General features: G+C 39.6%; 2 protein-coding genes across 5 annotated transcripts in view; one reads left to right on the forward strand and one right to left on the reverse strand.

The window, feature by feature from the left end:
- The window catches only part of LOC121670397 (unconventional myosin-X-like), an 89733-nt gene extending 86352 nt beyond the window's left edge, over positions 1-3381 (forward strand). For all 4 annotated transcript variants that reach the window (XM_042040541.1, XM_042040540.1, XM_042040542.1 and 1 more), the window contains 2 exons: positions 332-523; positions 1081-3381. In XM_042040541.1, the coding sequence (XP_041896475.1) occupies positions 332-523; positions 1081-1194 (306 nt within the window). In that variant the 3' untranslated portion in view covers positions 1195-3381. The remainder of the gene's footprint in view (positions 1-331; positions 524-1080) is intronic.
- A 5148-nt stretch (positions 3382-8529) lies between these two features.
- LY75 (lymphocyte antigen 75) lies at positions 8530-52974 on the reverse strand. The gene is made up of 35 exons (XM_042040544.1): positions 52840-52974; positions 50244-50618; positions 49182-49355; positions 48764-48928; positions 48082-48192; positions 46293-46433; positions 44539-44727; positions 43701-43858; positions 42729-42839; positions 41420-41508; positions 40896-41068; positions 40521-40717; positions 39018-39160; positions 33325-33406; positions 32674-32745; positions 31144-31267; positions 30261-30296; positions 29822-29997; positions 29168-29232; positions 28261-28337; positions 27017-27153; positions 25912-26017; positions 23830-23990; positions 23331-23460; positions 20740-20966; positions 18848-19016; positions 17514-17675; positions 16477-16599; positions 15847-16041; positions 15270-15490; positions 13999-14173; positions 13334-13501; positions 12021-12143; positions 11399-11566; positions 8530-10404 (listed from the first exon to the last, which is right to left on the reverse strand). Exons 1-35 carry the CDS (start codon positions 52919-52921, stop codon positions 10220-10222), a joined length of 5190 nt encoding a protein of 1729 aa, XP_041896478.1. The 5' UTR covers positions 52922-52974; the 3' UTR covers positions 8530-10219.
- Between the last annotated feature and the right edge of the window lie 18970 nt (positions 52975-71944).

Consider the following 71944-nt stretch of genomic DNA (forward strand, 5'->3'; position numbering starts at 1 on the left):
CTAGGTGGATCACCATGGGAAGTTGTGTGCACTCACTATATTATCTGTAAAATAAGAAGTGGAATATTGACTTGCTAAATCACTTAAAAATCTGATGAGATCTGTTAGCTATTACAATTATTTATTACTCAACTAGTATTTGACTCACAGCTGTGTCACTTCTGAGTCTTTGCAGCAGAAGTGCCTCCAGTATACCTTCTGCAGGTACCCTGGTTTGTGTATTGAATTGAAATGTCCTACAAGAGCTAGAAACAGAGGGCTTTTCCTTAAATGGAAAATTATTTGATCCTCCACTGCATTTTTGCAAAAGGTCATGTTTCTTTTTCTGCAGTGCAAGGAGGGTGGATTCCCCAATGATCTCTGGCTTGGCGTCAGCACAGAGAATGTGTCTGTCTACAAACGAGGGGATCCTAAACCACTAGAAACTTTCCAGTATGAACACATTGTTTTCTTTGGAGCTCCACAGCCCAACACCTTCAAAATTACAGTGGATGAGAGAGAAATGTTCTTTGAAACCTCCCAGGTACGTGAAAACACACAGCCACTTCAATTAAGCTTCAAGGAACAGACAGGTTTCTATGCAAGAACTCTTGACTAATGGACTACACAGCCAAGGGAAAAGATGAAGGGAGCTTAAGTCCAAAGGGCAGGGTACCTCTTCTTGAATACAGGGATGAACAAAAAAAATAGGGTGGATAGAAAGTGAAGGAGGTTGAATGGTGTTCCAGTGCATCAAGAATTCCCAGTTTTGGGCACTCTTCAGTTTGGCTAGTTTTTTTCATTCCTTTCCAGTAGATGAATGGGGAGTTTCACAAACCTTAAAAAAAAATAAACAAGATTTATTAACCCTGAAGTTGCTTTTCTTTGAGCTAAAAATATTTTTAAGTGTTGCTACAACCAAGCACAAACTTGTCAAGCCTTTCCCTTCTTACTGTCATGTTCACATTTAGTATCAACATGCAAAATTTATTGTGTCGTGACTGTGGGCAAGGGGAATCTTTTTCAGCAAAATGTCCTGTATGCCTCAGCGCACTGAGGTTTTCAGAGTGCTTATGCTGTATTACTGTGTTCTCTCCCCAGGTGGGCGAAATAATAAAGATCATGAAAGCATACATCAACATGATTGTGAAGAAACGCTGCAGTGTCAAATCAGCCACCAGTGTGGACAGTCATGCAAGCATCTGGACTAGGTGATATGGATGAACTGGCACTAGTTTAGTCATGGGTATTTGCAACTTGCCAGCACAAGTGTAGCAAAGATGTTTTTTAAGAATTCACGTGACTACTGTATTTAAACCTGAAGTGACATCTACAGTACCATAGGATTTGCACCTCTGCCCAAAGACATTAAACAGTAACAACTGTTGTTAAGTACTAATGACCCAAAACCTGTTTTCCCCTTGCTTGTTTGATGAACAATGTACCTTAAAGAAGCAAAGTCAGAAGCATCCTCCTCCTTCTCGTGTGCTCTCTGCTGCTTTCAGCATCACCTGTCATACTGGCAGAAAAATTTACAAGAATCATTTCTGCAGAACAGGAGACAGACTTAAGCTTCCTTAAGAATTTTGAACATGCAGACATCTGGGATCATGTGGTCACAGCACGGTCTGCTAAAATAGTATTTGTTTTATTTATTTTGCAAACAAATCTAAAATATAAATCACTGTGGGTTTGGTTTTTTTTTTTTCTTCAGAATCTGCTAACCATCTGATCTGGTCTTAAAAGGAAAAAGCCTTTGTATAATTGAAGCCACATGGTCCAACAGAGAGGTCAAACCCTGTATGAGAGAGCACGAAACAAAGAAACAAGTAAAAACACCCAAGGTGGTTGTTTACCTTCCAATAAAAGTTCACAGGTACATGACTGTAAAAAGTGGCACTTTCAGTTAAACTACTAAGTACTCCAGTCTAGGAGGAAATTTCTGGAAATAGCTCCACTGAAATAGACCATAAGATGCCATTCTGGGCACATTGCAAACAGCATCTGTTGCCTAAAAAATAATGACTGCTGTTCCCCTGTACAGCCCAGGAGGGGAGATTGTTTTAGTAGCATTTCCAGAAGAGCTGCTCTTCACAAACTCTAGGTATGAGATGGAGGGTGGAGATTTATGGTGAGCAGTTTGCTTGCGTTAAGATCCTTCTTTCTTTAGGGGGGATTTTAGGATGACTGGCGTCCCTGAACTTTAAAGTGAACTGTTTCCTACTGAGTGAATAGGTGCCTAGATAAATTGTTGTAGGCAAGATTTTTACTTCCTCTCTACTACAGGAAGCAGATGCCAAATCCTTCATCTCCCCCAACTTTTAACAAGAACTGCTCACATCACTGGCTCCCCATGGTCCCCATCCAGTCTTCTCTAGGTCCTTAGTCCTCAGCAGAACTTGAAAACAATGCTATTTTGCCAAAAGAACTGCTTCTTGGAGGTTTTTATAGCTACCTGCAATTTGAAGAAGCAGAATTTTTTTCTTCTCCATGAAAGACAACAGCCATCTTCAGTCTCTTCAGAAAGTTGATTTCATTGTTTAAAATATTCAGTATCAGCCCCATCATAAATCAGTTGCAGTAGCAAACAAGAAACCTAGTGTTGAGCCATTTTCTCTGACTCTTGTCTAGTCTTGGGATCCCAGAATGCAAAGGACCATTCTGTTTCTTACTGAAACTGCAGAGCTGTATGTAATATGGGCCTTGTTCCACATTTAAAATTGGCTGTCTCCATTTCTGAAGTAGCAGCAGCTAAGGCCTGTTAGCTATGAAACAGAAATGGCATAGAACAGTAGGAGTCAGTGTGCAACAGGTTCCATTCCAATTCATCATCAAATTGTGCCGTATCACTGATACTGTGTTGTAGAACACTAGTTTTGAGGGTGGCAGTACAAGAAGAAACACTGTACATAACCCCTGCTCCTCTCTCATTTCCACTACACTGCAGCATGTGCAAACACTCTGTGCACTTGCTACACGATCAGCCTAAGAGGGTGGTCAGTGCTGTGCATCATCCCTTCAGCTGGAGTTTTGCCTTAAATAGCGTCACTGATGGATCCTACAAACACCCCCTTGTTGTCATGAGGAATAAAGAGATGACCAGGTCACAGGTGAGAGAGAACAAGAATGCAGAGGCAACCTGAGAAGCAACACTTTGTATACACTGCATACACTGGCTCGATCTCTAATGTATCAGACTAGGCTTGATTAGCCCTGTCCTAACTCTGCACTAGCTCTACATTCTGCCTCTTGGGTTGCTGCAGGCAGCTTGAACCCACTTGAAACATAACTCACACTACTATTTGTTGTAATTTTGCTCATTTCTATTACAGAATTCCTTCTTCTTTTTTTAATTTGTAACTGGCTTTACAAGATGAAAGTTTAATAAATTATTGGATTGCACAGGCTGTATTCACTTACAGGCATTGTGTGCCCATGTTAAGGTGTTTGCTTGGAGCTTAACACTCAGAACTTGTAAGCAAAAAGTAGGCGTCATTGGCATGAGGATACAACAGCCTTTCCTCCCAGAAGCAAATTTTGGGGTGAATAGAAAATAGTTTTCTGCTATAATGGGGAAGGTTTTTTTCCAACTTCTGCTTTTGTCTGTGGGGCTGTGTCACACCTTTGCTCAGTGGGAGATGTCCCACAGGTTCTGAGACGGCTGTTGTCAAAGCGGAGCAAGGAATTAATCATCTCCCAAGGCCCAATCTGTGGGATCAACTCCATACCTTCTGCACCTCCAAAGTCATTAATAACAGAAAATCACTTCAGGCTTAAATAAGGTGCCAATCTGCACTTCCCGTACAAGTGCATGGCCTGGCCATGGTGCTCACCTAAGAGCTTGTGTCACTGAAGTGGTAAATTGGGACTGGGAACAGCTGAGCTGTCAGCAACACAGACAGACCACCCCACTAGCAGACAGAAGTTCCCTCAATCCATACACAGGTATGGAATCCAAGCAGTGATGCATCCTCCCCATCATTATGCTCCCCCATATCCCTTGGTCAAATGCTCTGAGAGTCTCAGGACCCTGGAGATTGGTCTATGCAATATAACCTCCAACTGTTTACAGATTATTTTTTCTCCATCTTTATCTCCTTGCATGGACTTTCCAGGTCTTTATTCAAGGCTGCAACTGCCTCTGATTGCTGCAAGCTAGCCAGTCTCCTTTCTCTGCAGCTGCTGAATTTCAAACTGCGCTTGTTTCATTAATACATCTCTATCAAGACAACAAACATGGACTGCTGCAGGTCCACCACAACTACACCACCACACACAACTGATTTATTGAGTGGTAGCCATGAATAACCACCCAAAGTGGTGGTGAACTAAAAGCCTTCTCTGACTCCCTTTTTATATCTGATCATGCTGTCCATGTGACATGCAGTCCCTCTGGGACCCCACCCAGGTATTTCTGTAACGGTTAATTCAAATTTGAATGCTCTAATATTTATTTTATATGAACTAGTTTCATGACAATTTATAATCAGCACCTATACCATAAAGACAAAACAGTTAATACACAAAGACACTGCCTCAGGTAGGTTGTATCACAAGGTCATGTATCTAGTTATTATTGACTGTAAACTTGAAACATTTATTTATAGCTTGTTTTAAAACATACAGCCTCTCCCCATGTAGGCTGTGTTCTAGCATTACCCTGTGCATTTGCTTCAAAGTAACATGCTCCCCCCTTGGGCCTTTAAACAAATCTCACATATTAATTCCAGCCCCCACTGTAAAATACAAACTCGTAAATCAGTGGGATGCAAATTTGCTAGGCTCTTTTCTAGTTTTTGTACCAGAGATTCCTAATGCACAATTGGATATACACCTTGGCCTCATTCCACTGTCAACACAGAGGTGAAGGCCGGGAGCAGGATTGCCAGTGACAGTCACTTACCCCATGTGCCAGTTCAGCGCTGCTCCAGCGTGGCTGTGACACCCAGCTGGGAGGAATCCACCACACGGAGCACCCAGACTCTGCACCCGTGTTTAGGTCTGAACACAACCCAGAGCAAACACATTCAGGTGGCTGATTCCTGGTTCCTGCCATTTGCTACCCAGCACTGGCTTGGGCAGCCCAGCAAGCTACAGAAAAGAGCTCTGGTGTTCCAGAGCCCAGCTCCACCTCCTGCCCCAGCAAGCTACAGAAAAGAGCTCTGGTGTTCCAGAGCCCAGCTCCACCTCCTGCCCATGATGCACCCAGGAACACGTCTGGGGCCCCTCACAGCCCTCAGGCACTGGCCCCAGGCCTTCCCCAGAATGCTGTGAGGTCTCAGGATTACCAATACAAACATGTTCTTCCTGTAAAAGCAAATACTTACAAATCCTGAGTGACTATCATAGTGACAGCTGGAGAAGATAAACTCAGTTGGCTCTATACTGGGTTAGACGCTGGGCATAGTCTTTGCGGGGCCACTAATGAGGCACACACGTTAATAGGAGCAACTTACCTATCTTCTACCCTTTCTCCTGTTGCAGTGTGAGGCTGAAGGCAACTCAGCTGCTTCTTTGTGTCTTGTTACCATGTGCCCATGGGCACAGCAGTATTTAAAACAGGAGCAATCTCCTCCCAGCTCCCCTGCAACAGCTGAATCTTGGTAAGTCACTCTCTTTGAGAAAAGCAATCCAGCAGAAGGCTCGTGATAAAGTACTCAGAAATGGTTCTGCAAGATGAGACTGGTGTGGGATACTGAATCTGTGTGGTAGGAGATATCCTGGTTGAAGAAGGTGTAGAGGGGAGTCCCCTGGTGCTGGAAGTGGGGAGAAGTGGCTGTTGTCCACAGCAAACTCCCCATTGTTGTGTTGCGAGTACCTGGGCCAGGGTCAAGAAAGCTGCTCGCTCCCTGGCTGCTCTCTGCTTTCCTGCTTGCAGAGGAGGGCAACACATCCACCCTACCCAGGTTGTGACGTCCTGTTGCTACAGGCTGCTCTAGCTGTCCACAGTGGCTGTTGCAGCCCTTTCCCTGCAGCCCATGGCAGTGTTGTGGAGCTACTGGCACTGCTCATCCCACATGTTTCAGCCCTGCAGCTGCTGCTCCGTAGAGGAAGCAGTGCTTTCTGCTCTCCTCTCCTGGCAGCTTGCGCTGGTGTAAGGCTGGCTGGTTGGATCTTGTCTCTGTGGTGGTGTGTTCTCCATTTGGTGGCTTATCAATCAGTGCTGCAAAGCAGGTATGAGAGAGAAGAGGTACAAAGAACAACAGTGTCCGCAGGAGACAACAAAAGACGGAATTTCCGAAACCCAGTCTTTTTCCTCAAAGCAGCTCACAATGCAAGCCCTGGGCAAATGTGACTTCTCACTATCCACACACATCTATAATTCACGCTCATTTAACACAAGATGCTCTTTAAATACCCAGATCATGTTTATGAAAAAAGACATTTCAATGAAAGTTCAGTTGCTAATAGTGATGACATTAAATCATGCGTATTTGTAAAACCATCTCATCCCATTACTTTGTTAAATCTAACAAGCCTTATATGCAAATTCAAATTAAACTTACAAAGTGTAAGCACCATGGTTTTGTACAATTATCTACTCTGTATAATCTCCTAAAGGGGAACATGACACATAACATTTGAAAAGGGAAGTTTTATAGAAAGCAGGACCAGTACTCTTCCTACCTGTACGAGTGTCCCAAGACAGAGCATGCAGAAGATGATCTCTGTTCTCATTTGTTCTAGCAAAAAATGCGTAAGAGGCCAGCATAATGCAGGAAGCACATTTTGAAATAATGATTTTGTATTGCTGAAATTCCACTTTTATAAAAGTCACCTTGAAGTAATTGACTCTATTTATGCTGAAAAGTAGTAAAACAAACAAAAGAACTGTTGTACTGTTTGTAATTACAGTCCCTTCTGTATTGGCAAAGAGAAATCCATGAGGACTTATAGTCTGTGTTGCAGTACTGTGTCATCACAATAAAAACCTCATCTGGTATCCTCTCCTACCCCCTCAAATCTGTTAAAAATCTTAGTTACTGACAGATACTATGATAGAGAGTACAGGAGTTTTCAGTGTGCAAATACCATTGCTGTGGTTCAGCCATAAAGAATATACCCAAGATAATAATAGTCTTTTATATGGGCATTTATGCTATGTACCATTTGCAAGTTAGTTTGCTATTAACAGAATATTCCCTCTCTACTACTTTGTCAGCTCTCATTGTAAAACTCCAGAACTAAATGGGAAAGGCCCATTAGAGTGACAACTGAATTTTACTCTCCAGTAACTAATTTGTTTTTCCTAAGCTTAGTTCTTTAATATTGCTCATAGGTTTTGCTTTAAAATTGTGCAGTGTCTGTTCAACTTGGTCAATACGAACTTTATGTACTTCTTGACAACAGAATGAATTTGACTACTTTTAGAAACCTGGGTGTTATATATCCCACTGTGCTCCATACACAACAGCAACAGCAGATGCATGAAGGGCCCAAACAGTAGTTCTGACTTGTAGCAACTAAAATTGTCATGTTTGGTCTTCATTTATTTGCAGCCACACCAAAAAAATATCACTGGCAGGCCATGCAATTTACTTACTCCTTCCAAAAATGTTTACATGTATAACATATGTCCAAAGCAACAAGCAAATGGCGCATTTGGTTTAAGGGAAAAATGCTGAGAAGTACAACAAAAGCATCAAGCCCAAAGGGTGCTCATCCATAAAGACCTGTTGATTTCTATGTCAATTAAGTTATTGATGAAGAAACACTGTTAAAATAAAATTGCTGGCTGGTGTAGTGGCAGATGTGGATTAACCTTTCCACAACATAGAGTCTCCAAGGGCAAGGCAAAACTCAGGAAGAGGAACTGAAATTTTTGCCTAGAGCTACCAAAGCTGGCAGATAGTCTGTGCTCTGGGATGAAGGAGTTTTAGGATGCCTTCTCAACTCCATTGCTCTGGGACCTGGGAAAGCATGTCTCTGCTGCCATTTCCCTCTGCATCATATTCAGTTTTAAGATTAATGTTTTGAAGCAGACAACCTTGTTAGTCATCTTGGACAATAGGATGTTTCTCCCAGCAAGCCATTACTGGAGCTAAAAATAACACTGCCCTGTGACCAGCAGTCAGAGATTTTGGTATCTGGCATTCAGAGTTCAGACATCACTTAAAATGAATACATCTCATGCTTTAATTGCAAGTGTTACTTGGCTGGAAATAGTTTAACTCTGCCTATATTTTAAGAGGTGTTATGTAGGGAGCCTTTATACACTGCCTTAATTTGGGCCTTGAGGTGCTAATGAACTACACCCTAATTAGAACAAAAAGGCACAGAGGAATGTTCCCTGACTGTGTAAGCCTGAAGCAGCTTGATAGAAGCCAGGTATAACTAAGTTTTCAACTGCAAAAAGAAAGTTACCAGCACTCTTTTTAAATACACCAGAGATACGTGTTACCTCTAAAGTTTTCTGACTGTAGTAACACACACTTACTGGCTTTAATTCTGATCACAGCCCCTGTGCTATGTGCTTTTTAACTCAGTGATTAATGAGCCATACCTTAACTCTGATAACTGCTTCCATGGAAATAAAACCAGTGTAAGCAGTTCAGTGTTTTATTTAACTTTATTTTTTCAATAACAATACTGCCAAATAATCTTCCTGTGTATTTCAAATGAAGTGGGTTATTCAACCTGCACTAAGGCCATTGTGCTTATGCAAAAAAGAATTACCAGTGATCAGACAACTTGGGTGTGATGAAATAAACATGAGAAATGGGGCCTGAAAAAATTATTTACATCATTTGTAAGAATAAAATATACAATTTTTAATAAAGAGCATATATCCTTTTGTGTTGATTAGGATTTTACTACGAATTGCCGCTTTCCATTTCAGATTCACACCTAAAAATGCTCAAAGTATAAACATCTATAAAACTATAAATCTCAAAACGTGGGAACTCGTAAATATTTTCCCCCACTTATTACTGTAGTTAGAAAAAGACAATAACCAACATTTTTTTAGTCCATTAAGTTAGAAGTCATTTGGCAAAGCACTTAGGCATATAAGCTAAACCAGAAGACATCAGGAACCAGACTTTGCAACGTTTCAAACACTTCTCATACCAGGGTAAGTTAAAGAATGAGTATTATTTTCATCATAACTGCATTTTCTACAAGTTACCTCAGGAAAGCAAATGTTCACAATTGTGCCCAAAGTACCAAACAAACAACAAAAGTGCTTACTTCTTTGATCAGCAAGCTACCACAAGGGCTCCTTTACCGTGCCCCTTCAGGCTGCTCTTTTAACAGACTCAAAGTGGTATCTACAAGGAGTTCTCTAATTCTCAACACAACTGATAAACACTTGCTTATCAAAATAGTGCAAACAGGAACAAAGAAAAGTGCCATCAACATAAGTAAACTGCAGGAAAAGAAGGCAGTTGAACATTGTGACCTTGCTCTGCTGCTTCAGAGAAATCAGTAGTACTCTTCTCAGCACATCCGGCCACTGTATTCCTATTTACAATCTCCTGCCACCACCACATGCAGAATGGATTTGGTCTTTGGCATATCCTCCTTCATAAAAGTAAATGCACCTGCTCTTTGTACTGTGCGTTTAAAAAAATCAAAAGACTTTTTCAAAACATTAATTAATCAAATCATTGAGTAATTAATATATACAACTCCATCTTCCCTTTCTCCCTTTATAGCTTTCTTTGGAGTGCATAGGAAAGGCTACAGTGACACATCACATACAAAAATCAAGTTTAAGTTTTATGCAAAATACTCAAGTATTTTTAGCATTTATGTACACAAGTTTGTTTACCATATATTCTCAGTCTTTCCTTAGACATTCTCTATATCTTGTTTCTTGGACAGATGACATATTTCACCTATAAAGTTAGAGATAGGTAACTATAAAATGAGGCATTTAATCCTAGTATAAATAAGTATTGGGAAAAGTATATTTTAAGTGTATTCATTAAAGTGATGTTGCATGAAGTACTGCTGGCATTAATTTGTTCCATCAAAAATTCCAGTAAAGAGATACAATACTATAAATTAAAAAATACAACAGATCTCTGAACACCTTGCATCTTAAAAGGCTGAGGCCAAATGTAAAGAATTACCTTAAAATTTAATAAAAATTGCACTTGTATATAAACAAACTCATTTTAGCCCCAATTAATAACCTTGTTACTTTTCCAGAAAGAATTAATAACACATCGAGTAGCTCATTTCTTATGGCTTCACACAGTGAAGTTCATGCTTAAGTTGATCAGAAGAAAGTTTTTCAAAAGCTGTCTTTTGTGAACATATCATCAGTTTCATCATCATTCATCCCTCTTTGATAGCGTACGGAAGAGAAGGCACTCCAGTGAAGATGCTTCTTTTTGTAGAGGTACCATACCAGTCCAGCAATTAAAACCAAAATAATTAGCAGGGCAAATGCTATAGCCACACCGGTATGATTAGAACCTGAAACAGAACAAAAACCAAACAGTTATTATTTAAGAGTTTTGGCAAGAATATTTTGTCATAGGATTGATGCTTAGGTAGCCACACACTAATACTGCACAGCTAGCTCAGGTCAAGGCAAAATGCTTCATATTAGTAGTCTTTGCTTCATCACATAGTAAGTTAGATGCTCATTCACAGGAATGCATTAGCTTATTTTTGATCATTCTGTTGTTAATTTACTAATATTTAGGTTGGAAGGAACCTCTGGAGTTCAAAAGAACCTACTTATAAATGCTGCACTCATTTAGAGGTTCATATACTTCATAAATCTTGTGAGATCCGGTCTCTTGGAATGGAAGGTAATTATACTCCCTTCAGACTGAAAAGATCTTGTTGAGGTCTTCCTTAGTGGCACAAAGTTTTATCTATTCCTGCATTTCCACTTCAGTGAAAATGTATACAAAATCAGAAAAGATTCCACTGCTTCTCAGGTAACTGCTTGCTTAAGGCTCAGGTAACTGCTTGCTTTCCTGTACAAAGCCAAGTATGAGGGAGTAAAGGCCTAAGTCTCTTTCTGGAGCTATGGGATGACATTTCCAGAAGCCTCCCCAAGACTGAAAACATATTCTGTAGTACCTGCTCACTCAGCATCTCTTACAAGCAGAACTCTTTCTGACTCCACCTACACAAACTCACCCATGACAGATACCATGTGGTAAGAAGCAATAGCAACTACTCTACACTCTCTTGTAAGTGGACATTTCAGTTCTCTTCCTTACCCAATGAGCAGACAGTGAGAGCCAGGAGAAGTAAATTCCTAGACCATTTGTCTCTGAATGCAATTTTATGGCTAAACAACAACAGAAGACTCTTGCTTAGGCAGAGGTACTTGATGGGTTCTTTTGTGAATTGCACTTCCATTATTTCAATACAGACTTTATCCAATAAACTAGAAATTCCTGAAAACAGTCTCTACAAAATTAAGTCTCTGCTAAAATCAATGTTTTCGTACCTAAAGGAGCTTTACAAACCACTCTGCTTCGGCTATGTGCACAGTCAACTTTGGACCACTTGCCAGTTGTGGACAGGATAACACTACACTTCTCATTGGCTGCTGCAGTTTTATTCTCCCAGTTGACATAATTAACTGATGAGCCATCCAGCCAGTTCAGGGACTGACCTGTTAAAAAAAACAAACCAGTCTAGATCACCAAAACATCCTGTAATGTTACACAATGTCATTCACAATTTATTGATTTCTTCACATTGCTAAAAGGAAAAGGGCTGACTATCCATCCCATATATTAAAAGCAGTAGATACAAACACACAACTTTTAGCCACCCCTCTTCTCTAGACCTTTAGCAATTGATGCACTTGCATCGAACATTGGGCAGCAATAACAGCAGTAGGAAAAATTAATTTCAGAGACTCCTGATTACCCTAAGTGTGCAACAGGAAGAGACTTAACTACAATGAAGTCCAAAGTGCTTTAAAATGTTAAATGAGGGATTCCAACCTCAAGTAGAAGTTACTGTAGGCCACCAACACTACAGAACTGTTTTTATTTGAGGATTTATGCATTTATATTTACAATATGAAACATTCATGCTCATACATTGTTGCTACTTCTTACCCTTAAAGCTCTGATCCAGGCCAAGCCATACGTTCTTGGTGATGAGATCATGTTCCTTTATGTGTGTGCTAACAAATGCATTTTCTTCAGCATCCACTATAGTCAGAAGGGTTGCTGAAGGATCTATGGGGCAGAGGAAACGAGTCAGAATTGCAACCTACAAGGTTTTTCATGGTGCTGGTACACTTGAATTTTCTGTGGGAACAATTACTATGGGAAAGGATTTGCTGTTCCAATAAGCTTTTGTAAAATTAGCTTAGAATAACCTTCAGAATAAAGACAAGATCCTCACATCCCCTAAAATACAGCATGTTTTACGAGATGGCTTCAGATCACTGGTTATTCTAGCAGGTTATACAAAATAAAATGGGAGTAAATTTATTGCAACTGCAGACTACATACATGGAAGATACTAAGAGATATGCCTGTTGAGAATTACTAGTATTGCCCACGTAATAGGTTTTCAAAAATATAGAACAAAAGCTCAGCATTTTGCTGAATCAAGTTAATTTCTAAATCATTCCTCTCACTGTGCCTCAGGGTTTTATGCACAGCAATTAAGGAGTAAGAGGGAGGAAAGCGTATGCTAGAGGCATGCTTAAGAGCGTACCCATCCTCTGCAAAGCCAGATGCTTTCTCTTTCAACTACCAGACCAAGTTCGACTCAATAGAAAACTGCATCTAGGACTGGGTTATTTAGATCCTAAATAGTGAGTCCAATCGCAAGATAATTCCATTAAAAAAAGTTACAACAGTCACTAACTTCTATGTTAGGGTGATTAAAACTTCTGTACATGAAACTGCTTAACATTGTTTCTGCAGCACAATTCCCCATGTAGCTCAGCAAAGAAGAGAGAAAAATCCTTTAATTTGACATAAAATTAGGTTTTTTATGTGCTTTAATATCTGTAACATACAAGCTTGGAACCATTTGATAGGTTAGCAAGCTCCCTATTAGCAAGCAGCTACAGCAGATATAAGAAGGAAGCCCTGCCAACAGCACTAACTTTGCATGCAGATAAAGTGTTTTCCTCCAAACTGTAAGCATTAAATTCCTCAATCTTCTACAACTGACTACCTGCATTTTATCTGCCAGTGCCAGTGTGCTAAAAAATTTGTAGTGTTGCATTATTTTATTAAGAATTTTCATCAGATGTTCCAAGATAAAGCTTGGTATTGCCTTTCCTAAACTAAAGGAGCATAAAAATGGCAAAGTTGAAGTATAACCAGAGTAAGTTTTTAGGTTGTTGGGTTTTATTTCTTCTCAAATAGGGGATTTATAATAAGTTATGTGATGAAGAGTCCAAACCTACTCAGCTTCTGGCAGATTCTCTTAGCTTCTTCCACGTTATACACAGAAAAATTGTAGAATGCCATGTCAAAGGCGTAACAGTGATCCCTGTACTGTTCCCACTGCAGGGAGCCACTGCTCTGAGGGCATCCAGAGGCTCTGCTCGCTTGCTTTGGCTCCAATTTTCTCTCTGCAAAGACAAAGAAATTGATGATATTTCTGCTGTAGCAGTTTGTGCACAGTCTCTGGAATAACAGGACAGTAAGTATTAACAAGGCCTACTACCACCACCAACAACCGCTATTCAATTATCTTACATTCCTTCTTACTGTGTCATGGATGAATTTATTTGAAAATGGGCATAAGACAAATCCCAAAGGCTTGGGAACCATTTTTTATTGCTTTTTTGTGGATTTTGACATCTGTTGTATATATACTTTGATTTAGAAAAGATACATACATGTGATATTCATATCACAGGTGATCAAGAAGTAACTGGATTTGATTTAGATTTTCACCACTGGAATGATGAGAATTTATCTCTCTGAAGTATTAAAAAGTGTTTTATCATTCCTGATAGAAAACTCTTCTTAAAAAGGGAATCATGTGCAGTATTTCAACTTTCATTTCTATTTATAAATGCAACATGTAAAGACAACTTCACAAAACCTTAAAAGTAACACTTACTGTTTGGAGGACTATAGCAAATGGCACCTTCAGCAACATTTGTACACTTTGTACGGTTCCAAAATCCTTTAGTATCCAACAGAACACAGTTCTCAGTAGTATTTGAATTTTCTAATTCCCAGGGATAGTAGTCAAAGTCACTTCCGTCTGACCATTCAAAATTAGCTTTACTTCCCTGATTAAAGAAAAAAACCCACAACTTTTAAACCACACGACTGTGCTTTAAATCTCATCCATCATGAATTAAGTCATGCAGCAATATTTGTCCCTTGTAGAGTGATAAATTAAAGAGCAGGTGGTCTCATCTAAATTCACAGTAAATAAACGTACAACATAGTTTGCATTTTCTTAACATAGAAATTTCTATTATTTGTGGGAACTGATAAAGTACAGCATGTTCACAACGTGAACCTGCAACGTGCCTGTTTTATCCTGTGGGGAGCATTTTACTTAGTTCCACCCTGCTGTTTCATTTAAGCAATCTGCCTTGCCTGCTATGAACATTAGTGGATACATTGCAAACTGCTAAACTGTTGAGATGGCCTCAGTGAGTAAAACTGGGCAGCTCAGGGATGGTTTGCAGTGCTAGCTCCTACTTCAGATACATTCCTGGAAACCCCTGACAATGAGAAGTCAGTTGTGAAGGACCCATTCTGTCACAGCACAGGCAGAGGTAGCACATGTATGCGTAGAAATGACACACCTCTGCAGAGGGGTATTCCTGCCAACTGTGACTTGGTCTGGCAATTAGTGAGGGGAGCAGGGTCAGGGGCCACAGGCTTTTGGCTCCACAGTAAAGCAGACAGAGAAGGAAGAAGAACTGCAGCTGCCTCTTGCTGTTGTGTTTCCTGGGAGAATGGACACTTAACTTACTGAGAGCCAGTTCCTGAACTGCTCTGGAGAGCCAGTCCTGACCTCAACTAAGCAGGTTCCACACAGCCATGTCTGTCTCTATTTGCTAATGAAATCTCATTCTACAGAGGGCCATGAAGTCTGAAGCCTCTAGGGGTAGCACTGCAAATCACGCTTCCTTGTGCTGCGAGGAACAATGAGGGAACACTGTTATTTTAAACTGTTAGGTATTAGGAAGAAATACCTTAGTGTGCCTACATTCACCAAAATTTAATACTAACACATTACACAGGGTTGAAAATATACTACAGAGAAAAGAGATTCTAAGGAACTGGAAGAAAAATCAGAAAATACTTCATATCTTGTCCAAAATATTATTTACAGATCTGTTACTAACATCCCCAACAGTGTATACTTACATCATGAATTGACAACCCAAGCCACAGAGGATAACCATCCTGTTTGACAACATCTTCTAGAAATAACTGTTCTGATTCACTGTGTACACTTGCTAAATCACTGTTATTTTGTTTGCATGATCTCAGTGCCTCATACCACGTTAATTTTTTCTGAAGGATCCTGTATGTTCTGTTTCCATGTGGAATAGTCTCAGGCAATGGAGGCTTGTGCTGTTGGTGTCCTATTGCAAAGAATAAGATGATAAATTGTGTGCATTTCTTTCACGTTACTAGGAAAACACAGAAAGCTTTGAAATCGATCAGTGTAACCCAAGCATTGAAGTGCTCACTACAAGCCACTTATATCAAGTAAGTTTACTTTTGCTACTTTTAACACTGAGTTCAGCAGTTGCTGGAGGAGCACAGCAAACATTTCTCCTGATCAGAGTATTACAGCAGTGATGCAGACTGACCAGATGACCCCAGATGCTCATGACAGCTGTGTCATGTGTTTCACTAGGAGCAAAACTAAAGCCTTTTTCAGCAGGAACCATGAATTTAAATCATGACTCTCATCCAACACTCCAATACTACTCACCCCTTTCGATTTTACAGGCGAGAATACTGTACATGTTGTAGTGATTAGCATGCCAACTTTGAGAATAATTATAAATATCCCAAAACCCATCAAGATTTACACCAGCAAAAAAACTGTTCTTCTTTATGATAGGTCTTCCCAGCCTCCAGTTATTGTAAGTCAGATGAGTTTCATCATACCACTTGAGAACATTATCTGTGGAAAACATTGCATATTTATTAAAACACTGACATTATGTCTACAAATACCATTTAAGTTTGAATATATTAATGATAATAACAGATACTCGCTTTGGAAAAAATGCTGTGATACCATAAGTTACTCTAAATCAATTCCATATCCAATGCTAAATATGTTAAAAGTGGCCAGGATGAGTAATGCTAAGTCCTGCTTTCCAGGGAAATCAAATTTTGACTAAACAGAACATATTGGATCTAATTATCACTCAAACAGAGAGCATGTCAGGTTATTTTCTTCTAGAAGACAAGTACAAATATAAATCATTGTTACAAGTTTGCATTCACTTTGACTTTAGTTATAAACTGAAACATGGAAGAAACATGCACTTAATCCTGCAAATTTTGTCTCCAATCCAGTTAATAAGGAAAACCCCAAACCCTTAAATCTTACCACTGTCATCATAAATCACACCCAGCCAGACCCACACAGCCAGACCGCTGAATGAATGAAGCTGCTCAGTAACAAAGTTATTCTCCTCTTCATCTCGAACGCTCAGAACAAATGCTTCGGGGTCTGTTGAAAATTTTTTTACATTACTTTCTTACAAATTCACCTTTCAGTTACAAAAGAAATAAATTTTTTTCTATTACTGTTAAAAATTATTACAGATAGGTCAACAGTGTGTTAGGGCCAGATCTTTATAACATAATAACTAATTGAACACTGCAAAAACGATTTTCAAATGTATTATCAATGGTACTATCTCTGTTTTTTTGGATAAGTGTAAGATTTCAGCTCCAGAGATATTTGTGGGTCCTACTGTCACTTCAAGTTGTATGTAATAAAAATTCCCTGCACAGAACACAAAAATATCAGCAAACTTTCACTTGAACATATTTGCTTGAACTGCCCTAGTAAACAAACAGTATTAAGGGAAAGATTGAACTAAAAGCCATTCACAAAAAAATAAAAACAGTTTTTGCAAAAATGAATGTCTGGAGGTTTAAGAGAGGAAAGCTGTTCCTAAGGTTTTAATTTATTCAGGATGAACAGAAAATGTCCATGTGCTTTTCAGTCTGTTTATTTTGTTCACCTAAGTGTTCCACACAGCAAAGCTGGGGGCAGCAGGAAACCATGAAGTAAATGTTGCCAAGGGGATAACAATTACCCAAACTATTTAAAACTGGCATATTATAACAAAAACCCCAACCAAACACAAAAACCTTCCAATTTTTCAGAGATGTCAGAGTTCAGCAGTGCAAAGCCACCTCTTTCTTCAACTCTCCTATCCATGCTCTGGCATTTTTTATCAGAGTAGTGCAAGGGCAAACAGGATCAGGCAGTGCAACACTACTGCATTACTGCTACAGCCTTTCTCAACATTCACTCTGCTGTCTGTCATTGTAAGACAGTGACTCAGATCTAACACTCATCTGCCTCAAGCTGATCCAAGTCCATAAATACCTGCAGTATGACAAAGTACTTACTCATATTCCTGCATAAATGATGAGCTTCTTGAGACTTCAGTTCTCTCCATCTATTTTTTGTTATCACAAAAGTGTAACAATTGTTTCTAAATGATATCCAGGGTGTATTTTTAATCTTATGTGGGCACTTCACTTGTGTAACTTGTTCTTTTTCAGTCTTCTCTAAAAAAAGACAAGACAACATCAGTATATGAATTACTAATAACACCACCTGACCTGGCACCCCACAAACCACTTTCAGGTACCACTTAAAAACATGTAAGACAAATAAGTGCCATCCTTTAAATGTGTAATGCATTTTTGCTTTCAGTTTCCTCATGATGGTGATTTTTTTTTTAAGTAACAAAACCAGCAGTAAGCTCTACTAAAGAATACAGATACTTGTAAGTTTTCACAGTTATTTTAATAGGTTAAAAAATAAAATCCCTACAAAAAAGCACTAAGTGTAGGCCAACAATTAAAAGCTTGTATTGCCTCTTGTGCAAGGCAGATCACTGTAACAAATAGGCTACTTCACAGCTAGCAACATGTCAGTTCTATGGCTTTATCTAACACTTGAGGAGTGAGAGGCACTGTTCCTGCAGTTTACCTGGATTGTAAGCACAAAACAGTTAATGGCGTCATAATGCCACACTTCACTGTGACTCAGGATGTACAATGGCTTGTGTTCCCTCACAGACAAAAACCAAAACCATAACAAATCATAATGGTCTCATAGGGAAGAAGTCTGTGATGATCTCTCAGAAAAATCTTTTTCTGAAGGATACACAACTAGCACAGCACTTTCCTGAAAATAAAAAACCCCACATCCTACTATATCCCTGTCTTGTTTAAGGGTTAGAAGGGTTTTGTGAACTTCAGATGATGTAAATTTCCAGTTCAGTGTCTACCTTCTATCCTTCTTCTCCGTATAATCACGTACCTCCTCCCTGCATAAGACTTGCATGTCTGAATAGATTTTAGGAGGTCCCAATATTAAAATGTAAATAGTACAGAGGTAGCTTAATCTTCTCCTACATGCAAGTGGGAGAGATTAGTATGCAACAATCTTAGAGAAGCAGTGCAAAGATAGAATCAGTTGGCAATAAGGGTACTGTCTGACCCAATGAATCCATGCTGAATTCATTTCTAAGGAACAACTGGATTAAGAGCAACATGTGCATGCCCCCGTTTTTGAAGCCAGTTTCTATTTTTTCATGGCATAGAAATCAGACTGTCTGAGGAAATATAAGTTTTAAAAAGTTGTAATTTTGAAGGTACAACCTGGAATCATCAAATATGTTCCATAATTAAAAAAAGGCCAGCTTTTATAAAAATTATGGTAGCATACATACTTTCTGATGCGTAGCAAATAGCACCTCGATTTTCAGAGGAACAGTCAGAAGTTCTCCAGAAGCCATCAGTATCCAAAACCACACATTCTTCACTTGTTTCTTCATCATCCTCAGACCAGCGACTAAAACTCACATGTTTCCCATCCAGCCAGCCATAATGTTTTCCACCCTAGCATTATTTAAGCAAAAGGCATGAGCTTACACAGTAAAACAATGCAAAGGGCAGAAAAAGACAGAATAATATATTTACACTGGCTAGACATTTTCAGTGTTTCTGGTGAGAACTGTAAGTGTTCCGCTGCCCTCACAATCTGATCTCCTGCTCACAGTATACCAAGCTTTGTTATTTTAAGTTCTGCAGTTGCAAAAATACAAATTAGCTGAATGGCAAATTATCCAAAGGTGATGTTTCACTACTGTGCTTACGGAGGAAGGCCTAGCAAAGGGATGTCCAAATTGCACCATTTGCATCTGCAAAGCCAATGGTGGATGTAATCTCTTGGTCTTGGAAAACTGGTAATAACTGAGAAGAAAGTCCAGTCTCAGTTACTCCATACCGAGTTGAAAGTAATCTCTTAAATACTTAATTGATTTAATACATCAGATGTATTCCTGCCCTGGAGGATGCAGGAAGGAAAAACCCGCATACAAGCAGCATGCTATCCTTTAAAAATCTTAGATTTGAAAGTCTTTGGGAAGTCCCCCTGGTGTTGTGTAATTTGTCTTGTATCTTTCTTTTGTGTCTGACTTCAGCACTGGAGTAACAAGTTCTGTTGATCAGTTGCATTATAATTTCCTTTCATGTGACATTTTAATTGTGCCCAAATAATGAAGTGTTACAATAGTGAAGAGCCAGTGCACGCCTGAGCTGTATGACCCAAAATGAATCATTTGATCGTCATTTACAGATTAAAAAAATCAAAAGAGAAGGGAAAATAGATTGTCTGGTTTCCCCATCTTCACTAAGATTAAATGGTTGTTTCCATTAAAAATTTAAAAATGTTTTCCATGAAATATATACTCCAATTTCTGTAATTTCTGTTTTCCCCTACTTTGCTAAAGTATTCAGTAGCCCAGTACTGACACTGGAAGAACATAACACCACAGTGCTAAGTGAGTACCACCCAACTTCGTAGGTAAGGCACTTCTAAAAAAATTCTAACCTTTTTCTTGGATTATCTCCAGAGTCCTGTGCTTGACAAAAAAAGATAAACCCTGCCAGAAAGCCCAAGCCATTCCATTAACAGTTGAGACAGCTCTCCATCCACAATAAAGATTTTTGACAGGTCCTCCAGATAATATAGATAAAAAGCAGCACCTCCTGCATTATTTCAACATTTTTTGACCAAAAAAAAAAACCACAGGGAGAAAGAAAAACCCACTGACCTGTATCAGAGATGCTTCCCTCAAACTCAAAACATGGGCAGAAATAACATGAAGTAACAACAGAATCTAAGTTAAACTTCAGAAATGTATCTTCACAAGTATTCAATGATTCATTTTGAATTTTATTTGCCACTTCTAGTTTCTCCCTTCCAAAACAGGTTTTTGGGTCATCTTTCTAGGGTGGTACTGTAAACAGTGGTGATGATATTAAATGGCAACACTAATTACTCATATGTTAACAAAAGAGACACCCTATAATATATCCTTTCATGGTCTTTTAAAATAATTTTATCATCATCAATTCATCCAGTGGAGTTCAAGAACTACGTAACTTGGAGAACTGATGGTTTAAAACATTTATCTTGTGACCCTCCAGATGGTTATCCCTAAATGAAAACAGTTAGCCCAGAAACTAATTTGTCATTGCATTTCTTTAACTCAGGTTTTGCTTCACACAACTGTAAAAATTACCTTAAGCCAGAGTGTGAGGAAAAAACAAAACTTACATCTCTGCTGAAGAGTCCAATCCAGAGTGGGTAGTTATGAAGAGCAGCCTGAACAGCAAGAAAAGCCTGCTGGAACTGATCTGTGATGCTAACCAGCTGCATCTTGTTATTTATGCATGCAGCCATTGCATCATTCCAGGACAAATTCTTCAGAATTACCATGTATTGAACATTTTGATAGCTCAATGTTTCATTAATGACTTGTTCTGTCTGGTTATCAGCAGTTTCTATACATAAGAAAGAAATCCAGTAATTAGGTAGTTAAATACTGTAACACATTTTAAACTCCCAATGTCTCTGTAACAATCAAAAAGCCTGTTGGATTACACTTGGGAAAAAAACAAATCTTAGATAGTAGATTGTGCTGATAATTATAGTTGGAAGCAAACATCTTTGATACCTTAAAAATAAAAACATATTAAAAAATAATTATTATTTTCAACTTAGGTTCACACCTTTTTGTATGTTATTTTTAACTAACTGCTAAATAAATTATTGAATTAAAAACACATTCTATAACTTTAATTATACACAAACGGGAGAGAGCAAGTGCTCTCTGCTGTAATATAGCAACAGCCTAAACTTGACTCATTTATCTCTGTGGAGCCTATGGATTTATGCTTATGCAAATCTAATGGGCCACAAAACTTGTCTATGCAGATCTTGGTACAGCACAGTCCCAGAACTCCTTACTGCCATCCACGAATATAGCAAGAACTGATTTTGCCTCCACTTAACTAATTACAGAAAATCCACCTTGCATAGGGAGGGATATAATTCACTATTTGTGCTCTAAGCATGGAATGTTATCACAGTTACCAGCACCACACCCGAAGGCACACAGCTCAGTGATGCATGGCTACGCAGCTAATAGAAGGTGCAAATACTCCTGTGGGTGGTAAGTTAAAGTGTACAAATGGTAACCCCAAAATATACAACCAAAAATAAATTCGTTCTGCAAAAGGCAGAACCCTCCTGCTATTTAAAATATTTGAAGTAGAAAAAGGCTTGCAAGGGGTGGGGGCAGGCATCACTCTATAAATAACAGTATATAAATGGCTGATTGATAGGCTGACAGGGCCATTTTCCAAAACACAAGATGACAAAAACACAATATTCATTTGGTATTTACAGCTTTCAATAGATCAGAAAACTGAAAAGGCTGAAACAGATTGTTTCAAGTGATTTCTGTCTGCTGCCAAATGCTTTCACTTAGTAAACAGCTACAGAAGAGAACCATGGAGCCCAGGGTGCCATCACACATCAAGAGGTACTAAATCGCAAACAAGGCAGTAAGTAAAGTGTTCCTTTCTGAAAAAATAATTGCTGATGATTACCATCTCAAGAAATTCTGCAAATCACAATCATGCCAAGATTTCCAATGAACATGAATCATCTTTTTCCCTATAAGGCCCTAGACAACTTGGACTCTCTCACAACTGTCCCTACAACCTGCTGAGGTCCCTCCCAACACAAACTATCCTTAGATACCTAACAGTTTAAGACTAGACCACAGCAAGACACATTCTCTGTCAGTCCGAAAACCTCTCATTATACCTTCTACAGCTGTGGCAAAGAAACGTTGAGTATTTAGTCACTCCAGACTACTAAGATATTGATATAAACAGATACATTGTCAACCTTAGATTCATAAAAATCTCCTTTTCACATTTTTATGACATCTCTTTCATCCAGACTTCTAATCTTAATGCTTGGAATTTCTGAAGTATTTGGCACTGAAGTAAAGAAGACTTTGTACGTTAAATGGAGGTGGGGGGGTGGGAAGTGGAAACCTCTGCCTACTTGAGAATGAAGAAGGTGGGCATAGTCTTGGGCGTTTTGTACACCTAAGTTTCTTTGTGTTTGATTTTTTTTTTTAGAAGATAGCATGTTCATGACTTAAAAGGATTATTTATATAAAGGAACCTACTCAGAAGTGGGTATGCTGAACATCAGCCCATAGCAGTAATTAAATACACATAATAACTATATGTGTTTGATCTTATTCCAGTAATTGGTATTGGCCAACCCACATGGGTACATCTGAATATTATTTTTAGTTCAGATTAAAAAATCCCACTCACACCAACTCTCAAGTTTGCTCTGGGGAGAGACCAATTTCAACATTAAGAGTCTATGATACCTTATATTCTCACAGAACTAAAGGATAGAGGATGTATTTAAGGAGGATATAAATATTGGGAGATTCCTTCCTAGGGCTTCTCACTTCCACAGTTCTGAAAAGGAAAAAGGAGTCACTTGTTCTATCCCTTGATGTACATGACCTCTATACCCACAGAACACTGAAGACCCGTCTACTGAAGTATAATTCCACTGAAACCACACAAAGTCTCTCAGGAAAATAGATTCTCCCTGAACTGGCCTATGAAAAACAATAGGGAAAATTCTGAATGGCTGACAAAATAGGCCCCAGATCCTCCTCTACACTCTGCTTGTCTAAAATTTACCTGCTCAGTCTCTACAAGAATCTTGGTCTTCAAGTGAAATAATTTACATGCATTAAAGTCTCCTGGCACATGCACCTTAAGTTTAAACTCTGGCTGCAATTTGTTTTGACTCTTCAGACTTACCTACAGACCGCTGGCATATACCCAAGAAATGCCTGTCAGCACAAGCAGTGAAATTCCATGTTCCAACATACTGTGATTTGGGATCATTGAGGATTACACCGCACTGATTGTTAAATTCTTCATCAAAAAGCTGAGAAACAGAAATATCCTTATCAGACTCAAATAAGGCATAAACATACTTGTGTAGAGGTGAAGTAATAGGAGTCTAGAAGAACCCCAGCTGTCTGAACTTGTTTAAGAAGTTTCAAAGGAGTGGTGCAATACAGATTACCTGTTTTACAAACACTACCAGGTGCCTGGACTCAGAAAGTTTTCCTAAGCTAAATACATTTCAGAAGCTGTAAGTAAAGGTAAACAGAACTCCAGTACTATCAGCCACCCTGTTGGCCAATTAAAATGACTAACTGGGGAATTTGGTCTGTTACATGGGGGTTTTTTTGACACACTATTCCAAACTTCATTACTCAATAGGCAAGAGAAATCAAAAGTCAGAACTTACATCCAGTGGAATTTTCCTTAATCTTCCTGTCAGGAGTGGGTGAAAGTTACTATACAACAGTCTACTCTCATCTATCCATTTGTTTTCCCTTGTACTGAACAGGAACTGTAAACCAATCCAAATATCTTTTGGCAGGCCAGGAAGCAAGGATGTTATATAATCTGTTGGACAGAACAGTAAATGTACATATTGGGGTTAGAAAAACAACACTAAACATCTGAAAGAATACTTCACTTAAGTAAGACAATGCAATCCCCGTTTCTATTAATTTAATTTTTCCAGCCCTTCATGATTGCCAAATGCTTATAATCCCTTCCTTCCATGATAACACCTTTCATATTGATTTTGTCTGAAAGAAGCAGGCTATTGGTACTTGTCCTTCAAATTCTGAGCTGAGGAGAAGACAGTGGATTTAACCTGTTCCTTTGCCCATAATTTGGAGTCTTTTACTTACACACAAATTTAAGAAGCTGCTTTTCCACAAGCCTGCAAGATCTTCTACTGTCTCGCTGCCCTTTCTGAATTGATGGACGGAGTCTTATCTCCCATCTTTCTCTCTTACAAACCATAACTCAGAACATTTTTTGGATTCTGGCAGAGTTTGTCCACCCCACCATCAGAGAAAGCAGGACATGTCAAAGGAAATGAGATTTAGTTGAAAAAAAATTCAGCCAGGCAAACCTTAAATCAGACCCCTCTTAGGGAGCATTCTGGCAAGAAACAATGGGCATTGGTAACCCCCCAGGCACCAAAGGCATTCACTAAACTTGACTAGTTTAAGAAGACAAATTGAAGCTATCTAATTAGCTACTGCTGACATGTTTTAACTATTGGTCACATGCCAGACTAGTCACAGCCTATTTTCTGAGAGACAAAGCCACTGTAGATTTGCATGTCAGAGCTAGCCCCTAATGCCACCAGGAGGAGTAGAGGCAGCCTACAGAAAGAAGCGCACTTTAAGAGGACTGTGTCTTCTTTCCATATAGGTGGTCTCCACTACACAGAGAAAAGAAAAACAAGCAAGACATAATAGCAAACACTTCCAGACAACCCCAATCACACAAGGGATTCTGCTTCTTAACATTTCAGAATGGTTGTGCCTTCCCAACCTTAAATGCATACAAAAACATGCAGGCCTGAGACATGTACATTCCTGTATATAACCCTATTCCTCCCCAAGAACAGCAGTAAAAAAAAATTACCATTAAGCTGCTGCCTGCAGGCACACTAGAGACTTCTCTAGTCTACCTACCCTATTTTGTTTGGCAAGAGGTTTTTTGCTTGTAAAGAAAATATGCACTGTGGGCACTGCAGAATTCAACTGAGCTACTTCAGATACACCCTCTGAGAACTCTTAACTATCCACAAGAACACAGCTGCAAATTCAGCCATATCATTCAGTGGTTTATTGCTGAACATTACTTGCGGCCAATGGGAACCCATTTCTTCCTCACTGCATTTCTCTCATTGACTTCAGTTGTTAAGAGAGGTGAAACAGTTCTGTTTTCCAGTCCTCCTGCTTTACATCCTCTCATCAGTGTCCTGAAGAGCTCACAGTTTGGACACACTGCCACATCAAGCTGCTCGGCACACACAGACACAGAGGGTCCTGTGCCCCATCTGGCATTGTGTTTGCCACCTCAATCCCACACACACAGCTGAGCTTCTCTTGGAAGCAGCTCCTAAGGTGGTTTTTCACAGTGCAAAGTCTACAGTCTCAGTTATGTTTTAGCTTGCAAAGCCAAACAATTCTTCATTTGGTGATGACCCTTTTATGCTCAACTCTTAATGCAACTTTTGTTTTTATAACAGTTTTGCAACTTTTTTCTTTTTATAACAGGTTAAGATCATACAGAAAAGCTGCTCTTCAAACTGGTTCAAATGTCTCCTGGCTGCATTTCCATGTTATGTTTCCAGTGATGCAAGCAACACATAACACATTTTTAACCAGTCCTGTATTTTTAGAATGCTCCCAGTATGCCTGTGGATAACCAAGTGATTTATGCTCAAGTTCTTAAGCAGAACTGTTCTGAATCTGGAAGAGAAGCTGCATACTAAGGTGCCCCCAGTTCACCACCGTACCTTGGTCAGCTTGATCTGAGATAGATGGAAGAGAGGCTCCAAAAGTTACACACTTTTCATTAGCTGCACTAAATGTTAAATGTTCAGGTTTCATCTTTAGAAAACACTGCAAAATAAACATAATGAAAATTATTTTCATCATACCATTCTGCCTAAGACATAAATCAATATATAAACCAACCCTAAAAACTCACTTCTCATTTTCTGTGATAACACATAAATATTTTTGCAGAAAGCAAGGGACCTGATACTAGCTGCAAGCATTTATTAGGTTCAACAGAGTAGCTAAATATAAAATGATCCCACTGACTAACTCCTCATTCCTATTCAGTAATTTTTATTTGCTACATCAGAATCATTTTAGGAATGAGAACTCACACACGAACTCTACAGTCAGAGAGTGCTGGCCAGGAATTTGTAATGAGTTACCTTTGGGGAAAAACTACATGGCAGCTCCAAGGTCTACTCTGCAATGATGTGAAGTAAATTTGCAAACCTTGGCACAATGTAATGTGCAGAGCTGATACACTTGTACAGAATAATGGTGCACCAAACAACAGGAATGAGCCTCACTAACACTTTAGATGACTGCCTTGAAATGTAGTACTGAAATACACTATACTATGGCTTCTGACCTGGCTGGTTAATTCTTAAAAGCTGCTCACTAAGTCTTAAGTGAGTTAAATCCTTAAGGTAACTTAGGAAACAGTGTCTGCCAACTTGCTGCCTGCCTGTGATTACTCCAGAAGAGAAACAACATGCTTCTGCCACAGAAACCTCATCCTCTCACTTTCTAATCCTTTTCTTCATTTGAAGTTGAAGCCCAAGATTAGGCAATACAACCAATGTTCTTGGACCTAAACATGTGGTGATGGGAAAGCAAAAAAACCTGAAAATGAATGCTCTGAATTTAAGAAACCATCAATCCTGAATAAGGGACAAAAGGGGAAGAGATTATTTTAATCACTGCACTTAGTTTTCAAAAGCCTCTTTCTAGTCTATTCCTCAACAGAGGGGCTACCTCCTCCTTTCTTTTAGAAAGGCATTCCACTTTACTGGACCACGAAGAACAGGCAAGGATGATGAATCTGTATTATCGTTGTACCTTATTCCGGAACTGATGCCAGCCTTTAGGGCAACCTCCTCTGACTGGGCGGTAACTGGGATCATGTTTCTCTAGTAAGGAGGCATTATTTTTTTCACAGATGAAGGGCAGTTTCACATTACAGTTAACTGGGTAGTCTGCAGAAATAGAAGTTTTAAAAACACTTATGGCAATGCCTATCACACTCCATTTGCTATCCATACTTTATGACATGACAAAGACCAGTCTGAAGGGAAATAATTTTTGGTGCCACCACAGTGAACTACCGTGCAATTTAAAGCATTAAAAATAGCAGTAGAGCAAAAGACAAGCATAAATCATTTTATCAGACAGTAAAGATCCAGAGTCTCATTCTTACTTCCAGTATTAATACCTCATACAGGCAGACACAACTTGAAAACAGAAAAATAATGAAAAAAGATTTTGTATATGAGGACTAACCTCACATTCTGGCAAAGAGGGTGTGCCTAAATGTCAAAAAAAGCCCAAAAGAATCCTTTAACATCTACATGGAGAGCATCTGCTCTGCACTGCTTTACATGACTCCTTTAGTCATGAATGGACTGACTTCCTAGTCAAGAGCAATTTTTGGCTAATAGAGATGAAAACAATTCAGCAGCAAACAACTGAATAATGGGGAAAACATGCTTTACATGGAAATGGTAGAAGGCAGGAGGAGCTTCTTGTTCTCTGGAGATTATACATTTTCCTCGACATAAAACAGCATTGAAAAAAGGAAATAATAAGCTTCCAGTACCACCAGGTGGCTTTTTCATTCCTTTATGTATTTCTCACAATATGACTCTAATAGTTAATGGAATTTGTATCTCCAGATGTATATACATGGTTGCAAGTATAGAGTCAACCTCTCTAACTAACAACTCTCAGACAAACTCCAGAGCTCAGAATATGTAGCATAAACACAGAAAGGTAGCCACCAAAACCAGATTTCACCTAATTAATTTCTGTTGCAAAAGGAGTGTCAATCTATCAATCATAAAAATTTGTCGTTTGAGTTCAGGTTTACCTCTGGTCATTAAGAAATATTACCATGGCTTCTACCATGAGGAAGTAATAAATGATTCAACAGTCAATCAGATTATCATGAAGAAGCCATCCACTCCTAATTCAGTATCAATTTGCATTCAATAGAAGAGTTTGGGTAGAACAGTAATTACTTCTTTTTTTCTTTTCAAATAAACACAACAAAGACAGAGGGGGTGAAAAAACAAAACCAGCCTTACCTCTATACCAGTTCTTTCTGGAAATATACCAGCAATCTCTCAGCAATCTATCATGGAAGCGTGGAAATAACTGTAAACTGGATATAAATATTTTAGAGTTAATCTCCAATCCAATGTGACCTTCACAGAGAAGGTCTGAGAGCAACAGTACCAGTGCAAACAAAAATTTGGGCTATTAACTGTTTCTAGATGCCCTACAAAAACTAGGCTAGGAATAAATATGTGGTAGGTTCAGTACTTATGTATCATGCCCAAATTAACTGTGTTGAGATGTGCAGAATGAGGTTATTTATCACCATGCTGCAATCACAACACATTGTCAGGACAAGGAGTAGGAAATAGCCCTGGTTTTCTTTTCACAATAGTACATTGCTATAGTATTTTGGAAAGTGAAGGACTTCCCTTGCAGGAAGCCAGTGAATCTTCTCTGCAGCCAAGAAAGGAATGATGCAAGATTTGCTGAGAGTCATCCCAACTCTACAAAGCTATACGAAAAGCCCTCCAAGAATTTGGCATTACCTAACTAAAAGAGTGATGTCTTAAACCAATTCCTGGTTCCCTGTTTTTGGGTATTCTTCAATCCTCAGAGTCAACAGACTGGGCATTTTTTTTTGCCAGTTCTCCAAGTGTTAACAGAACATAGAAGTGGGCTTAAAACCGTGATATAAGCATTTCAAAGATCAAGGGAATACGTTAGCTACTAGGACCACACATTTCAAGGATTCACACAACAAAACTAAGACGCCTAAGTCCAACAGCCCAAAATCTAGAGGCTATGATAAGACACACAAGGATTACTCATCCAGTTATAATAAAATTACTATTAATTAACTACTCTAGTTAACAATTCCTAAAAAGCACATCAAAAAAAGCTTACAATAAAGCATCTCATAATTATTCTACGTACGGTGAATGATAGCTGTAGCCATAATCAATAAACTTCAGCCACCACTTCTGTTCACTGTTTGATAACTGTGGAAATAAAGAACAAAACCCAGTATTTTACAACCCACAGAGAAAGAGCTCCTGACTCTACCAAAGATAGAACAATGTGACAAAATTAGTCACCGAGGTACTGAAAGTTGAGATGTTTTTCTCAGATGCTTTACAAGAATGTTTTTTCATGCTATGAACACCACAAACCCCTTTCAATAAAACCTATCAGACCACCATGCATTTCTAATTAAATCCTCTCACCAGGTGAAAAATTGTATGTTGTCCTGTGCATAAAATTAAGAACCAGCACGATTGTTAATGAAATATTTGCAGACAATGCAACGCTTACATGGTGGTCCTGCTATGACACTTTTTGACCATTCAGAGAGTTTTGGGGTTTTTTAGTGTTATTAAACCTACTTTTAAATTTAAAAATTCTTTTACCTGACTACCATTAAAATAATTCTCTTTTATCTCATCTTTTCCTTTTAAGTACAATTGAAAACCACTAAGGCCAACAGGGAAAAAAAAAATTAAGGATTAACATTTTCTTATATTGGAAAATTTGGCAAGTAAATTTCCCTGCAATGAAAAGTAACTGTGAAAACAGATTACACCTCCTTACCTTTTCTATTTGAGATAGTATTGTCCTGAGTTTTGGGTAAGACTCCACAGAGGCTAAATCACTATCATTTTTTTGACAGTAGAAAATAGCTTCCTGGTAGCTCAGGTTTTTATCTGGTACAAACCATAGCTCTGCTCCATCAACAACAAGCGGGGCTCCATGAATTCCAATTTCATCTACACGGAAGAAATACCACATGAGTAAGAAATAAAAGTCTGAAAAACAAATCCTTTCTTTTTCTGAATTTACTAAGAAATCTCAATTTGACACTGGGAAGAGTCAACACTCTGCATTTTGAACTCTCTCAAAATCAAATCAGTCATAACCTTTCCTGGTATCAAACAGGTATTGCAGTAGCAATGTAACAAAACTAAGGAAAGATACTGAATATAAACAACCCTATATACATAGTGGAAAAATACAAAAGAAGTCCAATTACCTGGTATATACCACTCTGGTGTCTTTGGAGTGCTACCTGTCCAGAGGAAAAAAGGAAAAGTCACCGATTTCACCCTCTAACAAAACCGTGGCCATCAATAATAGAATTGATGGTTAGTACTCATACTTCTCAGTATTCGTGATGGAAAAAAAAAAAGGAGAATGAAATCATACACAGGTTTAATAGTTTAAAATGAGATGATATGAAATTAATGGAAGTACTGCATATCTCCACCTTACACATCTGTGGTTCTTTTATCTCTCAAGCATCAAAGTAGTATATCTATCAGTATCTCACACCAACAAGAAAGTTTTATCCCGTGAAATACCTTTTAATGAACAACCGAAATGTAAAAGTCTACTGGATTACATTTCATACTGCATGAAAAACCTCAATCTGTGCAGATGTGCCACGCCATTCTTTTGTACTCCCGCTCCTCTTTCTCACTACAATGAGAAGCTGGTACACCAGTTTTACCAGAACAAGGCTAGCTCACCTAAGGTTGAAGCAAACTGTACACCCAAGATATCTGCTGATTTAGTAACAAATATCACTAAGAAAGATTAAGTAAAGTCCACAAATGCTGCAACTCAGTGGCTTATATCACCTCACAAAAAACCACTTCTCACTTCAGGGGACTAGAAAGAATATGGAAACAGTGATACTGCATCCTCCTCAGGGTCATTTTCTGATCTAGTTTTGAATATTCTAAGTGTACATCTGTTTGTATGTGACACCAGTAAGACATTTCATGTACTATACTCCTAGCAGTTCAGAGAGGAAGCAATAAAATATTGTTTCCAAAGTTTCTTTTATGGGGCAATAATGACAACTCATTGTATTAAACTTTTTATATGAATAAATGGATGTAACTGCAGTTCACCTTTTGTTATCTGGCAGACCCATTCAAGTTTAGCTTCACAATCAAAAGGCCTGAAGTAAAATTCCAGGTCTCTGCCTTCATGGAAATAAAATCTCCAAAATGATCTCCGTGAAAACTGTGAGGTCTGTATACAAGTAGAAACAGAGAACTGAGTACAGCATAGGCCTTTGAAATGTAAAATTAAACTGTATTAAAAAGATACTTTGGCAAAGTCAGTGTATTTTACTGTGTTGTTAGTCATACAATTTATTTTGCAAATAAAAGAGCAGATAAAGCTGTAACTTCAACTATAACTCTCCATGTTAGCTAACGTTGTGAAGCAATTACGTAAAGGGCTTAAGGTCAGTCTACATACAAATGTCCTAAAAGTCTTTTCTAGCAATAATGTTTCTTAGCGTTTTTGTAGTGCACAGGTTCTCATCAATGTTTATTATCTACACAAGCAACTTGCTCCCCTGAAATGATTCTCATTTCTGCTGAAAAGAAGAAACCATCTGAACTGACACAGAAACAATCTTTCTTATTTAAGATTTTTTTTTTTTTTTACAATCAAGCTTGAAGAACTGACTTCACTCTTGCTGGTCTCTCCAGTAAGGAGAATTTTTTATCATTTAGTGAAAGAACATATCTGTAACTGGCAAGTAGGAAAGTTACTATGTTCACAGCATTCCCTTCGAAGTGCTCTCCTTTGTCTAAAATTTTAGGAGCCCAATGCTGACCAGCTTCTCAGTCTGGGGTCATGAACACAGGAGAAGCAAATGAGGGAAATGGCTGTGAACAGAAGCACAGGGATGCAATTATCCTTTCCCCCAGTAAATCCTAAAAGCAGAGGTGGTTCTATTTAGGTTAAAAGGGATGGCAGGTACTGGAATGATCAAGCAAAAAGTCAGATGATACTTCAGAAAAATTAAAGGCTATTTTAAAACTCATGCCATCAAGACTAAATTAAGTACTGAAGAGCTTAATCAGGAATCAAGCTGAGGTCTGACATTTGAAATTAGAAACCAACACAGCATGTACAGTCTATTTCACAAGTAAACAAGGAAATACACACAATAAACACAAACATATGCTCTATCCTGGCTACTGCATTTCCCTTTTTCAGGTTTCAAACTTTTTCTTAATGTGCAGTTAAGAAAAGCTAATACAGATTTTAAAAGTTAGGTAGGGATCTCTGTGCTTTTTTGTTTTAGACTCCACAACACATCCTTCAGAATTATGTGTAATATACAAGAGATCCATAGTATGGCATTATACAATACAGAATAGCACTGTGACTAAAATATTTTGTAGTTAAAAAGGTTCAAAAGAAGTCCTATGAAAGGTTATCATTAGCACAGCACTTGTCATAAAAAAATACTTGATTAAGGGAAAGTTTGTAATAAGTGTAGATTGATAAAGGGAACACTACAGCTTTTTCACTATACTAAGAAAACATCTAAACCTAAATTCAGTATACAACTAGAAAAAGTATTTTTTCCAAGTACTTCCAAGTAAAAAACACACATTATTAAAAACCTTGAAACTAACCTTTAATGCAGCACAGTCTCTTGTATCATACTCATCTTCCAGGTAGTCAAGTGGCATAACAACACTGGTTACCTACAGGATGATGGACAGGGTGAAAGAATCAGCACTTGACACTTCACTGAGGCAATCCCAAGAGACAACCATGCAAACCTGAAATCCCATTATGTTTATTACTATTAAACTGTGTCTTGAATGACAGCTACTCCTTCAGTTTTGAGTCTCCATATCTGCTTGGGGGGGCAGGAAGGAGAAGGGGAGAGCTCCCAATCTCAGCCAAATGAAACAATTACAGTGAAGAAGATATTTTTGGAAAAGTCTGACATAACAAGGAAGTGAACAGATAAACCCTCCCTTCTGTTGTGACATGAAGACACCTTGTTCTCTCCACTACCTCTTGGATGTTTACTACTATATTTCTGTGAAATTATTTTAATATAATGGAGATGGAAATCAGGATAACCTTATTAAAGATATGTTTTTAATTGGAAATCTGCTTGGATGACAGCTCTTACGTGCACAGTCTTCTTCTGAATTATTAATCTGTTGAAAGACCTGACATACTTTAATTAAAATATTTATCAATTTACTTTCAATTCAGTCCTAGTTGAAACAAATCAGTACATGACATTTCCTGGTTAAAAGTTAACTTACAGGTTTGTTATCACTCCATTGCCAGGTTCCCAAAGAATCAGGACTCCTCTTATTCATTCCAATCCAGACCCATCTGTCATTGCTGTAAATAAACAAGATACAATCTTACACCAAGCATATGATTCAGCTCATTTAATAGGAAGACTGACCTATGGCATGGCATTACTTAAGACCAAGCAGCAAAACCAAGGTTCTACTACTGCAAGTTGTAGCAGTTCAAAGAGAAAACAGACGTAAGGGCTAGGACCTCTTCTGTACAGAAAAAACCCTAACTAAAACAGGTAATTCCTTTGTGGGCTGCATCACCACTTCATCAGTTGTCACATGATATAATGGTCTCTTTTCTACACTTTTCTTCCAGGATCACACACAGTGTTTATATGGTTTGGTTCCCTTTCTCTTGTCCACCTTGGGCTATCTCTCAAATATCATCAGCTCAAATACACTCTTCCTCAAACCACACAAAAGCTTCTATTCAAAGAACTGGCATGTTTCCCTTAACTTTGTCAGTGATATAAACACACTAAACCTGGGCAAAACCGTATTTCAATTACGCACCTTCATAAATGAGATGTAGACATAAATGAGCACCTAACAACAATGAGCACCTAACAACCTGACTTCAATGGTTGCATGAACAAGTGGCAACAGAAATTTTAGTCCAATCAGAACTGGGTGTTTTCCTAGATTTTGCTTCCTCATTTTTCAAAAGCAGCAGACACTTAAATCTAAAATTTCACCTGTGTTCTAAGACACAAAATTACCTGAAAAAAACAGGTTTACAATGTAAATACTCAAATCTGCAGTAAGAACCTTTACCATACTCTTTTGCTGATGAATATAAAGATGCTATAAAAAAGTTAAAGGTGCTAGTCCAACTGCAAGGCTAGTTTTGTACTGGAAGTTCTCAAAGATTCACATTTGTGTGGGGTACTGAACCTTATGATATTGCACTCCAATCTGCTACTCTGCCCAAGAAAGTCAGTAGACACTTCTCTGAATGACAGTATCAGCTGGAAGCAGCAGAGGGGAGAAAGACCATGAGTTTTCTATAAAATCACAGACTACATGAAACCCAATTGCAAAAGAGCTGTGGAAAAGGCACTCTCCTCAAGGTGGTCTGACGGCGATAGTAAAGCATTGATGCCACAGTACAGGGCTCCTGTAGAACCGGATCAGGAGCATTACTCCATCATGATGCACCAAATACAGAGAAGGAACACCTGACACTTGAAGAAATTGAAGAGTTTAGGCTATTAATAAGGATTGAGGATTTTCTTGTCTAGTCTTCCCAAAGAAAGAGAGGGAAAGGATATAATTATTATTTTTAATATTTTAGGAGACTAAATCCACAAGAAGAGGAGTAATTTGAGCAAAAAGGACATCACATCTGAAGGAACCACGACTCAGAAATAAATTTAAGTTCAAAATTGGACAGAGACATCTGACCAGCAGAGGTCAGAGTCTGTAAAAGGTTCCCCAGAAGGTAGTGCTGACAAACTTAGAGATCTGAAGTCAGAACTTAAAAATTTATGAAAATTACCTTATTACTCAGAGGGATGGACTCAGACTCAAGCTCACCCACATAAGGAATGTTATGAAACCCCAGGGCTATATTAAGGAAGTCTTTGATATAACTGTACCACTAGCTTTCCACACATATCACCATAAAGATTCTGAACAGTCTGAAAATACTGGTGGTGCAGCACCAAGAAACAGCTTAGCCCAGGGTATGTGAGCTAAGTACATGAAATCCAAGAAGGGCAACAGTTTTTTATTTGGTGAAGTTCCTTTTAGGAAGAAAAGTATCAGTCATCAACAGATCTAATTTTTTTGTTCTTTGTTCTCAACTCCAGTAATAATTTTCTGACATTGGTGAGAAGTGTGATAACTCTAGTATGATTTTATCATACTGATCAATCCTTTTAATGATACAACTAAGAAGCCTTCAAAGAGCCTAAATGCCCCGTATCACTGCAGAGGGAAAACTGTGAGCCAAACATTCACAGCTGTCAAGCAGCTAAATGACTTTTGGCTATTTGCCTTTAGGACTTTATTTTTCTGTGGCTGTTCTTCCAATTAGGAAGCAGACATCCCCTCCTAACTGTAACCTACAGACTTAGTGTAGTTTAAGCAGTTGATCACCACACAGGAATATCTACTAAAAAGAACATTTGAGACACTAATTTCTAAAGGATTTGCAGTAATTACCTGAGCAACTGCTCTAGAGCAAATTTTCAAACTCTTTCAATTTGTATTTGGCTTTTATATAATAAATAAATTGAAAACAAAAAGTGTGCCACGTCAAGAATTTCTCCAGCTTATCTCCCAATTTACAATTACTAGCCTGCAAACAGAACAATGTTTTCAGCTGACTGGGCTCTTACACATTAATGTGCCTCTTTTGCTTCCTTTGGAATTGTTCAGACATGAGCATGAGTAATTTAGTAACTGCTACACTACACTTGACAGTACCTTTAAGCTTCAGTAAAGCGTTCTGATAACCCTCTGAAATTATACTGTCATCTCATCACAGGAAAGAATTCCACCAACTATTTAAGACAAAGATGAATTAAAACTCTCTATTGCAATTAAGCTTGCAGCAAGGAATTTGCTTGTTCTTCAAGTATCTGTCTCCTCATTGCAAAGCATTTAAAATTCAGCCTGTGGACTGATATCAAAATGGATTTTTCAGTGACAGGGTGTCCTTCGAGCTACACTCCTGAAACTGCCTATAAAAACCTGAAGTATCCTGAGTTTTAAACTAAAACATACATGCAATTTGGGCTTTACAATGGACTCCACACTGATTGACACTGAAAGACCTAAATCTCTAGCAATCCCTGCTAGATTCTTTCACATAGAACTAAACATTCATAAAAGTCAAAGTACTACAGGAGCAAATAAATACAGTTCAGATTGCAAAGGGACTATAAACCCGTAATTTTTCTAATCATATTCTAACTGCCAAAATAGAAAATTATTTTCTGTGTCCTTTATGCCAGCTCCAACACAAGATGAAGAGCCTAAGTGAAGTTTTTGGGATTGCTTGTAGGTCAACCTAGTTCTTGACAAGAGGCAAGGTATACATCTGGACCAACCCCTTAATGGTGCAGTTTAAGGCACTGTTTAATCTTAGGCAGTGCTGGCCTAAAACTCTGCATGAAGCCCATCTGGCCACCCTGTTCTGCCTCCACTAACAGGCTACTGCACTAGCTAAATCACACCCTGCTAATTACCTGCTCTTGAGTGGAAGAAAAGAGAAGCTGAATTAATTCAATTACTACAACTTGCATCTCAGCTTTATTGCTGTTTTGGCCATTATGTTAAGGTGACTTTTTTCTTTCAAACTCAAGTGTTTGTAAGGCTTTCTAGATTCAGAACAGTTATAGCAGCAGAGCTGTTGATACATAAGGCAACCTGGATTTCTTTCCAGTAAGGTGTCCTCACTGAAATGCTACTTCTAACCAGTCAAAGCTATTTCTCTCCCTGTGTCCAGCACTGCTGCCAGCTATAAGCTGCAGAATGCTCACAAACACAGTCCAAAAAGAATGAAAGTAACTGAACCGGATCTGTTCTGCCTGTATCATGTCCCTTAAAGTCAAAAGAGGTTATCTCCTATTTCTTCCAGACAGGAGAAGGTTGGCAGGCAAATTTTATTTTCCTTTCCAATGGCAATAGCCTGACTTGGCTGGAGCAATTTTGGCTCTTATTTGACTCTAAGGTGGAATCTGAGTAAAGAACAGAATGGACTAGGCAAGCTGCCCTTTTCCTGGTGAACCAAAATGACTCTTGCTAACATTTAAAAACAAACAATTCTCAATGAGTCACCAGAGAACTGTGCAAGGGGAAAAAACCCGAAACCAAGAGAGTTGAGGTGTGGCTCCTTCCCCAGGACAAAATGAATGCACTGAATGAATGCTTTAGGTCAGACTTTGCACTGAGTAAATACAGGGAACATGAACAAACTGCATGCCAGCACACTCCAGCAGCTAATCACATCTAGTATCACCTTAGCATGATTTCTCCCAGTGAAATAATTCACATGGTTTCCTATCTCCTGTCTCAAATGAGCTTGATTTTCAGATAAACTACCCTTGACATTTGACCTCCAAAATATTTTATGTAATCAACACCTCTGAGTAATTTAAAAGCATAACTATCTTCAACAATTCATCATGTTATCTAAACAAACAAACATTATTTAAAATACCTCAGGCAATATCAACTATGTAGTATTTCAGTTCAGAATGTTCTGAAGTGCTGAAAAAGGGGTTAGCCCAGATGAAAATACTGTGTTTTCAGTTGTATTTGATATGAGCAGTTACTGCAACACTGACTGCAGAGTCAACTTATACCGGGCTCAATATATTGCCCCTCATTTTAAGTTCTGCTGGAATAATACTGAAATACTGAGACTTAACTACTTTCAGACTAAGTTCAAAATTTCTGAACTATGGGAAATGCATGAGCATTGTGTGTCAACTGACTCCCTTGGAGAGACAGAAGTGTCCACCTTTAAATTCCTAACAGAAAATATAATTAATACCTCAGACAGTTTGCAAGCTGAAAAGCAGTTCCAAGTACTTGTAGGAAAATAAAATGTTGCTTCTCTATTCACATTTCATAGTCAATTAGGTGCATTAAAACAAAATTCATAACTGCAAAACCATTTAATACAGCTAGAAATAATTTGTGCACTGATTTTATTTTGGGACTTCAGCCAGTTCAGCAAAGGAATCACAAGTGGCTTTTACACAAGCTAAACTATCTATAAATAGAGCATACAAGTTTGGTTTTGCCTCTTATTAACATAAACACTGAGTAATTTTCATGACTTGTGCACTTCTAAAAAAAGTTCACTGGTTTCTCAAGAAGGCACCTCTTCAGTCATCAGGTTTTAAAATTTAATCACAGTGTTGTATGCTGGCAGCTTCTGAAATAATCCTGATTTCGTTTGTTGATGAAAAAATTTAGATCACGTAACTGGCAGCATTTGAGTTTAAGCAGGCAAAAGTTCTGAAAAAACAGACTGTCAATCAAAAAAACATATTACACAAGGATCTGACATCACACCAATGCCTAATAAAGTTTTGCAGTGACAGCTCATCTGATTAAAAATAAAGGTTTAAACTCATAAATTATTTAGCATTTAATCTGTTGATACCAGAAAACTCAGCACACCCATCTAATGCCCACATAGTGTTAGTGCAACTATGCCAAATAGGATCTGTGCCAACCAGATTGCTGGACACTACATTATTCACATTTTTAGAAGTTAGCACCCAGTTTAGTCAGGAAGCATTTTGTGAATAAAAATGAGGCATATCTGAAAAACTGAAATGATAACTCATCTCTAAAGAATGTACCAGTAAAGAATAGGTACATTTACCATCTAGCTGTGCCAAAGTTCAACACAGCAAAGGAAAAACGTATTATAACAACAGACTTAGATTTGCTTTCAGCATCTTCCATTACATAAATTTCTCTTCCTGTGCTGCCTCTAGCAATGTGAAGTATTTGCCCAAGCTGTACTCCCTTGACATTTTCCAGCAAGGCAGTTCAAATGCCACATCTAGCTGTTCTGTGGGAAACACAGTTGTCACACTATCTCGTATTTGCCATTTGGGGTCAGCAGCAGCATTTGCGATCCACTGCAGAATCAACATCTTAGAACACGGCTAGTTTGTTACCTGATCATTTTTCTCAGGATAGAATGAAGTGCTTTGATTTCTTCTGACTGGCTAAAACTAGGCAGATGGCCTCCAAGGGCTTCACAGAACCTTTCTGCCTCTTCCCAGGTCCTGGTTCGCAGCACTCTTTCACTGTGGAAGAACTTCACAACAGCCAAATGTCAGAGCAGAAAATGACACACGTGGCAGTATTTTTAAAACACTCTTGTTCTACTAAAATATGGTCACCTGAGATTTAATAACTGGTATTTCCACAGGGAGAGAACTTGACTTTTTAACAATTTTTCTTTCAGTTTGTTTGACAACAGCCAGACTCTGAAGTTTAGCTGACAAAATTTGTTCAAACACAACATATTCCACATGACAGACTTTCCCTGTTTTTCTTTACCAGAAATATTTTAGAAACCACCAGCCAGCTCACTCCATAACTGCAAGTCAAGTTATAAGCTTAAAGGGATGTTGTTCATCCAAATTTATGGGGAACTACAGAGCCTAATGTTCACTGAAACTGGGCTTGTTTGACTGCTGCAGGTGAAGAAAGTTCTTTGGCACACCCTTGGCTACCTGTATGCATCAGAGGTGCAAGTTTGGCTCATACATCTCAGCTACCACATCCACTTGATCCCCCTGGTTTCAGTCCAGGACAATTCCCATCAGCTCGATCTCTCTGCACGGACATGCTGCATTTGGTCATCAACAGTTGTGGAGAATCTGCCAGGGCCAGCTGTCACGTCCATCAACTATGGGACAGCTATGCTGCACAGCAGCACAGACCTATCCCTTCGGGATGCTTGCCCACACCCATGTTACTCAGGCTGGGTTTCCCCACTTCGCTACATGAGCTGTTTACAAGAAACAGCTCATTGCAGACACCGAGTCCAAAAATGATGAATAAAGAATCCAATGAACAGCCTCAGTTTTAACTTGATTTAATTTTTAAAAGAGGGGAAAAACCTGCATTTCTAAATACAAATTTGTTCAAGCCATTCCAGCTAAACAGCACAGCTGCTTGCTTCCACTGTTTACTTCAAAACAGTAAAATGCAACTGAGGCTGAATGGTTTTTCATATCCGTATTCAAACCAGAGAATATCACACCTCTCCTATCCATACTCTAAGAGTACAGAAAGGAAAAGGACAAGGGAAAGTGATGCAAAGCACTTTCCTTCCCTGTGCAGGTGTCTGTGCATGCCAGAGGGCAGCAGAGAGGACACAGGCACAGCACCCTCTGACAGCATCAGGCTCCTGAGGCAGCAGCACAGGGCCAGTGCTGTTGCCCCACTCAGCTGCCCACAAAGAGGCACAATGCACCTTCCAGGAATGGCAGATGATGATGTGTGACAATATCTGCAGGCAGTCAATCTGAAACAACACCAATTCCCTTTCCTGGTGAGGAGCACCATTAAAGTGCCCTCCAGAGCAGCTCTGCCCACAAAATGGCTGATCACTCACTTCCTCCAAGACAGTAATGAGCAATTAACATCAAACAGAAGTAACATTTTACCTTGTAGCAGGCAAGGCCAGATCCATTGTGCCACCCAGGGGGACAGGGATCAGTTGGCTTTGGGAGCACTTCTGGCTCCTTGGGCTGCCCAATATATTTTTTGCAGATAGAAAATGCTTTAGTGGTTTTACAATCCTTAGTTTCCCACTTTCCAAGAGAATTTCCACTGGACATGGCCACACATCCTCCTGAAAACTCTGAAATTAAAGCCACCAAAAACATATTTAGAACTATTGGCTGGTTTTCAAAAGAAAACCTGACATATTTGTGAATTACTACTTTATTTCATGCTTGGAGTTCTGTAACATGGTACTCCAATGCTTGCTCAATGGAAAAGGACAGTATTTTTATGTGGTTTTTAGTTTTCAAATTTACCTGGTTGCATGGAATTCCAGTTAGTGTATGTCACAGCTTCAGGTTTTTCCCCATTCACTGTACCCCAGGAATATATTCCTGACTGGCTAATATCCTGCAAACCGGTCCAGAAGTACTTTTCTTCAACTTTGGTGTGTTTTCTAATTAGACTGTTTATAAATTCTTGCTCAAATCTGAAAATTCACAGATTAATCAGAGTCAATATTTGAAAGATATCAACCTACTGAGACAATTTTAAAACCAGGGATATTACTACATGAGTCAGTTCAGGCAGTCATCCAGGCAGTCCCATATTCAACATGGGGTCAGCGGGCTGGGAATTTTCATACTTCGAAGAAGGTTTCACATTGTAGGTTTACTATTCTCACGCCGTGGAAAACACGGCTTGCTAGTTCTTGGCAAAAGCAATTCTCTCTCTGCTTTGTCTTTATAAACCACTAGCTGGCATACAGAGGTTTTAATCTCTGGTTTTATCTCCAGGATTGTGCTGTTAAACCTGCTCATAAATTACAAGTGTGCTTTACCTGTTCATCACTGTAAGATTGCACTGGGCTCCAAATGAAACTTCCATTTTATCAATCCTGTAACAGTAGTTTCCATGTCTCTCCCATCCCTGGTTAGAGAACAAAAACCACATTTATACAAAATAACTTAACTTAGGCATTACCTACGGGAGAAAAGAAATCATTGCCAACACTGGCTGGTGCCCACAAGCTGGCACAGCATATACCAGAAAGAAATGCACTGTGTCACATACAAGGTCCACTATCATCAACTCTCAGATTCACAGTTGTAAAAAATAATGCAGCCACAGGAATAAAATACACCACTGTTTTAGCTCGCCTGGGCACAGTCTTCTGACCACTACGTGCATTTACAGAGAGAAACACAAGGGCAACAGCCCAGTCCTATCCAAACAATAGGAGTTTTCATGCTATTCCACCAACGCCAGGATTCAAACAGAAGAATACAAGGAAAGCATATGCTAATGTTTCTTTACTTCTGAGAAAAATACTTGATACTGAAAATGTGTGAACTTAAAAAATTTCTCTATTATTCAAATATTTCTCCCCATATTTACACTGAGATTTCAAGGAACATTAATGTGTTAACTCTTTTCTAACCTAACAATGCCACTGGCATCTGAACAGCAGAGAAAGCTGTAATTCCACATGCTGAAGTCTGAAAATACAGAGAAAAGAATACCCCAAGGTTGTGCAGAAAGAAAGATAAGGGGTAAACATCTTTCCTGTTGCAAGCAATATGTGACACAAAACTGAACCAAGTAACTCTGAAGTAGCTAGCAATACCATCCTAAGTTGTTCAAAAGACAAAAGACTTCTTTTTAAGCTTTATTTATGCTGTAACACGTCATACTGTATAAAAAACCTAAACAAAAAACCAAACCTCCCCCCCTTATTCAAGTCACAGAACAAAAATGAGAGCCAACGAAGTGTAACAAACGTAATCTCAGTTAACAATCTCTGCATATCTTTATGTTGCAAAGCGCTTATCCTAAATTTTAAAACATAATTTAAGTAAAAAAGACTGAATAAATGGTGTTATCAATAACATTTCTACTAAAATCAACTTCTTTTAAATAAATAAATAAAACACAACCTCTCCTGGGTCAAAGTTGATACTACTTTCATCAATAAACAGACTGATAATACATCCAGAGCCTGCTTAGGAGAACCTGAAATTTGGTTTATGCTGTATAAATTCACAGATTTTACTGAATGGACAAGAAAGAAATGGAAGTAGAGGAAGTAAGTGATTTTAAGCAGGTTTCTGAACCAAATGACAATAAAAGAAATATAGGCTTCCTATTACCTCTTCCAATGAGCAACTTTTATCTGATTTTGTTTCATTCAAAATCTCTCCTTTTTTCTTGCAAACATATTTAAATTTCTCTTCACAGGATTTGACTCTCCACTGTCCCAGCTGTGAGAATGAAAGGAAAAAAAAAAGTATTATACATTCTAACAGTCTCTCGATTTCCATGTTTGCAGGGGCTGTTTCCATAGAGGAGAAAGCCGGAACACCTCTAACACTGATATTGGGGTGGGATGCCCTGGGTTATATGCACAAGTACATGTTTGGAAGAAAGAGAGAAAGCTGACACACATGGAGATGGGAGGATTCTGGATCACATCCAAAAAGGAAAAGAAAAGGCCAGGGTGGTGCCAACTCCCTTAGATGAAGAAAGGAATGGGTCAGCAGGCTGTCAGCAGGCAGGAAGTGTGCTCAGCTTAATGTGGAAGCAGCTCAGAGACAAGTCAGGGCAGCTGAGCACAAGCTCCAGTGCCAGGCTGATCACACAGCAGGCAAGTGGGTGCTCCACTTTTCTAATGCATCAGCAGGATGGGATACATGGGATACAGCTTGCTTCCCACTCCTAGTGACCCCGTTCCTACACCAACACCCTTTTTAGAACATTCCATCCTCAGACTGGGTGACCCAAATTGGTCTACAAGGTGACTGAACCCAGTTTTTCCTTCCTTCCTACCTTTCTGCCAGAGACAGGGAAGAATACAGTAACCCAAAGTACAGAGTGACAAGGCCAGATGTCTGGCCAACAATGTGGCAGTCTCAGAGCTAATAGTAATTTCTGCCATTCTTTGCAGTACATAGCTACCAAGTTCTAAGAAATCTGCTTGCAGAAAAATGTATTTTAAAGATTATTCCAGAAATAAGATCAGCTATCTGCTTCATCCCCCTTCTTGACTTTCCCACACACTGATGTTGCCTCTACTATGATGAAAAAAACCACACCAACATCCAAACTCAACACTGTATTCCTACCTTGCCTGAATAAGACACACAGTTAGGAGTGCTGTTAAAGGGAACTTTTGGTTCATTCTGATCCCAGTATGTAAAAACCACAGGTGAGCGATCTGACCATTTGAACAAGGCTGGCACATCATCATTCCTGAGACCCATCCACATTTCCTCTTCAGCATCTGTAATTTAAAATTAGGACAACATTGTCGTTTCAATATAATAGTCAAACTAATAGGAAAGAAATGTGTTATCAGCAAAATTTTTTTTTCATCATTATACTGTGCAGCAGTGAAAAATACTGTGCAGCAGTACAGTGACATTATTTTTCTTACAGTGAGAAAGGGTATTTGAGACAACTGTAACATAGGTTTCTTATCTTGTTCCTTAACTTATATTCATGACTATGAGAAAGTTTCACAGAGAAGGAGCAAACAGGAAAAAAACCCAACCACAAACAAACAGAAATAACGAACACACCAGCAAAAAAACCCTCAACCAAATTTAAAGTGTAGGCAAAGACATAACACTAAACATTACTGACACTATTTACTAGTTCAGTCACTCAAAATAGTGACCCAGCTATCTACTATTCTCTTTGAATGAGAAAATTAAGCACAAAGTATTAAAAAAACTAGAAGTAGGTTACTGTGGTAAATAAGTAAATTAATAGATTGAACCAGATCCAGAGGGCCTGGATCTGCACAGAAACATTCAGCACCAGCCTGAGTATAAGCTCAGCATTAACACCCACACTTAAAAGCTAGAGGTTATGACAATTGTATGCTAGAACATGGAAAGCAGTTTTTAATTTATGGTGTGCAGCACTTGGTGCTTGACCTTTACAACTACCCCAACTCACCATTATGAAGCTTTGTAACAACCAGTTCAACATCTGCTAATGAGTGAATGCTGATGAGGTTACTCTTATTTGCTTTGCACAACTCCTCTGCCCTACCCCAAGGTGCCTGGTTGTTTATCAGCATGTAGCAAAAGCCGTCATGGGGGAGCCAGCCCAGATCACAGAGAGTATCCAAGTGTCTCCAAAACACTAATAATGAAGAGAAATGGAATTAGAGACTTTTGTTTTACATTGGCTAGTGCAAGGGGCTGGTTTTAAATTCAGCAGCACCTTGAAACAGCCAGAATTCAGCAATCAGAACATGTTCACATCTCTTCAGAACTCATGTAAGAAAGGGTCACAGCTTAGTCAAGCAAATAGACTTCAATGTAGCATTAGGAGAACTCATAATATTTTGGGGCCATGAAGCAGGTAGAAGGAGAAAGAAGTTAGTGGGAGTGAAACTAAAAAGCAGGACTGCATTACATTAAGCTAATCTTAGCGTAAGTGAGAGGTTCAGAAGCAATTGGAAGCAAGATTTCAAAAGCAACTGAAGAAAAATCAAGTTAATTCATTACAGGAAAGAATCACACAACTCAACAAATGCTTATTTTAAATATTTTTTTTCTTCTCAAGATATTCAAGAATTCTAACTAGTTTTAATGGATGCTGAAAAGGTATATACTAATAGACTTTCTGGTTCAAAACACACTACAAAATCCTTCAACCACAGGAATTTTGGTTTTTAATGAATAAAACTCTATATACTGGTAATAACCCACCCCACTGAGGAGCCAGAGAACAGACAAGAATTGTTAACTGAAAACTAGCTTTCAGGGTATCACTGCAAAATTTGAACCAGTTCAGTTAAATTTAAACTGATTACGATTTTTTCCTCAAATGCACACACCTCTCCAGGGGGAGCTGGAGAGAACATGCCTCAGTCAGAGACACTCCACACCCCTTGTGCTCTAGTCCTCCCTGTCATTTGAGGGCAATAACCATTCAGTAGAAGTTTTTGCAGGAGAGCCCTGCAAGCTGGACCCTGGGAACTGGGTGAGGCCAAAGCACATACAGAAGAAGAGGTCATGGATATAGGAAGGGCTGGACATCCAGGTGTAGATAAATGGCCGAAAGCATGGAAGCAGTTATATGTCACAGCTGGACACTGTAAACACTGGAGGACTCTGTGTATGTGTGTAGGTCAGGATAAGTGATTTATTATCTTCTAAGAGCTGTTATGGATCCAGTAAAGATTACACACTGAGCAAGCTACCAACTCTTGCACTCTGATTTCTAGTGCTGGGCCTGGTTTCAAATGACAGTAAGGTTATTTAATTACTTCTATTTGAGTTCAACAGAGTTTGATCCAAGACCTAGGTAAGTCCCATTTCATGTCAATACACACAAAGAGTGAGAGAAACAGGCTTAAAGCAAAGATAGAAAGGTTTGGGGTGCAACTGCCAGTTCCAGACTTCCAGTAATACATGAAAGAAGGCACAAGCCATGGAGGAAAATGTGATGAAAAGGGCAGGACTGCTGCAAAATGCTTTATGTGTGAATGAGAAAGCTGCAAAAAATGAAAACTGTTTGTGATGCATCATCTTGACACTGAAGAAACAGAGCTTGCTTCTGCTCTGCTAAAAAATCCAAAGCTGTTGTGAAAATGTTTTGGCAGAGATGCCTAAAAAGGCTTGGGAGGGAAAAGAAAGACTCCATAAGTGAACATTACACTCATATTAACATATAGAACTCAAAAACGAAAACTGTCCTACCTGGAATGCTTGGAACTTCATTGAGTGACTTCTTGCAAGTATATGGAAGTTGAGTCCCACAGTGGTAACTCTGCCACTGACCAGAAGCAGCATTCATCACCACACAACTTGTCCCATCCAGTGGAGATAAACTCTGCATATCTATAGTCAGGAACAAATAAAAACATAACAGCACAAGTTATCAAACAGTGAAGGAAGTGACTGCTTCTTTTTACTACTGGTTTTCAATACAAGAATAACACTCTCCAGATAGCATGCCACCTTTTATCTGAAGAAGATAATTTGCATCAACTGAGGGCAGCTGTCCTACCACAGGTCCCACAGAATGTTTTTTCTAAGAGAGAAAGTTTCAGAATCAAGGAATCTTGGACTTCTTTTCCAATGTTTAATCATAGAACCAGGAGGAATGTTCTATTTACAATACAACAAACCCTTGGCCAAGCACTTTCCCAGACTAGAAATATCTCAGGGGAGAACCATTTTTGCAGCCCTCAGTTTCCTTTGGCAGTCCCTTTCCACTCTCACTCCAAACACAGTTCTGCACTTTCTCTCCATGCTAACCACAACCCTTACCTTAACAGAAACCTTAGACAAGGCTCCAGATTTGAAACAGCAGAGAGATTAGCTCTTTTTTGCAGTCTTCAGGTTCCCTTTCTAATAAAACTTTTTGACCTTCTTTTTCTTTGAGCCTCAATGCAAACCCAGGCTGTGGGCTACACAGAGCACCCCCACTCCCCCTGTACTGGGTTTGTTCAGGCTCACAGAAAAAAGGCTCAGGGTAGATCTGAAAGAGAGCAGCGGGACAGGGCCAGGCTCTTTTCAGAAGGGTAAAGTGAAAGGAAAAGTAATGGGCAAAACTTGCAGGTATCAAAATTCCTGTAAATCACCAGTAAGTATTTCCACAAGGGGTAGACATGTCTGCCATGTCTGCAGACTAAATTATGCCACTGTAACTCAGAAGAGTCTGGCCTCTAGCTCTGCATTACAGTCCTACAGAGTGATCACAATTCCAGAAGAAGGTGCAGTCAACAGTACAAGCAGCAAAGTTCTTAACCTTTCCAAAGGACAGAGCACATTTAGAAAGTCCCACAGAAACTTCTTAGTAAAGCTATCGAAGAAGTTAACAGAAACCACTTCTCAACTTTTCACAGAATTCCTGTTGCAGTACTACTCTATAAACTAAAGGAAAAAAGAGAATTCCACTTTAAAAAGCTCAAATTCAGCTTAAATGACAGAATACTAGCTTCAGTATTCCTGATGACTGTTACCCTGGGATTCCCAAATACACATAGACTCATTACAGATTTGTGCAAACATTACAAATTCACCCTGAAAATTCCAAACAGTCTAACCAATCCTACTTAGCATCTTTGGCGTAATTAAAAAAGGTTTTTCAAAGGTTTTATACTTCTTTCATCCTCACCTTGAAACAAATTTAAGCAACCTTGAACTTTAAAAACCCAAGTTAAGTTTCTAAGTAACATGTGTCCTTGCACATACATAAATAACCACAACATTTGAGGGAAATCAGTGCCATTCTGTCGGGGGAAGAAGAAATTTAGCAGCTAGGAAAGCTGTGGATACTTTACTAAAATGGACTTCAAAAATACTATTTAGGTTTTATCTTTTCAGAGACTTATTAACCTAATCAGTCATAAATATAAAATGAGAACAGAAAGATTTGCTGGCTAGGAGGAAAAGATGCTTCTGAAAATGGAATGAGATGGAAAAAAAAAGTAATACTAGTTACTGTTGTGAATATTTTCAGTATCACTAGAAATATCAGTACCTGGATGCCAGTTGAGAAAATTCAAAGGTTTGTGATCTGACCACTGCCAACCGCCAGAAACATCCAGTTGATTTAAGCCAATCCAGAAGATCTCAGCAATGTCATCCTTGGCTAGAGACATTTTTTTTTAAAGAAAACAATTAATATAAAATGCTCATCCTTTATTGGTCTCCTTTAAATTAAAAAGGCCATCTGAAATGGCATGCATTTCAGGAAAGAAAGATTGCTATTATAATTGGACATGCAAACTTTCTTGAACTGAGGAGGAATTCATCCACACAAGCCTTCCCTCCCAATGTCTTCAGGTATTTCTCCTTTGGTTTTATAGTCCCAAAGGCACTTGGATAATTTCTCCAGGTCAAGACTGAATATCAGTGAGAACAATATCATAACAAGAGAGTAAAATGCTGCTAAAACACCAACTGCCACTCTGGCATGTATTTGAGATTTTGGGGACATTCCTCATTAACAATATGAACATCTAACTTCTATAATGAAATCATACAGATAAATTTAAATAACTCCCTAAAATGAGATTAGCACTTTAGTTTTGCTACACAAATGAAAGCCAAAATATTTAAAGTATAATCAAGTTTTACCCAGAGATTTAGGACAGAAACTGAACTGCTGCCTCCACTTTATAAAGATTTCCCAACATTCATATATGAATAATTACACCTACCTTGTATGTAACTTAATTCAGATGCATTTTGGATACTAAGTAAATCTCCTCCTTGCCTTTGACATGAAATATAAGCTTCTTTCCAAGAAAGAGCAGACTGTGTATTAAACTGGTAGCAATTTTCAGACCCTGGATCACGTTCCCAGATATCATGACACCCATCCTCTGTTTAAAGGAAGCAGAAGGTACTTTTAACTACAACTATACAGAAACATTATGAAAGTTTCAAAAGAAAAGCTTTTGAATATAATACTGAAGGTCTATTGATTTTTATATTGGTCATCACAAATACTTGCAGAATAAGTCAACACTGCAACAGAAAAGCTTTTACACAGCTGAACAGACACACAAAGGTGGAGCTGTATATAAGAGAAGGGACAGAATGCTTTTAAGACATCTATTTAGAAACCCAACGTGCCTGGCTGTAAGCAGATTCCCCATTTTCCATCGCGAGAATAATCTTCAGAAGTGGCACACCATTTCCCACCCGTATGTGTTTCATCCTGAATGCAGGCATGATGCCACACCTTGTTATACAGAAAGGGGAACTCACAGGGTTTACCGTAAGAGTTGCCATCTTTGGTATAAACCTCTGCAGAAAAAAAAAAGAAGTAAAATAAAGAAGTAAATACATCTCCCTTTCCTTACAGGTGGAAATGACAGTAAATCAGTGTTACTGCTCATCACAGGCATACTTAACCTAAAAGCATGCAAATCACACTTGTGGTCTTAAAATACCATTATCTTCTTGTTACAGATAATATACAGCAATGCCAGAACCGAAAAAAATTACATAAAGAGAAATATTTTTCTGTACTTTTTCTTCTGAGAAACAGCAGAAACTTGTCTCCCCCATCCTGCTAAGTTACAGATAATTCATCGTCCTATTGAAATCCAGGTGGTTTGCACAGAGCCCTATATAACAAGGACTTTAACAATCAACATATACAGAAGAGGGGAAAGGTGAAGCACATTTTCACCACTTCTTCCAGCAAGCATGAGATTTCAGACAAGACTGGCTTCCATGGCACACACTACTATACCAGAGCTCACAGTCCAGCAGGCTGTGAGCTGGCAGCACGCTCTGAATCTGACTGTATAGCCTACCAGCAAAGAAAACATCCTCAAGCCCTGCTAACAGGAAAATTCCCATCATGGTGAGGACAGTGTCAGTTCTGATACAAAGTGGCTGGTATTTCATAATTAAATAGGTTTGCACTGAAATATGGGGGCAGGGGGGATTTAAACCTGCTAAGAAAGCCACTCAGTAACACAACTTCTGCAGTTGTGCTGCTATTTTTTATTAATAACCTTTGAAGTTTCATATTTGAATATCAGTGTCTCTCTACAGCACCAACATTCTATTGCTTTACTCATCAGTCTTTTCACATAACTAATTTTAAGAACTTATTGGTGCAGACATACTCAAAAAGCCTTTAACAAATAAAGAATCTCCAAACCCCTGTGCAAACCTACTTACCATGGTAGGGATACCGACATATATCACTCGAGGAATTGTTGCTTTTCCACTGGTCTGTTGCATTTATGCTTGCAGTCACATAGTTATTCTTGATAGTCACTTTGTACTGAGATGCACCAACGATGGAAGCATCAGCACACCGCCACCACAGCATTAACTCTGAGTTACAATCAACCATTTTCAGGCGAGACAGTGATTTGGTGAATATATCAAGTCCCAGGCACTGCTTGGACCCCAAGTGAAAGAGGCGATTCTGGGATACCCATTTCCATAAAGCTTTGCTTGTGTCCCTGCAGTCATCTATCACTATCAGCGAGTTTTTAACTTGTATGCACTTGTTCTGTTTGTCATGGCGAATGGTAAAAGCATCATTGCCTGTATAAGAAGAAACAAATATCCACACATGGCTATGATACAGTATCATTTTCACAGGAAGCTCATTTTTAAAAGGGTAATCACATTCTGAGAAATGCTTTCAGAAAAGTACCACAAGTGCTGTTCATACGTTAAACCACCTCTTTCACAGAAACCACATTCAGTGCATTTTTCTGCTCTTTAGTGAGTAACTTCTGGGGGAAAAGATCTCTTTCAAAGTCTTTATAAAATGAGGAGAGACAAAGTGAGACTTCTAAATCCAATTCTAGTGATGAGCATTCTTCCTCTATATTTAACATATACTGATTGCATCAGCCCTGATTAATTTGCAAGCTTACTTGGTAAAGAATCTTATCTTCGTGCTTATCTGCAAACACAATAACAAACACAACAACAAAGACAACAGACCCCATAAAACATAATTAATAATAATCTTCACTTAGTAAGCACTTTTTTAAAAACTGTGTATAATACATAGTACACAGCATGAGAGGTTTACACGTGAACCAGTTTGTGGGTGCAACTGCAGTATTAATAAGTTAACTGGTACTGCTTTGAGGAGAGAGTTTTAGAATGAGTATCCCACCAAAGACAGCACACAACAGATTAGGAATATAATTTAAAGTATTTTATAGGGACCCTAGTTTCGTTTTCAGTTGTGATGAGTTTCGTTTTCAATTCTGGTGTAGTTTGTGATTAAAGAGAAAAATGGAAGTTGATAAAGCACAGCATACCATTTAAAAAATATATGAATCACCCTACTAATGCAAGCTAACACCTCTGCCAGTATAAGAACACTTCTGACAAGCAGCAGTAGGTTGAGTGAACCATGAAAAAATGCCCTAAAACTCTTACTATGCCAAAATAAAGATGGCTCCACAGTACAGAACTTTCACTAATCAGGCTGAAACGAACCTTGGCTGTCCCAGGCCCACAAGGCTATTATTCTGCTGCTTAAATAAGGAATCTGCTGAGTAGTATTTTGTATTTAATAGTAATGCACTGTCAATCACATTCCTACTGTATTTTTCTGTTATGACTTACTAATAGGTTTGGCTGAACAGGAAGGAAAATATTCAGTGATGTTATGTGGTGAATTTTACCACTACTTCCCAGTATACCCATGAATTTTCCACTCTGTAAGTGCCAAACAATATTTAAATAGTACCTAGCTGATCACACCGTAAAGAAGAATCTGTGAGTCAGCCACCTATTATAGTGACTTTTTCTAAGTAGCACGCTTGAACCAACTGTCTATTTCATCCTATTAACTAAGATATTTTAACAACCAAACCTGCTTTTGTGGTATACTTTAACCCGGTGCTTTTTCAGCACTCTATCTGCTTTTTCTTTTTATTCTTCCCTCATGACTTTTCTTCCTCTTTTTTATTTCTTGTAACAAGTTTTCAGCCACTTCTCAGGTCTTCTTTCACTTCTTTGTCCACAACTCTCATGCAGATATCAAGTGGAAAATCACTTTTTAAAATTTCCCTGGAAAACTTGCTGGTGTTGTCTCACCAAACTTCTCTGTGCAGCAATTTATTAATAATTATTCCAGTTCAATGCTCTGGCCATGAAGTTTCAGTGACATCTTCAGCTACCAACCTGAGCCTGTCACTATCATAGGATATTAAAAAAAACTGACGTGCAACTTAGTGAAGAGCTCAACTTGTTTCCCAGCAGATTTGACCAGGCTAGTGGCTTTGGCTTGCAAGAATTTCCTCAACGTGAAACTTTTCCACCTGCTTCCTGTCGGACAGGGCAAGCCTCCTTGGCTGTCTCACTGCTCATAAAGCAGCGGATAACAGCGAGGGCGGGACGTGCTGCCGGGAACTGCCCGGGCTCGGGTGATTCCTCTCCCCGAGCTGTCAGGCCAAAGGCCGCGGCCCGGCCTAGGGCGGCCTCGGCACCGCGGGCAGCGGGAACGTGGCAGCCGCGGGCGGCGGTGCAGCGGCGGCTTTCGCGACGCCCGAGGCGAAGCGCACGGTTCGGGAGGGAGGTCCGGGGCTTTTTCCTGCCTTCTTCGCTCCTCCTTTTAAGTTTCCCAGGTTGTTTCCACGCAGCTGGACTTTACTACCGAGCGCAGCAACCGAAGGAGCCGCCGGGGCGGAAGGCCCGTCAGGGCGCCCCCTCACCCGCCCAGGCGCACGCCGGGGCGCTCAAGGACCCGCCGCGCACCCGCGCCCCACCTCCCCCTTCGCCCGGCGGGCACCCGGCTTACCTGCGGGCTCCCGGCGGGCCGCGCAGCACAGCAGGAGCCAGGCGAGGCCGCAGGCGCGCAGGCAGCGCCCGGCGCCCGCCATCGTTCCCCGCGGCGCGCAGGCTGCGCGGAGCGGCCGCGCTGCCGGGCTCGCTGTGCCCGAGCGCCGCGCCCGCCGCCGGCTGCGACTCCGCCGGCGCCGCCCCATTGGCCGCCCCGCCGCGCGTCACCTGTTGCCAGGAGGAAAGCGGCCCCCGAGCTTGGGGCGAGGCGGGGCCGGCCCGGCGGCAGCGGGGCTGTGGCGGGGGAAGTGAAGTCGCGAGCGAAAACGTGAGCGTGAAGATAATTAAAAAAAAGGAAAGTGTAGGTGCTAGAAGTGAAGAAAGGGCAAAAGGTGAATAGAATAACCTAAAATTAACAAACACACTGAAGTAAAATATCTAAATTGGTACAAATAATACACATCACGCTGTGATCCTCGATGGCCTCTGGCCGCGGGACCACGTGCCACCCCCGAGGCAGCGGCTGCTAAATTTGCGATTGTCTGACCCGTCCTTGCCGGGGATGTGGGAGGAGGGGATGGCACTGCGCAGTTCGAGTAACTGTTGCTGAGAAAATTTTGAGGGTGGCTACAGGAAGTTACAGAAACCAAAAGTAAAAACACGTACATGGCGAGAACCAGCTGGCCTGAAGGAGGAAAAGAGGAAGAAGGGAAAACTGATGGAAACTATGTGAAATATAATCAAGTTTATAGCTGCATGCTGGGTGATTCGATGCTTACCTGGACAAGGCTGTATACTTCAAGCTCCAGCTGTTTGAAAAGGATTTGCAAAGTCACTGTCAGAGACTGAAAATAGTTCATGCCTCAAACATTGAAAGCTTTGTTTATGACAAAGAAGCTGCAGCCGAAGAAGCCTCTCTGAAGGCTGGGACTTTGAACGGAAAGTCAAACTGCTGATTAGATAAAGGGAAACCTATTTTTCAGTCACCTCAGGCTGAGGGAAAGGTATGCATCTACAAAAGGCCAAAATCACCAGCTGCGCTGAGTTTGGGGTGGGGGGAGAGCACAGCTCACAGAAACCAGGTTTACACAGACTCCCTCCAGCTGAGGGTGGAAGAGGAGGTTTTGGGTGCATGGTGCAACCTCTGGTGAGAGGCAATAAACACCCATCGTCTGATTACACAAACCGGCCCAGCTGTGGAACCCCCAGCCCCACAGGGCACCTCCACGGGACTTTCACGTGAGAGGCTCGGCCCCACAGGGCTGCACGGGATGCAACAGACCCAGAATCTGCCATGAGAGACTGACCCCCACCCCAGGGAGACACACCAGGACATTGCTACCTGGCTCGAGGGTATATAAACCCATGGGATTCTATGCTTTTTGGGAGGGATCTTTACTGCTAAGAAGACTAGCTGCAGAGGATCAATGGAACATCGCTGTGATCCATGGAGTGGTGATATTTTCCTTATTCTGTCCCTGTCACTCTTTCTGTCCCCCCCATCTATTTTCTACTTCTTTCTTTTTCTCTCACTCTCTCTCTCATATTTTTATCATCAAATAAAAACCTTACTATTGTCACTGGCATATGGTCTTGTTTGCACCGTAATTCAGGCAGAGGCATTTCTAAGAACCTTAAAACTGGATCATAACAGTCACAAAAAGAAAAAGCTTTTTTTTTCTAGGAAAATCTGTTTTGATTAGACTTGGAAGAGCCACTGTTCATGGAAAGAAATACTGGATTTACATAAAGATGGAAAATGCAATGCGCAATCTGTTTTATATGCTTCCAGTGTACCCATTATGTAGGAATGTGTGCACCTGGGGACACAGGATTTGAGGGTATGCCAGGCTGGCAATTGAGTGGAAATGCAGTGAACAAAAACAGGCACCTGCAAGTTAACAAATGTTCTCTCCTGCTGGAAACCACAGAGCAACACATCGCTGCCAAGGCAGGAGCTATTTGAAAAATCAGAAATCAGGTTCAGGAAGAGGGAAGTCTGTAATGTAGCAAAATCAAAGCTGTGCTAGCAGAAATAATTCATTTTCAGGAAAAGCAAAGCTTTAAAGTCTTCACAGAGAGAGTGGGAAGCAGAAATTCCCCACTGGTGAGCCTGATACAAAAGCAAGCTATTGAAACTAAAATTAAATATGTGGTGGGATTGTGTGTCTCTTTTTAAATAAAACAAGAAGCAGGTGTGAACCCTGCATTCCCATGAATCTTTCCAAATGTGTGTTATTATTAACGTACTGACTGTCCCAGTTTGGGGATGGTGAGTAGTGGAGATTAACTTTGAAACTAATATCACGCAGGGCACATTTACTGAACATATACGAGCAATTCTGAAATTAACAACATCCTACTTACTACACTTGTATCAGCAAATGTGTATTAATAGAGAGGAGGTTCTTTAAGGCATCGTAACATATGTAACATATGCTTTCAGATACACACTTCTGATGTGACATCCTTTTTTGTTTATTAGTTTATAAAATACCACCTTTGATAATACAAACTCAGACCCTGATCCTGACTCAAAAATTAAAGCATGCCCAAGAATAGGAAAAATTGCAGTTTGCATTGGTGCCTCTTAGTTTCAGTTTTGTGTTCATTTACATGTCCTGTACTTAAATTCTGTCATACATTTATGTAAGAGGAGATACAAAATGTGCAGCCCTGGTGAGCCCACCAACCAACCAAAATTTTGGAAAGAGCATGCAGGAAAAAAGGCAATTCGGTGTACGTCATGTGATAACTTACGGAACTCTACTACAGTTTTCTCTTATTGAAAAAGTGGGTTTGTATTAAAGCTTAACAAAATTGTAACAATGCCAAAGCCTACTTCTTACAGGATTTATCCTTTATTAATGAGACTTCTGCATTTAATGTGAGCTGCACAGCAGCATTAGTCACAGCATAATCAGTGAGCAATTTCTGTATTGCAAGTGACAAGCATTATATGTCCCCATGAATACCTAGAGCTCACTTCAAAGCAGAGCTAATGGCTGAGCAAATTTCAACCATGCCTGTAGAGATAACCAAATACAGAATTTCAGATACAGGAGGGACCCAGCCACAGAGCTGACAGTAATGCACAGCAGCCTTTTGCTTCCAAGAAGACTACTTTGCCTTTCCAAACAAAAAGCCTTTCAAGGTGCCAGCATCATGACTAAGAGCCTTGTGTTTCTAGCAGGAGTCTTTGTTGCTTATCAACAGATAATTTTTTTGCCCTTATGCCCATATGTTTATAACAATAGCAATGCCTGCAGAAAGTGTCAACACCTGTCTATCCATAAATCGCCGCCCCATCTCTATTCTGCTCACCACATGAAATAGATACTTTGCATGAGCAACCTTCCTCCTTTTACATTCAACACATTGTAATCCAGTCTTTCTGGCTAAGTTGAGTGCATCCACGTGTGTCAGTGAGCACAAAGGGAATGGTGGAAAAGGATTTGCTACCTACAGCGTCTTGTGAGAGTGGGAAGAGGTTCTGGAGATGATAACTTTTGCTTTTCTCTGCTTCCCCCATCAATGACTTTGAAACTGGGACATCTGAACAGGGAACACTAGTTATTTATTACATTTTTAACCTTGCAACATTGGTGCTTACAATACCTAAGTCTTTACAAAAGAACAAAGAAAGAAAGAAACAAACAAAAAAACGTAACCAAAGCAAACCCAAGAGCCACATGAAGGCTTAGAAGAGTTAAAGGAGCAGTTATTTGCAGAGGGAGGGGACTCTCTCCAAGAAAGTGATGATACCCACAAAGCATCCAGCAGACAAAGATTTCCATGCTACCTAGACTCTACTGCTAAGTTTAATGTTAAAGCATGGCTCTGGTTTGAGTAAAGTGCCTGCTAATCATGTAAAATATCAGCCCTGGACATGTTTAAAGATAGTTTAATGAAAACTGGACTATTGCAACATTTGCCATAAATGCAGCTAAAAGCCAAATGACTCTTTTTTGACAGATACACAGGTTTAGTTTTATGGAGTTGATCCCATGCATGGCCATGAAAAAAGTCACTAAAATGCAAAGGGGAGGTGACAAGCATCCAGCAACTGATGTGGATAGACTGTATCCAGAGGGGTCTTTAAGCAGTGACTCCACCTTAGCTTTACATTAACTCCATCTGGATGATGTTTTCTTCATGGATACTTACTTTATTTGCTGCCTTGTTCTTTTTAATTGATATTGAGGACTTAGGTATTTTTAAACATCAAAGAATGTCTTGCTTTTAGCAAAAAGGGAACACAAAGGAAAATGGCTTTTCTCTGTTGTTGCTCTAGATTTCCTGTTTCCAGTTGCAGTGGCCTAACTGCAACTTTAGCACATTATGAAACTGTCATATTGCACAGTAAACTTAGGATGGAACCAAATGCTTTCTCAGCTGAGTTTAGATGTATCTCTTACATCTCTTCTAAAATCTCTGTATGAATCTTTGGCATGAGTTCCAAAGTTTTGAGGGCTTTTATTGTGCCTGAAGGATTTATTATTGCTAGGGACCCTTACATTTGATTGTCTTTAAGTGTCACCATTTGTAATAAATACCTAGATGTTATTACAGGATTTTAGAGACTCTTCTGTTTCATCTACTGCACATGGTAGGTATCTTTCAGAAATAATAAAAGGAATTACAAACCTTTTTTCTAATATCAACCTCCTTTTTTACTCAAATGTGACAGTGGCAACTTCTGTAGTGCTGCCTCTTGCTCTGCCCTGATGCATATTCAAACATTCATCTTCAGGTCCACTGAAATACCAGAAACAGTTTTGGGAAATAAGACAAAGAAAGGAGTGTGGACACTTCCCTTTGCTTGTTTGTTGATAGCAAAGAATGTCTTTCTCTGGGTGTTGGTTTGGCTTTGACTCCTGCTAGGATCTCTGTGTGCTCCTGGAACAACGACAAAATAATATAAGCAGTACTTTAACATTGAGACAACTGCTTGGAACCGTAAAGTGGTAAATGATATTCTTCTGTAGCACTTTAAAAAAGGGTCTCTGGCACCTTAGTGTGCATTTTCAACAGAAACTGTGCCTTGGTTTAATAGGTCTACTGGCAGAATTTATATGCTCAATCTCCTCAAAAGCTGTTCTCCCTTGTCACTGTGCCAGTGTGGGATTATTACTCAAATTATGATTGTGGGAGCTGGAAAAGAAGATGATATTTTGTACCACATTACATTTGTTGCAGAAAGCATCATTTGAAGGAATGATTTAAAAGAAAAACAGTTATAATTTGGAAAATGGTTTTTAAGCAAGTAAAAATTAATTCAGGTAGAAGAGCCTTTAATTTTAAATGAGAAAGGTTTTTTTTTTTGGTTTTTTGCTTGTTTTTGTTTTGTTTTGGTTGGTTTTTTTTCTTTAAACATGCAAAGCAGAGCAATTCCCTAAAAGTGCTGGGGAAGAGCCTGCAGTTTTGGGTCTCACATGTTTTGAAGGCACAATTCATCCCTGACTAATATCAATCTCTAAAATGCCCCCACTGCCTTATGTTTGACCAGAAAGGAATAAAGTTTCAACAAGCAGATAAGAGAATGGTTTAAAGGGCAAAATTCCAGATTGATCTGAGCTTGGGAGTACTTCTGAGATAAAAAGAGGCTGTACAGAAACAGTGGACTCACTGGGGGCTAAATTGCTGGTGTTTAAAGGTTGTGATTGATTAAGATATAAACTGAGTAGCAGCAGGAGTGGGGAATGCACAGTTCAATAGGTTCAAAGGTTTAGAAATTTGCCTGAGTGCAGGTGAGGCCAGAGAGCAAAAATTAGAAGTGGAAAACAAATAAAATACCTTTCAAATGGGAAATGAAGGAGGAAACAAACACTGGAACAACAGTTACTTCTATAAAAATGCTAAACATCCAATGAATATGTGGAGGGAAATCAAATGTCTGGTCTTAGACGAAGGAAATGACATGCTACACACATGCAGGACATTTTAGCACCAGAATATAAAATATACAGAAAAGGTAAGAGTCACCTCTACTGGTGACTGGGTAATGAAATTTATTAATGAGATCTTGTAATCAGATCAGGTAAACAAAATAGGAACCCAGCAGGTGGCACAGAATGCCAATGCACCAATATGTCAGCTTTAAGCATATGTAATCCTGAGACTGCCACTTGCCTGCCTGACCAGAAGGACAGAGAGGGCATGCTGAGAATGATCAGATGGGCAAAGAGGGTGGGAAATATAACCAACACTGTAGTTCAGGTAACCTCCATGTTGTCTGGACACTGCAGCATTGTTACATAACACAGGCATCACTGGACTCCATCAATGCTGCTTCACAGAGCAATGGGACAGGGAAGCCACAGAATAGATGCAGCCCCTCATTTGGTCCTCATTTATGTGCAAGATCTTGACCTACATCTTCAGCTCATGGTTACTGCTCCTGTGTTTATGTTCAGAATTCCCAGAGGCTTGACAAAGGCCAAGCATTCACAGCAGTTGCATCCAGTTTCAAAAGGGAGAGAGACATAGCAATGAGAAGGCTTGTAAAGAGGAAACAAAAGGTAGCTGCTAGGAGCAGCAAATTCTTACAGGTGGAGCTAAACTTCCTGAAGGATGTACAGCACAGCATGAGTGTATGCCATCTACTAAAGTCTTGAGAACTGGCAAAAGGAAGTGGGCACCAATAATCTCACCACAGGGTAGATTATTAGAAATCAGAAGTCTTCTCCAAATGCAAAACCACAGAAAGGATCATAAACCAACATGTTAAAGGAAAACACAGTGAAAAAACAATAAAAAACTCCGAGCAGCAACTCACAAAATGAATCCAGCCTAATGTTAAATCTTGCCTTAGGTACATCAAGATCAAGAAGCCCACTGGAGTCTGACAGATCAAAGGACAATTGCAGAGTGAAAAAAGAGGAGAGGCCAAAATGTTTCCAGAGAAGCTATTTTGCATATTTGCATATTTACATATGTTCACTGGAATAAGCCGATGATCCCCATACCTGAACCCTTCCTTTTGAGAGTCAGCAGAGACTCTTCCTGAAAGTGTGCTAACTGGGAAAGGCTATAAACCAAGCTAGGCAGAGTAACAAATCTACAGACATCTGAGTTTTTTAAGGCACTGTTGAACACTGAGCAAGAGCAGATCTACTGATGCACCTACCTTTCTCTTCACACTTCCTATGTGCCTGGAGTCTGGAGAGCGGCAATGCAACACCAATCTCTAAAAAAGATTCCAGGCGGTAAATGAGGTGACCTGATGGAAAATAACAAAAGCTGGGAAGCCTAACATCAGTACCAGTCAAAGCAGTAGAAACTGCAATACAGGATAGAATTCGTGTGCACCTGGATAAATACTATCTATTTGGGCAGTGCCAATGCATCTTCTCTAAATGTAGTATTTACCATCCAGGCCTCTAGACAGATTTTTGATGAGGTCTTCAAACATGCAGACAAGAGTAATCTGGTTGATATGGTTCACTGGTTATTTCTTTATCTGGATGAAAGCTCTTACTGGGTAAACAAATCAGCAGGTCCTCCTCACAAGAACTTGCTTTTTGCATTTTTCTATTGATTTAAGGGGCCTTTATTGTAAGGAAATTATTTATACCTTGCTCATTATTCCTGTGAGACTGAAACATTTTTTGTTATTACCAGAGCTTACATGAAGCTGGGACTTGAACAAGAACTACCTGTCTGTGACTCAACACTCACACAACTTGAGATAAAGTTTGTGGGTGGACAGTGAATATAAATGAGTTTATAGGACTTCTCTCTGTGCTTGACACCATGGGTGAATCAGGGAGAGACTATGAGGGTATTGCTATCAGGTTGTCATCACTGCACAAGTACTGCTGGTGAGCTGGTTTCATGTGCTTGACACAGAACCCACGAGGGAGAATGAGAATGATGAAGATAGTATGGAGCAGCACAGATCCCGCATGACTCAGATCTGCAGTGCTCTGCACACAGACTAACCAGTAATAAGCCTCTAGGAAAAACTTCAGAGTAGATTTTAAGCTATAAAGGCTTCAGGATTTGGTCACTTCAGAGATTACTTCTGTGTGTGACATATTTCTATTGTAGAAATCATTAGTTCTGTCCAAGCTGAACCTGTTCCTGGCTTTGAAAAAGCCAAGCCCACTCTCTTTCCTTTGCTGAGGCTATCAAGGAGTAGCGCTGCTCTTTATGGTAGCTTCTGGAAGACATACTTTACAATGCTGCATGAGTATCTCTAATTATATTTTTAAAAAGAGAAAAAAGAAAAATATAGTAACACTGTATATTCAGTAAAATACCTAAAGAGTACTATTATCACTCTTATATTTGTATATGTCTTAATTCTCAATATTACAAAAGAAATAACAAAGAAAAAAAAATAACAAGAAGTTATAGTAGTGAAGTGCATGTAGATTTCTAGTTAGTAATCTATTTAATTGATGCTTACCTAAATAGTTCTATTACTTTAAGAAGTGCATCTATATTTCTTGTTTTTTGGAGGCAATAATATGTCCATAGTATTAATCCATCAATTTTTTATATATTCTATTCTATGAAGCCCATAAGTTTCTTAAGGCTTGCTTGTATTTCAAACTGAAACAGTTTGGTCATGCAGAATAAACTGGGCTGGATCTATCATAGGCAGTATTTAAATGCCCCAGCAGGAATCTGTGACTCACAATTTAAGTCCCATCAGTATGCAAAACTTTGAAAGCATCAGAAATCTCTCTATAAACAGTTAACCTGGGAGAAGTACTCAGATGTTGTTGAAAAGAATTAAAGAACCTAAGTCAAAGAATCACAGGATCTGTAGAGATCATTTAGTGCACTCTCTCACTTAGAGCAGAATCAACTAGAGCAGATTACCCTGGGTTGGTTCCACTTGCAGTTTGAATACTTCACCATGGGTGAAGTACAACATCTCTGGCCATCTCTCTGATGGCCACAACAGTAAAAAAACCCACCTTTTTCTTCTGTTTAAAAAAAAATCCTATGGATCAGTTTGTGCCTGTTGCCTCTTGTTCCTTCACTGAATGCGACTGAGAAGAGTCTGGCTTCATCTTCTTTACTCTCCCTAACCTTAGATATTTAGATACATTGATAAGATCTCCCTGAGCCTTCTCTCCTCCAGCTCTCAGCCACTCCTCATAGGACAAACACTCCAGTCCCATAATCGTCTTTGTGGCTTTTTGCTGGATTCAGTCCAGTAAAACCGTATTTTTCCTACCTTGGGAACTCCAGGATTAGATCTAGCACTCCACATGTGTCTTAATGCCAACTAGGGGGAAATGATCACCTGCCTCAACCTACTGGCAATACTCCTAATGCAGCCCACAATACTTTTGGCCACCTGTGCCACAAGGACACAGCACATTGCTGGCACATGTTCAACCTGGTGTTCTCCAGGGCTCCCAGATCCTTTCCTGTAAAGCTACTTCCCAGCCAGTGGGTCCTCAGCCCCTAGTAATGTGTGTGGAGACATTACTCAACAGGTGCAGGATTTGGCATCTCCCTTTGTTAAATTCCATGAGATTCCTCTTGACTGATCTATCCAGCTTGCCAAGATCCCTCTGAATGGCAGCACAACCGTCTGGTGTATCAGCCACTCCTCCCAGTCTTCAAGTGTCTGCAAACTTGCTGGGGGTGCACTTGTTCTGCCATCCAGGATGGTTAATGAGGGTGCTCAGCAGTGTTGGCCCCAGTATTGACCTTAAGAGTACACCATTAGTGGCTGGCCCCCAGCTAGATTTTGCACCACTGATTAGAATCTCTTGAGCCTGGCATTTCAGCCTGTTTTCAATCTACTCCACTATCTACTTGTCTAGTCAGCAGTTGGTTAATGAGGATGCAGCCAGTGATGAAAGCCCTTCTGAAGTTAAGACGATTAACATGCTCTCTCCTCGCCCACCAAGCCAGTCATTTCATCACAGAAGGCTATCAGGTTGATCAGGCATAATTTTCCCCTTCATATATCCATCCTGATGACTCCCAGTCACCTCCACGTCCTTAATATATTTTGAAATAGTTTCCAGAATTATTTTCTCCAACATCTTCCTGGGCATTGAGATAAGGCTGACTAGCATGTAGTTTCCCCACATCCTCCCTCTTCTCCTTGAAGCAAGACATGGCATCTGCATTGAATTTCTAGTCCTCCTCTGATCACTGTGACCTTTCAAAGATACTTGAGACTGGCCTTGGAGTGACATCTGCCAGCTCCCTCAGCACTTGTGGATGCAGCCCACTGGGTCCCACGGACTTGTTAGTCTCCAGTTTGTTTAAATGTTTTGATATTCTCTACTGAGGGTAAGCCTCCGTTACTCCAGATGCTACCACTGGTCTCAGGGGCCTGGAATTCTTGAGAACAAATCCTACTAATACAGACAGGCCAAGAAGGCTTTGAATATCTCTGACTTGTCCACATCCTGTGTTACCACAATCCCACTCAGCAGCAGGCCCACATTTTCCCTAGTCTCACTTTTTCTGCCAATACACTTGCAGAACAGTGGACAGTGCAGAGCTATTCAGCTTCTCACTGTTCTCTAAACTGTCAATGAACTGGTGCCCTAGGAAAGTTCCTAGACAGTGAAAGAGAAAATGCTCTTGTCCCCTTTTTAAAACATATACAACAGTTTTTAGCATCTTTGCTATTAAAAACTCAAACGCAGTCCCTTTTTCTGAGTCTGAACCCACATTGATCCAGATTAATTCAATAACTACCAAGCTAAAGTAAGTGCTCGCTGTTTCCTTTTGGAGCTGATGCACTTTATTCAAAGCACTGAAATATTTACTAGAGTACAAAGTAAAATTTATGTATCCCTCTTCCGTTTCCCCACAAACAAGTACTGCTACTAGTGGAGCACAGTCTCACTCATGTGAACTGTTGAATATTTACTTACTAGTATAAAGTCCAGTGGCTGGACTATGTTCCCCTTACAAACCCAGCCCTTGAGTTGACAACCTGAAGTCTTCAGAGAGACAAAGTGCTAAAAGTATGTTGATTTTAACTTAGGCACAAATATGGAATGCAACTGAGATCCTACCTTAAAAATAGGATGAACCAACCACTAACATCAGAAGTGAATCCTTATGGCAAGAATAACCATATTTGTTAAACCTAGCATTTATCTTTAACCTTTACTCCCACACACTTTTATAACCACAAGTCCTGCCAGAGAGAACGTGACAGACCTGGAAAATTAGGAACAAGCTAAAGGGAAGCCAAGAGTCTTGGCTTTAAAAGCAAAGGTTAGTGGAGATTCTGAGTCAGAGTATATTTTATTATTCCAACAAAACAAGTTTTAACACAAGCGTTGGACATGAAAACAAAGTATGAGCAAACACAAATAGTGCTAGAGTTCACTTTGCCTTCAATTAGTTTATTTTTATAAACAATACTGTGGATTTTGAAAGATTGCTAATGCTGTCATTTAACACCATTGGAACACTAATAGAAAAGTATGGGATGATAATCTCAAATTTTTAGCCCAACACATGACTGAAAATAGACTTAATTTATCCATTTCTCTACACTGTCATTTTAGCCCCTTCCTGTTGCTGCTATTAGCCTGAATTTAGAACAAAAGTTCCTTCAAGTTTAGTTGGGGAAAAACCCTTTGAAAATTAAATTTTACCAACAATTTTCTGAAAAAACCTGTATCTGTCTGGCCTTGGAAGCGGCCTGGAAACAGTGATGGAATGAGGTACTTCACACTGTTCCTGCAAGGGGGTTTCCCCTTAGTAACAAGGTGGTGGTTTTGCAGCTTGTGTGGTACTTGGCAATCTTTCTCAAAAGAACATTGCCAAAGAATAAGGTTTTTTCTCCATTTTTATAGGAGGAAAACTCAAAGCAAAAAACAAGGTGAGTTGGCCAAGATGACATAGTGATAGTGAAGCCAAGAAACAAAGCCTGGACCTGCTCCCCAGCTTCCAGCATTGGGCAAATTCTTTTGCCTGTACCTGCCACCAAACACCACAACAGTAAAAAGCACAGTTTTCCTTTCACTTATCCCAGTTTTTCTATGAAACAGAGAAATAAAAACTGATTTATTCATGGACTCAATGACTAACCTTTCCTGTCATTTGGCTACTTACTAGTATTGTACCTACCTAATCAAAGAATGCCCAAACATACTGAATATTGCACCTGTTGGGTTTGTTTGCTTGGCTGGAGGCTTGTTCTTACTGTCACACAGGCAGAGTGAACGCAGCAGGACTCACAACTGAATACAGCTGACACTCAGTCCGGGTTGGGTCTCTTTTGCATTAATTTTTGTGCAAATGTGTAGATTTTTCCTCTAATCTTGAAGTGTGTAGTAACAAATTAGGACTCTCATTCATGGTCACTCTGGGATACATGAATTTAATTAGCTTTCTGTCAAAAATACTCTAAGTGTTCACTTTACATAACCAGTTGCAATTTAAGTCGGTCCTGGGAGGGACAGTGGGCTCTTGCAGCACTCTGGAAATGGCACACTTCATAATTACTCCAGTTCATCATTTGTAACAGCTGTCAGTACACACACACACACACACACACACACACACACACAAACACACACAAGTGATGCCAAAGCAACTAAAGAGAGTTGCAAATAGTCAGAGAATGAACAAGTTTAGAAGGTACTTTGCTATCTACCACATTCTCTATGGGATAGCACTTTACCTAGGCATGTGATACCACCTACAGCATTAAAAAGGCAAAAATATGCATGGCTCTGATGTTAAACTAATTGTCAAGCAGTTTAACTTTAAAAAGCTTGCCTAACACTAAGGTATTTCTTTAATGATCTGACACCTAAAATGTCATCAGACTAAACTATAGGGAAGAAAACAATCAGTTCAGCATCCCATATGACCTATTTGTTTTAAACAATAATGCATTCTACTACATCTATTTTGGCACTTACTTGTAACAGCTGATGTGCCTGTGCTGCAACCAGTGTGTCAAGCAGGAACACAGCTCCAATGTTAAGCAAATTGTGAAAGTTGTTCCAAATTCTTTTGTCTTTGATCTTTGGTTGTTTCATTTAGTTTTGGGTATTTTCCTACCAGGATTCCACCCCCTCCACCCCCCCTTATTCTCTTTTCTCTTTCTCCATTTCATGCTATAATATTAGATAAGCCTGGCACTAGTTAAACACTGAACTGCACTGAATTTTGGTGTAGCGCTCATATCTAACTCTTCTTTTACTCCTAAAACTTCTGAAATGGAGGGAAAAATCCCCTGTACTTTCTATACAGCCACCTCTCTGGCCAGGTTACAGAGGAAAGATTAGAACATCCAGTTAGAATGAGATGTAAATATGTCACAGCAAGCCTACTGTCTAAAAACTATTATACTTTTTTTTCTTTACTTTTTGGTATTTATGTTTTTACATTTGGGTATCTGAATAGTTATCACAGTAGCTTCTGAATATTTTGTAAGGCACAGAAAAGTTTGATGCTTTTCCCCACTTAACAGCTTTGAAAATCCCCCCTTTTCTTGTTGAAAAATGGTAATTTTCCCCGTAATTTCTATCACAATATATGTACAACCTCTCCTCATTCCCTATAATAATTCCTTAATGTTAGATTTACTTCAGTCTCAGGACTGTTGAATCCTACTAGAGGGAGAAAAGAAGTCTAAGACTGAATTATTACCCATCTTGAGAATTTCAGTCATATATCACAAGCTGTCTCCTCCCTTCCTCCTAAAAATACAAACCACAGTAGTAAGTATTTATTTTCCAAAGAGATCTACATTAGGTTTTATATTTTCCCAGAATGTTTGGAATGCCCATTTCCAATCCAGTCTGTTCCCTAGAGGGTTAATAATTAGCAAACTGACTTCCCCAGCTGGTTTTGTTCAAAGTGCTGTCATCCTCCTGAATTCAGTCAACATCTATCAGAAACAAAGACGTCAAACAAAACATATTAGACTTCAGTATTCTCTTGTGAAGTTTTGGCCTCCAGCCAGAAAATTTTGTTATTTTCTGTGTAAGCTTTATTTTTCTTTCCCTGACCAGCAGTTAGTATGGATCAAAAGAATGACTGCTTAAAAATGCAATCATAAAAACAGTAAACACTGGCACTGACATAGCGCTGTGCACCTTTGGTTAAGTTTTGCATCTGTTCTGGGTGTCCTTATATTTGGGAACATGCTCCAGTGTGAGGTTTCTAGCTTTTTTCAGCATCCCATGAATGTTCCTCTGTCCCCAAAGGGAGACAGAAAACCTCCAAGCTGTGTTAGGGCTTTGTTTAAATATCTTTTCCAGAAAGAATGAAGAATGTCCACATCAGAAATAATTTTCTTCATTTTGCTGTTGTTATCTAAATGGATTAAATGTATCAAATTTTATAAAGGAAAAATTTAATTATTTTATGATCCTGGTAGAACTGGGGTCAACCATTCCTGCCCTTTCTCATAGCTTATGGCTTTGTTTCAAGTGTCATGGGCCTTGCAGTCTATCCCACAGCTCTTGAACGAGATTTGGCCACAGACCTACTTCAGCAGATCCACATGGAGCTAGGAACAGATATTTGTAAGCCTGCCAAAAGCTGTCCTGACAGTCAGTCATATCTCAGTGCTTTGAACCAGGCAGTTGTTGTGCAGGAAGTTGATGTTTCCACTACCATGTTACACAAAAGGAAGAAAGGGGAGTTTGGGACATTGCTGCCTCCTGCATAGCAGGGAGGACTGCTGCTTCTCCCCACAGGCTGTCCCCACCTGGGGTTCAGATCCAGACTCACTGAGGCAACTGGACCACTCAAAGGTGCATCACAGAAACATCCTCAAAGTACAGTCTGAGTAAAGAGGTCATCAGGCATCCCATCACCTGGGTCTGCGACTTCAAAGGCTAAAAACCAGGAAAAAACCAAAAAAGAGTGTCAAACAAACAAAACAAAAAAAAAAGCTTTCATTTTTTGCACATATCCTTCTATTTTTGTGCTCTTTAGGTAGTGATTATGGACCTTCACATCCTTTACCCTGGATTTGGATTTTAGGTACCCAGAGCAAGTTGGGTGCCTGTGTCCCACTGGCTGCCGTAGTAGATGAATTGAATGATTCAGAATCACCAATTTTGAAACAGCCTCTTTCTATCCAGAGGGAAACCACAAATTTAAGTGGAGGTGTTTCTTATGTCCCAGCTGCATGGCATTTGTGCCCAGAGATCCTGAATTCTGGCTGCTGAACACTTGTGTGGGTCAGAAAGCTGGAAGGTAGGTTTGGGCTAGAAGGCAGTGGGATGATGCATCAGCAGTTCCACAAACATATGCACACCAATATTTTCAGGTCAGACTTACTCATCTTTACCCAGGGTGACCTGAAAGGGCCATCCAGCAGTGCTGTGAATCAAATCCCCAGCAGCCACGGTGGATTGATTTGCTTATTTCTAGATCACAGCTATTGAACGTACCAGTGCACACTGACCCTACCACTTGCATTGGCTGCTTACTGTCAGCCCAGCTACCCCCACAGTTACCTATCAAGTATTTCCTCCTGTGGTTCAGTCACTTAATTCTTGTTCTAGTCTTCCCAAATAGCAGGAATATCTGGTCCCTGTTCTCTTTATACTTCCTGCTTTCACCAGTGAACGGCTCTTCCTTTCATCTTTCCTTCCATGAGGGTTTGCTTTGCGCTACATCAGAGCAAGTGGTTGAACAACCTGTAAGAGCAGCTGAGACTCATGCAACTTCCACTTTACATTCTTTCAATCAGACAAGAATTAAGCAAATTTACATGTAAATAGCACTAATGAAAAACCATATCCTCAGCCCAGACTAAATTCTGGAAGGTTTGAGGGGGGGTGGATGGTCAAAGACCAGATGAAGTAAAGAGCCCACATTGGCTTTCTTCCTTCTTCCATAACTTAAGTACACTCAGATACCCTGACACGTGGTGTGTATGCTCCAGAGGTGCCACATCAGTGGGACAAGGCACTCCAGGAGCCTGCAGGGATAAAGGCTACATCAGCTAGGTTCCTGGAAATGGTGAGAGGGGAACAGCCACTCTGCTATTTATACTACAAGTATTTTAAAGGGTAAAGTAGCCACTGTTTCTGTAGGCATTCTAAATATCTGTTCTTTCCAGCTGGAAAGCCTCACAGAGCTGTTCTGATACATTTCCACATTTAACTGAATAGTTCCTCATGTCTCTTATAGCCACGATGTATCCCATATGTATAATTCCATCTTGAAGATTTGCTTTTGAAACAATAACTAAAGTCATTCAATTTGCCCCTCAGCAGAATTTTCGTTCCACAAGACTATGCAGCAGCAGAAATATTACCTTCTTACCTTTTCAGAAAGAATCCTTCTGGTATTCTTGAATATTAAATACCAGAAATATCATGCCTAGGTCATATAAGCATTTAGATAGTTGTCAGATTTCAGGTACATAACACGTAAGCCTGCTAGCATGAAGAGTAACTTACCAGAAGAAACTAATATGGACAAAGCAGATTTGGGTTGGGACCATAACAAATGAAGCCTTACATGACTTAGAATATTCTTTTACTTTATATTAAAAGTCTGTGTACTCCAACTCATTGGCAATGTGCAATGTTAGGGATTCAGCTTGCATACCTCAATGAACCTGGAAGCATCAAGCTCTGGGATGGTGTCCCAAATCCAGCGTCAGTGAAGCCACGCAGCCCAAAGCTGCTGATGAGGTGGAGTCTGACTGTTCTCAGCTCTGTTGGGACTTTCCAGGGGCTTCTCAGCTACAGTGCACACGAGGTTTATGGCAGAAATATGGCAAAGCAGATTTGATCAGGTTATGGCTGGGATCAAAGGCCTGAGATCATGCTTTAGAACAAGTGACCTGAATAAATAGCTGCAGAAGAGGAACGTATTTGCTGGGATAATTTTCAGCGTTCAGTTAAAAAAAAAAAAAAGTACAAAATAAATGGAAACTTTTAATTTCTAAACATGAGCATTCATCTATAAAAATCTGAAAAGATACAGGGATGCTATTGTCCTCCCATGTTTTCTGAGACACTTACCCAGCTATTGCTTTCTCCTGGTCCACACAGTGGTGTTGGATGGCCTTCTTGCACCAAGTGACAACCACCACTGCTGCTGGTCATCCACCTCTGCATGTAGCAGGCTGTTAGTTTAGTGCCTTTCTGTGCATGGTTCAGAAAGACAGGTTTCCTCATTTTCCTTTGCTAGCATGGAGAGGAGAGGGACTTTCAGCCCACTCTGCATTTCAAGATTTATTTTGTATCTACAAGTTTAGCCGCTGTTCTCACCAAAAGAAAATGTTTTCAAGCATTTATTTCTGAGAACCACAGTAGAAATTTTGTCTTTAGGCTGAGGTTAAGAAAGAAGTAGGATAAGGTAGCAGGAGTATTTTTGCTGTTTTCTAGCTGTGCACTTTTGGAAACAATTGCAGTTGAGAAACACTTCCGTGGTTACAAATTACCATGCTGTTACTCCTAAGTACTGCAGCAGGCTGGGTCTAGTACACTGCCTTAGACAAATGCAGTTGCTTCATCACAGGACTGGGAAAGTCTTGGAAAAGCTGCAGTGTAAGTAAATAAGATTGTAAGAACTAAGGCTTTGAAGTGAGGCTTGATTACAAAATTATCCTCAGTGCCCTTTTTTATGGTTAAGTCTCTAAGATTTAAATCCAAATCATGATCATCCTGCATAAAGATAATGGATGTAGAAAGGGATCAGGAACTCTTATGCTTTGGGCAACTTAAGGAATAAATTTGGAAAAGGAGAAAATAAATCTGCTTTCAACAGTGCAGTGGAATGATTACTTACGCAGTCATTTCTAGGTCTTAATTTTTCACTTCCTATGAAAAGTAGTAAGTAAATCCCTGCACTGATACGGTCAAGAAATAAAATATTAAAATAAATCCAGTAACAGAGACATACATAGCTGAAGCATTTTTGGTGATTTGCCTTTCCATGAAAGGCACCAGAATCAAAATATAACACAAAGACATGCTTATATATTACTTAGGAACCCGGGTGGATTTTCACTTTACTCACCATAGAAATGAAAAGCCCACATACCAATGTAAGGACTTGCATTATCCCTTTCCGAGCACTCCAATGCATCCCAATAAAGTAGTTGAGAAGGAACACTGAGGCTTGGAAAGCCATCTGAACATAATTTTATAGCGTTGTGGCCATGGCTGAGAACCCACACAGTTATCTGCTGTCCTGTGACTCGGGAGTTTTGCTGCTTGTTTAACTAAACTTCTAAAGGATCCAGAGCAGATCCCTGTGATATTTTCTCTTGCACAGCTCGTTTTGTCAGCTCTGTGTGTGCCACTACCATCTAGTGGCCGAACCGAGACCGGGTTTCCAAGCACCACCATCCACCTTAATTCATTCCATCTCAGAACAGCAAGGACGCCTGCGGGTTTGCTCCTGAGGGTTACTTACACATCTGCATCGGGGCTGCACCAGATTGTAAGGTATCAGTGCTGGCCTGCAGGGATTTAAAACCAACATTCCACCAGTTTCCAAAGGAAATATTATAATATTGTTATAGCTCAAGTAGAGGCCTCTATTTTTTTTTTTTTTGTGGATTTGTTTTTGGTGGGTTTGTTTGCAATCTTTTTTTTTTTTTTTTGAGCTGAGGATTTAGAGCCCAGTTGCTGAATGTGTGCAATTTAGCTCTTAACCAAATAAATCCCCTGGAGGAAGTGTATGCCATGGTTTTCATTACAGTGGGTTTATTATTACAAGAGACTGAGGATGCCTGTTACTTACACTGAAGGAGAGGTAACATCATGAAAGAAAAAAGCAGGGGGTTAAATTAAATGGGAATTTGTGCAACGGTGCTTTGGGAACCAGAGCTGGGCCAATGTCACAGAGCATGCAAACCCCAATTTTTTCCCTATGATCCCTCTGGACTGTACAGCACAGATTTCAAACAGCCCACAGCTCCTTCATCATGCCCCAGCCTCAAAAGTGTGTGTGAGTGTGTGTGTGCGTGAAGGTAGCGCAGGCAGGAGAGCAGAAGGGAGGAGGATCCCTGCACAAGGAAGGGCAGCGCCCAGGAGAGGCACAGCCAGAAAGGGCTTTGCCGAGGAGTCATGCTGCCCCCTTAAATCCTTGTGCCCCAACAACCCTTTGCCCTGTCTGGTCATGCTGGACATCTCCAGTACACAAATGCTCCCATCACAGACTTGTGTCCACCTCGGATGTGGCAGCTG

This window comes from Corvus kubaryi, unplaced genomic scaffold, assembly GCF_017639235.1.
Source record: "Corvus kubaryi isolate FWS band 111438036 unplaced genomic scaffold, C.kubaryi_AGA036_p1.0 37396, whole genome shotgun sequence".
Classification (NCBI taxonomy): Eukaryota; Metazoa; Chordata; class Aves; order Passeriformes; family Corvidae; genus Corvus; species Corvus kubaryi.

Coding starts and splice junctions, on each gene's coding strand:
- LY75 (XM_042040544.1), bottom strand. CDS start 52,921: ATGGCGGGCGCCGGGCGCTGCCTGCGCGCCTGCGGCCTCGCCTGGCTC. Junction 23,461..23,829: donor TAAGGAAAATTCCACTGGAT/GTAAGTTCTGAC, acceptor TCTGTTTCTCAG/CTTTTTGATGAAGAATTTAA. Junction 16,600..17,513: donor TCATTTATGCAGGAATATGA/GTAAGTACTTTG, acceptor AATTTTCAACAG/ACCCCGAAGCATTTGTTCTG.